Consider the following 68,438-nt stretch of genomic DNA (forward strand, 5'->3'; position numbering starts at 1 on the left):
GAATCACCTTTGGTAATCTCCAAATATCATGTTTTGGCATGGAGATTAAGTTACCCTGCGATAGTTTATGTTTGCAATATATCTTTAATACAAGTTTGTATGATTTTCTACTGCAAACCCTAGAAATGGGGCTCGTGTAAATTAAATGTTTCTAAGCTACGGAAATTTAGAAATTCGGTTTGTGATTCTTATATTTTAAAACATTTTACTCTTGTAGTTGAATTATTAGTTTAGTGACTATGATGTTATCACTCATTGCATTTGAAATTTTACTTGTGTGTGATTTGTTAAATTATTTTTAATGATGGCTACAATGGTTAAATCACGATTTTATTTTATTTTTATTTTTTTTTTAAAATCGTTGCTTAAATTACAACTTTAATAATTGATTAAATACTCAGTAAAACTAGTTGGAAATTCTTCAGATATAGTTGGCATGCTGTAAAGTGAAGGGTTCTCCATCATTTCTTGGTGTTCATTGTGTGGACTATTTCAAGCATCCGAGAGTATTGTTATAGTTGCGCTTTGTGCATTCGGTGTATTGGTTGGTCATTAACTAACTCACATTTATTGCACAACAAAGTATTGTCATTGTTGGTGCTTGTGCCATTTTCATCGGTCGTTTGGTGTTCGATTGGACATTCATGTGTTCGGTTGTCTTTCCTCCTTCTATTACTTGGGCAAAAGGATTAAATGAATTTGAACATTGAATTTAAAAGTTCTCGCTATTTATTGAATGCATTGATAATTTTTCATTATCATTTTAATTGTTATTTTCGTTAGTTCATGGGTTGTAAATGATCTATAATGCGTTTAGTCTCCTTTAATGGTGTTGGGTTTTTTAGGTGAAGTTTTTGAAACAACAATCCTCTGATGTAGTAATTGTGGTTTAGGACTATTATTGCGATCATTTGGGGTATCGGTACTCTTTTCATGGTTCTACATCAAAATTTAATCAGGTATGTAAAGAAAATCCAAGAAAACAGCAAACGATGAAAGTCGAAAAAGGGAACTATCGACCCCACACGGCTGTGTGCCAGGCCGTGTTGTAGGCTGTGGCAACACACGACCATGTAATAGGTTGCATGCCAGACTGTGTGGACCTCACAGGCTGGGCTATTTGGGCTGTGTGGACCACACGAGCATGTGTAGGCCGTGTAGGCCACACGAGCTGGCTAGTTGGGTTGTGTGGGCCACACAAGCTTGTGGGCCCATTTTTTTGTAAAATTTCACCTAGTCTTGTTTGACTCAGAAATCCGTAATTAGACTTTTCATATGGGCCATACTGCTTAATTAAGGCTTTAAAATAAGGTATATGTTAATTTGGTTTTGTGTATGATGTGTTTAAATATGTGAAATATATATTTGTGTCATTCGATACCGTAAGTTCTGATAAGTATGATATGTTATTTGTTAAGCATGATATGTATCTGTTTTAAAAGCATGTGTGACATGTAGATTTATGACATATGTTAGTTCTGTATGTGCATTGGGATAGGATTTGTGTTTATAGAGGAAGTGTGGGCAATTTAATTTATCTGTCATTTCTCGTGGCTCGACCACATCTATTTATACACATATATTTGTATTTGGCGATAAATCGCCTATCGATCTAGCAGCTAAGCTGCATATATTCTAAAAAGTGTCATACCAACACTAAGTGGTGTGTAGGGCTGGATAAGTATTTAATTCCCTATATGGTGTGTAGCGGATGGGGGTAAGATTTGAACATGCAACTGTATTTGAATCTGAACATACATCCGTGTCTGAATCTGAATATGCAACTGTATTCCATTATGAAATTTATCTAATTTTGTATATGAGAGTTTGTTTGGGTCTGTATCTAAAAAACGTAACTATTTAGTTGCACATATATGATTTGTTGCATGGGTTGCGTTTTACACATTGAGCTTCATAGTTCACCCCTTTGTTTTGTTTCTGACTTTTCAGGTAAATTTTGAGTTTAGAATCGGATGACGTGTGGGAGGTCGGATTGACTCTCGGTTCATAAATTAAGATACTTTATGTTTTTAATAATTTTGGACTGTAAATTTGTTTAGACTTCATTTTGGTTTTTAGTTCTGTATTTTTTTTTGTTAGCATTTAAACATGAAATTGCAAAACCTCGCAGATTAACAAACTAAAATTTGGTTTTCAAAATTATAGCACTGAAAAGTTTTTCAGCAACAAAATTAATAAACAAATAGTTTTAGCGAGTGTTTGTCTTTAATAAGCTGGAAATGTTTTGCCAAAATTATTGCTTTCAAAACACAATTTTAAATTCAAATTTTGGGTTTGAGATAAGTGATTCCGGATTTAAGTTTTTCTAAACATCCGTGAAAATTTTGGTAAATTTTTTGTTTTCGGAATGCACTCCAAGTTTAATTGAAACGGAAGATTTTAAACAAGCCGATGTAATTTCTCAAATATGATCATAATGTCTAGGTCAGGTTTGGGGCATTACAGCTTTTCAATTTATTCACCATATATATATTTCATTACTTAGTAAAGTTTAATATTATTTTACATTTAATAAAATTGAAAAATCAATATAACCTTGGTAAATAAAACTAAAAGTACAATATTATACTAATAAATCTAAATTTTAGACCAATTTACTTTTTGTTTTTATTATTCTAATCAATTTTAATTTTTTTCTTAAATAAATTTTAAGAGTAATTGAAGACAAAAAAAGATTTTTTTTTCTTAATAGTCAACTAGCAGATATGATACATTTCAATTGTAATAGTAATTTATTTATAATATATTAATTATGGTTATAACAATAATTGTGGTTGGTATTGCAAATTATTATAATTATAATTTAGAAATTTATTTCAACATAATATATTTACTTATTAATGTATAAATTGTAATAAAAAGTAAGAATAATATTAATTTATCATAATTTTATGAAAATTGAGACTAAAAAATATTAAAGGAACTAAACTTATTTAAAAAGAAATAAATTCTTTAACAATGACAATTGAATAAAATGTACTACTAGGTAATCTTACATTTCATCAACCAAAACACTCGAATAGCATATTCCAACCAAATGAACCAAACAAGATAGTTTCACATTCAATTTATATTTTTACTTTTCAATAATCTTATTACGGAACATTATCTAAACTCTTAATATTCCATATTAAATTCTCAAAAAAGTTTTTTATTATAATTAAATTCACATTAATTCTCTCTCATTTCCCTCTAAACATTTAAATTTCGATGATAAAGTTTACTCAAATATCTTTTCGGCATAATATCTAATTTAGCTCTTAGCATTTACATCTTTTGTCAATTTAACCCTTATTCTTTTTTAGTTAAATTTGACCCTCGACCATTTAAAAAGAGTCAAATTTAACCATTAATCTTTTAAAAAGAATCAAAATGATTTTTTTAATGAGAATACTAACTAAAATGTTAATTTTTTTATCACAGTAGCTTGCATGACAATCGACATATACTCTATATTTTCTTTTGAATTTTAATGAACTTTTTAAATATTTTTTATTTATTTTAATTTTTAATTTTTATAAATTTTGAATTATTTAGTGATGTGACATATGATACAAATAATGTTATGTTAACATAATGTGTACGTAGGTTGTCATGCGAGTTGTCACGCCAAAATGTTAAAATTTGATGTTTTATTCATCATTTTTGTTTAAAAAAAAGTGATTTAACTCATTTTTAATAGATATGGGTCAAATTTAGCTCAAAAAAAAGAGTCATATTGATAAAAAAAATGTAAACATTGAGGACTAAATTTACCATTATGCCTATTTTTTTTTATGTTTATCTTTTTAAACTCTTGATATTCCTAATTAAATTCTCATTAAGTTTTTATTTTGCTGTCATTTAATTTATCCTCTCAAACTTGTAAATATTCATTATAAATTTAAGATAAATATATATATATATTTTTTACAATTTTTTCATTGGTTTCCCTTTTTTAATATTTTTCTTCCAGATTGTTTATCTTAGCTCAATATGAAATGATTAGGGAAGTTTTAAAGAGTCACGTGTTGAATATAGGAAGCTGAGAAAGATTAGAAAATAAAATTTGCATAATTTAGTTGAGGTCGTGTTGTGTTTTTCTTTGGATTTCGACACACTATTGCAATTTCTTGCTAATATTGTAGCTGTGCATCACACCTAACTGAAAAAATTAGTCAAACTTTTTAAAATCGTTCAAATTTTTACACTACAATTTAACCCAAAAAAAATTAATCTAATGTGAAGGATAGGAATCATCCTAATCATATTTTACTACTATATATATATAAATGGAAGGCATCAGAGCTTCTTTTATGACAAGTGTCCATATTTTTTCTTTTTACACTATTAACAAAATGGTTAATTTTTAATTATGGTCCCTTTATTTTTTTAATTATAAAATTTGTCAAAATTTAATTTCGGTCCCTATACTATTTTAATTTTGAGATTTAATCTTTATACTTTAATTTTTGACATAATTTAGTACCTCAACATATAAAATCTTATTAGTTTATTTAAATATTTTATTTTAATTACAATGCTTACGTAAATTTTAAAAATTGTTAATATTGTTAATTTTTTTGTCAAATTTAAGATCATTACAATACCTTCTCTCTTTTTTTTTTTTGCCATGTAACTACGAAGTGAGGATTAAAAAAAAAAAAGAATTACACACTTCATAGAAGAATTTTAATGGTACATTTATCTTTTAAGGGAATGGTTGATTTTTTTTAAAAATATATATGTAGTTCATTATTTTATTGTTTAAAAAAAGAGTAGTTTACGGAAGAGTTGGGAGGGGTTTTTTTTCAAACATGATTTTTTAGATTGTAATTATTAAATGCAAGTAAAAAAAAAGTAAATTTTGATTAATTTTTTTGTAAAAGGATTTGATTTTTATAAGGAAAAAAAGGTAAAAAAATATATTTGCAGTTTCTGTGTATTGATAAAATTTGAGATTTAGTTATTATATTTAAAAAGTTAAAATTTAAGTTTTTTTCACTTTTTTATTTAAAAATGTCAATTCAGTTATTAAAATCATAAGTTCGTAATTATTTTTTGTCAAATTTTGTCAAGTTGGATTTTTATTAGGCTATCCTCATATAATATGATATATGATTGACAAAAAATAAACATGATAAATTAACAAATTTTGATAGAAACTACTAACGACGATAATAATTAGAGTAGAATTTTTAAATTTAAAAGATAAGAGATTAATTTTTTAACTTTTAAAATTTAAGGACTAAATACAAATTCTATACAAATACAATAAGTAACAATACATTTTAACCATTCAAAAAACCAAAGCTTTGAATGTGAAGGTAAACATTCAAAATGCTTGGATGAACTAACCAAATTTACAGAATGCTAGTCCATTCCTCGCCATTTAATATTGTCATTACACACAGCAACACAATCCATTTGTACATTTGTCGTCAAAATAATTACAAACTTAATTCAATATCCGACAAATAAATTATGTGAACAATTAAGTTAAATCATACTTTTAATGTAATAAATGAGTTTTAAAACTTCTAAAAACATTATTAATATAAATCCAGATTTTAAGTAAGATTATGAAAGTTTTAAAACTTGAATTTTTATTTGTTATATAAATTTATTTAATAAAAATGTTTTAATGGAATTAGGATTATTATATATAAGCATGGATAAATTTTCTTATCAAGCAAATTTATTTTAATAAAATTAGAAATCTTATATATAAATATGGTAAATCTTATAGATAAAAAAAATATTTAAAATATCAATTCAGTAATATAAGCAACAACTACGATATTAATCAATTTAATAATTTTTTAATTTTGTGCCTTTATATATCACACCTTTTTAATCATCAATTTTTAACAATTAAAATAATTAATTCTCTCTTATTTTTAATAACTTCCTCATTCTATAATTTTTTATTTTTGTTAGTTTTATTAATTTTTAAAATTTTATAAAAAGAACTTTTTATATTACCTTTAAAAATAATATTAAAATATTTTCCATTGCATAAATAGAAATCGTGGACTGAAGCATCAAAATTACATTGTAAACTTCTCTTTCAGAGATTGGTTTTGATTATACTTTTCCATGGTTGGGGCCGGAAGTTCCGTACAAATGGAAGGATTTAATAGAAGATATAGTCTCCAAAAATTAATATGAATAAAAAAATTTAAATGAGCTGAACCTTTTTTTACTTCGGCTCGATCAGACCTGAATTTGTAAAAAAAAAATATCATTATCTTTTTATTATTTTGTCACCGTTTTTTCATTATTTTGCTATTATATTATTAATATTTTGTTGTTATTATTAAGATATTGTATAACTCTTATTTTATTATTAATTCTGCTACTATTTTAGATGTATTTACTTACTAAGTTGTATTTGTCTTAGTGTTAGTTAAATATATGTTTTTAAAAAAACTTCTCGTTTGTTGGAAAATATTTTTTGTAATATTTTTAGTATATTTAATGTATTATATGTTTAAATTTATTTTTATATAAAAAATAATACGGGCGAGTCAGGCTTGAGTTTTAACATTTTTATTTGGGTTGGACTTTGGCAAATTTTTAGGCCAATTTTTCGGGTTGGGCTGAGCTCAGACCTAGAAAATAGGCCTAAATCTTTTACTTGACTTAGCCTGGTCCGGCCCATGAACAACTCTAGTTTTAATTAGGCTAAGGACTTTTATTGGATGGATTGGAGACACTAAGTTTATACAAAGGGATATCAAATTAGGTAAGTATTATAGATTTTGAATTAAAAATTAGATTGTATTTTATTTCTATATTAAAAAAAATAAGTAAATTAGTTTTGACTAACGAAATAACTAGACAATTACATATGACGTGTCACGTATACCTTATGTCAATAATATGAATCAATTTTTAAACAAAAAGATCATTTTATTAATTGATCTAACATATAAAGATTAATTTATTTAAATTTTTTAATAAAAATAAATAAAATGCAATGTGAGGATTTTTTACCAAAATAATATAAAAAAATCTTGCAGTGTGAACGGCTTCGCATTTACCCATCAAATCACACCTTCCATAAATTCATATCGTTAGTAGCAGTACGTAGAAAAGACAAGCATGATTAAACAAGGTGGCAACCCTACCATCACATTATCTGTTTTTTTATAAAAATAACCTAAAAAAATTAATTAATTATCAAAATGACTCATTTTTTTAATTAAACACAAATATAAACTAAAATCTACAGTAAAAGTTGGTGGAGCCAAATAGTTTGGCTCCACAAACATGCCACGTCAGCAACCAGGAAAAAAAATTAATTTTTTAGTGGAGCCATATAGAATGGCGTCACCTGTATATTTATCAAGGAAATACTGTAATTTCTAAAAATATAGACGACTTTTAAAAAAAATTTCATTTTCTTATGGAGCCAATTCATTTGGCGCCACCAGATTCGCCTGACACCCTGTTACTTTTTTTTTATTACTGTTTTTAAGTTGTCTTTATCTTTATTTATTTTAAAAAATTTGAAATGTATATTTGAAATGCTTTATAATATATATTTTTTAAAATTTTAAATATATATTTTTGAAAATATTTTTTAAACTTTTAAATATTATTTTTTAAATTATTTTTAAAAATTTAGGGTTTAGGATTTTAGGGTTGAGGGTCAATATTTAAAATTTTAAAAAATAATTTCAAATATATATATTTTAAATTTAAAATATATATTATAAAACATTTCAAATATACATTTCTATTTTTTTAAAATTAATAATAATAAATAAATAAAATAAATAAGGATAAAGACAAAACTTAAAAAATTAAAAATAAAAAAAAAATAACAGGTTGTCTGGCGAATCTGTGGCTCCACCAGAAAATGGAAAATTTTTTAAAAGTCCCCATATTTTCAGAAATCGCTATATTTCCCTTGTATTTTTACAGGTGGCACCATTCTACATGGCTCCACCAAAAAATTAATTATTTTTCTTGGTTGACTGTAGATTTTAGGTCATTTTTGTGTTTAATTAAAAAAATGGGTCATTTTGATAACTAATTAAATTTTTGGGTTATTTTTATAAAAAAAAGCCTCACATTATCTTATAGCCGGCCATAGTTATAATTAGAGTTTGTTCATAAAAAAAGAAAGGAAATCATGGTTTTGATGGCGCTATGGTTATGCTGTCAGTTTGCAAATGTGTCAGCAGTATCCTCATCTGTTCGGGTCAGGTAAATTTTGAGGCTGAAATTTCATTTAGGAGGTAGAGTTGTAACGCACTGAATAAATTAATCTTGTTTCTGTAAATCTTGACATAATTGAGTATCTGCTTTAGTGGTTAAGTGTTCTAGGTGTGTGTTTGAGGTCTTGTGTTCAAGTCTCATTCTATGGAAAAATTTAGCTATTTTTTTTATGTTCAACCCATCTAAACACATTTAAATATGCTCAAAACTTGCTAAATTTTAGACATTTTATATATTATCCAATATTCAATTCCAATCACTTATCATATATTATCAATATTGTAACGCCCCAATTTTCGGGAATTTTGTGAATGTTGGCAAAATTTCATGCTTTAATTTTGTCATTTGTGACTGAAATTATGAAATAGGACCTATGTGAAAATGTTTGAAAATGCTATAGGCTAAATTGAAGTGATCAAATAAATAGGAGTGCAAAATAGGAGGATTTGCATGACAAACCTCCCATTTTACATGAAGTGGCCAGCCATCATGTTGTTGTAGACAAAATGTACACTTGATATCCATAATTTATGGTACAAATTGATACAAATTGATACAAATTGATAATAGGTTAGGTAAATGTTCCATGATAATGGGTTAGGTAAATGTTTCATGATAATGGGTTAGGTAAATGTTTCATGATAAGAATTTCATGTCTTTTGTATTAAAGAATTAAATGGATGAAATATGAAGTTTTATTAAAAGAAAAAGGGGTGAAAAGAACAAAATTTTGTCCATCTTTGTTCATCATAGCTGAAAGTTAGAGAAGAGAAAGGAGAGGAGAAAGCTCTTGAGTGTTCGGTCACTTGGGGAAGAAAATTGAAGGTAAGTTCATGGTAGTTGGCTTCTATCTTGATGTTCATGAGTTCTTCTTGATTCTACCTTAACTCTTGAAGCATATTTTGGTTTTTAGTTGTGTTGTGAGCATTTAGTCATGAATTAAAATGAAGGAAATGGTTGTTGTTTCATGTTCTTTTGATGAAAAAAAAAGGAAGATAGGTGAAGTTGAGCCAAACAAATGAGCATGCATGTGCCTTAGATGTTAAAGGGAAAAATCAGCTAACATGTTGTGCTTTAAAATGATGAAATGGAGATTATTCTTAAGTAAAATCATAGATATGTGATGATTGATTGGTGATATACATGTTTAAATAACATGCATGCAAGGTATGTGTGAAAGAGTGATTTGGTAATAAATCTGCTTGGGACAGCAGTAGTAATGTGACTTTGGAAAATCACCATAAATTGTGAGAGATGAGTTAGAAGGTGAATAAATTATGTAATTAAAGCTTAATGAGTCTAGTTTCAAATGAAATAAACGAGAACATATTTTGAATTCTGTACAATGAGAAATTTGATTCGTAATGAAGAGTGGTCAGATTAGTCAAACAGTGAAACATGCGAAACCTTAAGAAAAATCTGGTATTGATTGGCCAAACCAAAAATTCTGAAAATTTTATGGATATAAGATATATGAGTCTATTTTTAGGGAAAATTAACGGCACTTGATTTGGAGTTTCGTAGCTCCAGTTATAAATGATTTAGTGACTGTTGCTTAGGAAGACAGCTTGCAGTGAAATTATGATTATGTGGTAAACATTGACAAAAATTTGTTAATGAGTTGCTTATTGATTTTTTATAAGCTTACTATAATCTGTAGGTGTGGTTGGCCGAATATTGTAAGGGGTTAATACGTAGTTTGTATTTGAATAGTTAGATTAACGTGTTAGTAATCCAATTGTAGGCGGTTCGTGTGTGGATCTCGTCAACATATCGTCGCAAACAGGTGTGTAACTAACACCCTCTTTCTTAGTCTAGATCGGCAAAAGTCGAAAAGCCGAAATGCCGAAAACCGGTATTTTGTAGATTTTTGAGTGTGCGAATGATCGTAAGGTAAATCGATTAATGTTTTTGGTAAGCTGCAATGTTTGGACTGCAAAGTGCATGATTTCTGTGCCCTCGATATTTTTAGGCTTAATGGGCCAAAATTGGAATGATGGGCCAACGGGCCCAATTCGGTAAGAACCCTCAGTAGTGATTCTGTTAGTACGTGAAAGGTAGGAATATGCATGAAAAACCCTAAAATAGATAAATTACTGAAATACCTTTAAAAGTGGAAAATTTACAGTTTTACCCCTAGGAGATAAATTACCGAAATACCCCTAGGGTTAAATTGACCTAAATGCATGTTTGATTGTTGTTATTTACTGCATGCCATGTTGTTATTATCTGATGCATGGGACTGGGATATTGACGGAGGAAGTACTGAAAGTGGCTTGTCCATGTACTGGAGGCTTTGCCTTAATTTACTGTTAACTGAGCAGCAAGGCTGCAACTGTGGAGTGTTGGGCTAGATGGGTTGAGCTATTCCCCACATGGAGTGTATGGCTGGTACGGGTGGAGTGTAGTGGTTGGTGGGTTGAGTAGTCTCCTCAAATGGGCTTGCATATGTTTACTGATGTTGCATTTATTTTGAAATGGGCCTATGGGCCATACTGTTATCTGAATAAGGGGCGAAGGCCCGGTTTATTGTAATCTGAAAAGGGCTCTGGCCCAGTACCACTGTTACCCAAATGGGCTTGCATATGTTTACTGATGTTGCATGTATTTTGAAATGGGCCTATGGGCCATACTGTTATCTGAATAAGGGGCTAAGGCCCAGTTTATTGTAATCTGAAAATGGCTCTGGCCCAGTACCACTGTTACCCAAATGGGCTTGCATATGTTTACTGATGTTGCATGTATTTTGAAATGGGCCTATGGGCCATACTGTTATCTGAATAAGGGGCTAAGGCCCAGTTTATTGTAATCTCAAAAGGGCTCTGGCCCAGTACCACTGTTACCTGAATGGGCTTAGGCCCAATAGGCTTGAGTTGACTTGGGTTTTGAATGGGTTTTCCTTACACACTGAGTTTCCCCAAACTCACCCCTTTTATTTTCATCCACGCAGGAAATCCCCAACCATAGTGGGCTTGGAGCTGTGAGGGAATTCGGAGTGGCCACCCGTTCTGAAAGTTTGATTTTCTTCTGGTGAACTGGACATCCTTTTATTTACGTTTGAAGTTTTGGGTTTTTAAATGTAATAAGCCGCTTAATTATTTTTAATGGTTTTAATATGTATTACTAAGATAGGTATTACTTATTTTAACTGTTGAAATTGGATAGCTTTAGGGCGTGTTTTCAAAAACAACAGTTGATTTCAAAATAACACGACAACAAGCAAAGCTTCCGCAATGAAAGTATTTTCCAAAATTAATCACTTTTCCTAAAAATGACTTAATCAAATCGGTTTCCTAGAAATATCCATGACGTTAAGGTGTGGCAATGGCGGTATGCATGTCTAAGATTGGATCCAAAGGGAGCTTGGTACTTAAGCAGTCCGATGGACTCACCACCTCTTTTCCGGTTTCCTACCTGGTGCACAGCTTCCATTCGCTTTAACCTATAATGAAATTATCTTTTAAAACACTCAGTAAGTTTTCTTTCTGGATCGAAAATGTTTTGAATGCTTCGATGTAGCATGTCGGATCCAGCCATAACGTCTGGGCCGGGTTTGGGGTGCTACAAATATGATTCAAATTCATACTAAATTAGTCAAGTCCTATTATATACCATTACCAAGCTTAATTCTACTTATTTCATCAATACATTAACAATCCAAAACGACACATACAACACTAATTCGAGGTTACATAGAGGAAAAGAAAAGGTTCCGAATTAGTAGACTTTTTACGTGAATAAGTGTCGAGGTAAGTTTGTGTAACTTAATCGAGCATGTAATTATGTTAATTGAATGTTATGTTTGTATGTAACATGATTTATATTGATGTGCTTTACTTGTATACCATGATGGAAAATTTGATACAATGCTTGAAATAGTGATAAAAGGTTAAGTCCCGATTGAATGTTGAATTCTGATGATTATATGCGCTTTCCCGAAACTAATAAGGTCCTGCATTTGTTGTGAACAGGATTTAGCTCGGAAGAGTAATCCTATTGACCATGTTATAGAAAAGATTTAGCCCAGATGGGTAATCCCGATATAATACCTCTCGAGCATATGTTATGATTAGGGTTTAGCCTAGACCGGTAGTCCTAATTGAGCTCCTCTTAGCACACGTTATATAAAGGATTTAGCCTAGACCGATAACCTTGTTATACGATATGTGGCTCGAGAAAGTGTTTCTTGGTAAAGATCCCTAATGGGTACCCTTGAATAAGAAATTGGCGAATTATTGAATCGTACACTTCGAGTGTACTACTTAAGCCTCCATCGGAATTCAATTATTCAACGGACATATAACTCTAGACATGGCTTGAAAATTTTGAAATGAAATGATAATGTCTTGGAATTATATTGCATGATGATATTATTACTTGATGTATATGTAAACTTTGTGACTAACATGTTTGATTGGATGTATGTGTCTAGGAAATTTAGCTAAATGGATGAAAAACTTTTTATAATAGGCTTAGATTTAATAAACGGGATTGGTAAGTTTAGATTCTGTTATATGAACTTACTAAGCATGTAATGCTTACTATGTTTATTTTCCCCTGTTTTATAATGCTTGGAAGCTCGTGAAGGTTGGAGATCGTTGGAGCATCGTCACACTATCAACTAGTCATTTTGGGTATAATTAGTAAAAATCATTTTGGTATAATGGCATGTATAGGACAACTTGGCTAATAGTGACTTGAAATGTTATTTTGTAACTTAGTTATTGGAATGTCTAGTAATAGTTCATTTTGGTATGACTAAGTAGATTATTATGATACGCATATACACATATGTTATGTTATGAATATGTGATCAATGTTGTGAATGCCTAAGTTAACTAAGGTAAGGTGGTGATCATGTATGCTTGTAATGATATGTCATGTTAAATGATGAAATCGCCTATTTTAAATGCTTGGAATGGTTGGTTTTGGTTGTGTGTTTCAAGTGCAGGTCTTAGGTGAAATTTTGGGTGAGAAATGAAGCTAGAAATGGCTTTATTTTATCCACACGGGTAGATACACAGGCGTGTGTCTGGACCGTGTGTGACACATGGCCTGGTAACATGGGCATGTAGTTAGGCCGTGTGTCCCCTGCACCTAAATTTTGAGAAACAGAATGTTCAGAATTGGGCACACGGGCAGAGGCACGGGCGTGTGTCCCAACTGTGTGCCACACGGCCAAGAACACGAGCGTGTGTCTTAGCCGTGTGAAACCTGCACCTAATTTCGAATTGAATTAGTTAACTACACGGTCTAACACACGAGAGTATGGCATGGCTAGGTGTGCAAGTCAGAGAGGTACACGGGGTCAAACACGGCCTCCAACACGGGCGTCTCCCTTGGACCACACGAACGTGTGGGCCCTGCACATTGGAAAAATTTTGTAATTTTGCGAAAAAATCTTAGAGGTCCCTATTAAATCTCGATTCAATTCTAATGCTCATATTGGGCCTCGAGAGCCTGATCAAGGGACATTATGGATTATCTAGGTAAATGAATAGTAATTTACGTAGATTAACAGAATAATGTTCTAAATGTTCTGGTAACGCTCCGAAACCCTATTCCGGCGACAGGTGCGGGTTAAGAGTGTTACATAGTGTTCCGCTGAAACACTAATTTTACAACTAAACCTATGGCAATTGTAGAACACCGTACTTCACTTTATTTTTTTGTAATTTTCTCTACTCGGTGTAAGTATGTCGAAGCACAATCATATTTAAATATTAATTTTGCTAAATCATTTAATACGTATAAACAACAAGCTTTTTTGATAGTTACTAGCATTGACAATCTAACATACAATAATAATTGAAAGCCTGAGCGATAAACTCGCAAACATTAGCAAGAATTGTCTCAATTGCATAATTTGAAAGTTTTGTTCTTCCACTAATAATTAAAGTAGGAACCTTGTAAACGACAGGTTGTGAGTTGGTAACTCACATGTGATTATCTTTTAGATGTATATACTAAAGTCATTTCAAAATATTCACTTGATAGATAAATGGGCCCATATTTCTTTTAGACATGTAAGAAATTCAATCTCAACTTTTGTTAGTTAGGTTTTAATAAATCATCTTCTTTGAGAACAAACAACACTGGCAAAATAAAGAATCTTCAAGTTCTTTAATGAATATCCATATAAATTCTCATCTTGTTGCATCATTATTGATCAAGATGGTCTAACTAATCATGTCAATTAATTGATATATTTAGACTAGTAAACTTGTGGTTTATTATGCATGTGATTTAACCATACTAATATATGCATAGTACAAACTAAAGGAAAACTTTCCAATACAAAATTATTACCTAAGATGATAGATTTAATATATTGAAACTAATTGTCTCCTCATCCACTGTCTCAATATGGTATTCGTTACAACGTATATCTTTTTAAAACATAACAATTTCTTTAAGACCAGCTAGAACATAATGTGTTAATTATTACTTTGTTTCTTTGAATAACAATACGTTAGCTCTTCTGAAGCCTTTAATTAATTTTATACTATGAAAGTTTAACATGTTTTATTACTACATTGAACATAGGGTAATAATATATTAGCTCTTCTAGAGCCTTAAATTAATTTTATACCACCAAAGATTAATTTGTTTCATTACCAAACAAGAAACATGTTTTTTTTATCCCTAAGGATAGCATGCATTGTTGTATCATATATGAGATTTATGTTTCCTTCCTTTAAGGAATATTATTTGAATAATAAAATATTCAGGCGTACATCAAGTATATAACCAACGACTTTTCATACATTGAACACATAAGTTATCTCACTTCTTTGAAGGGTTATATTGGGAACTATTGTTGTTCTCTTATTTATATCTATCTTTCCTCTTCTAGTGGTAAGAAAAATTATTACTAGTAAGATATTCAAGAATCAAGTAATTAGTGTTGCAATCCACAAAAAAGATCTGATTCATACTTCAAGAAATTTTATCTTAACAAAATACATACAATCCTAGGGGATATGACCATAAGATTGCATACAAATATCAAAATCAAATTATAGAGTTTTATTAATGAATAACAAAAATTCCTCAACATGGATTATAGAAATCCTAAAAATTGACATGTTAGCATTTAAAATGATCAACATCATAAAGACAATGTCAATATCCCTTTACTATTTAGATTCAACATGATTATCAATATGGTATACCAAATTTGATTCAACATTATTCTTATTATTCGATTTGGCATTGTCTCTATTCCATTTGATAGAATCTTGATAATGCTTAACTAAATTTTTAGGTGCACGAAAGGTGCGCGACTAGTAGTCTTTCATACCACATCGATACATATGTTATCTCTACTCCTCGAAGGATTCTCTTGGGAATTCTTGTTTTTCTTCATTTTTCACTTTTGGTGGTGAAAAGAATTATTATGGCCACCTCCTTGACAATTATTATAGTTCCACCTATCACATTCACATCCACAGTCATTTTACATATTTCATATTTATCATGTATTATTGCATTCGTTTCAGGGAATGGAGTAGATTGAATAAAATGAGATTTTTTATTTCCATTAATAGCTCATTATTTTGTTCAATCATAATTAAACATGATATTAATTCAGAACAATTCTTTAAATTTTTTGTCCATTAGTATTACTACCGCAGAAGCACATTTGAAGGATGAAAAGTTAAAAAAAAAAGGTTCTCTAACAAGTTTTCATTAGTAATATTCTCCCCACATAATTTTAATAAAGAATTTATCCTAAATACTGTGGAGTTATATTCACTCGCAGTTTTAAAATCTTGTAACTTCAAGTGCACCCAATCATTACGAGTTTTAGATAGAATTATCATATTCCGATGGTCATATATTTCTTTTCAATTATTTCACAATTCAAGTGGACCTTTCACAATCAAATATTTTTCTTTCAACCCTTCATGAGGATGATGACGAAGGAAGATCATGACAGTTGGTCGCAATCAATGCAATTTCTCATATAAGACTTGCCACAATTATCATAGATAGTATGATAGAATTCCAATATATATCAACCGATAAATTAAATAATTCAAATTCCAATCTACCACAAGATTTTATACGACTAAAGGTTTGCAACCATATTTGGCAAATATGGTAAAATCACAACAAATTCAAATAAATTGCATGGATAAAATTTACATGTCAAACATCAAAATCTGACATGATGCAAGAACATACTAACATTAGTTGATTAAGTCTTAGCTCAATTGGTATGGATATTATCGCCAATGTAACAGGACGTGGGTTCGAGTGTGCAGAAGTGCATTATCCTCCTATATATGGGTTGGGGAGGGATTATGGTTAGTTCTAAATATTGTGCAAAAAAAAAAGGAGGAAAGTACTAACATTTTTTTCATAACCACCATCTCAAGCATGAAATTCAATTTAAAATCTAATCATTCAATTATTTTTTTATCATGATTGATCAATAATGCTCCAATCATAATAAACATTCATTTTTTCACGTCCAAAAATTCTGCTCGCGCAATTTTTATTAAAACGGACATAACTTAAGCTCCCAAACTCGAAATCGAGTGATTCAATTTCGAAGATAAGAGATAAATCAAATGCCATGAAGACATCTCAACTTAGAAATCTCTAGATCTCATCCAAAAAGTCGTCACAAGTCTACCGATTTCCCAAACTTAAAAATTGACAGCTTCAGTGAATGGAATTTAATAAATTTCACCACATCCGTACATGTATCAATAATATTGTGGTCTAATGGTAAGGAAGATGAAAAGGAATTTTTTCTCTGTGACAGGGGAGGAATTCTTGCTCTATGCTACGGGTTTCAGACGATAATTTTTTAGAGAAATTTTATCAGACCATGGTGCTGGTTACATATTATAAAATAATAAAAATAAAAAATAAGAGAAATGGGAGAACAAAGAAAACAATATATTTTATTAATCAAGTGAAATAATTTCTGTAACTCCCCCTTACCCGAGACCGTCGCCGGAGTCGAGCATGAGACATTACTAAACTTATTTTAGCATTTAAATAAGTTCAAACAATTCTCGTAGTAAACTATCCATCTGCATCACGATCGCTAAAAAAATCATATCTCGAGTTACGAAACTCAAAATCAAATTCCGTAAATTTTCCATGAAAGTAGACTCATATATCTACTTACTAATTTTTTTCTAGAATTTTTGGTAGGGCCAATTAGTACAGTTTATTAGTTAAAGTCTCCCCTGTTTCAGGGTTCAGCTACTCTGACCCCTGTGCACTACGAATCAAATTTCTTCCTGTACAGGATCCAATGACCATGTTATTTGTTTCTATTAAACATAGACTCAATAAGAAATCCATACATATAAAGTTTGAGTCCTAATTATTTTTACACAATTTATGATAAATTTCTAAAATCAAAACAGGGAATCCAGAAATCGCTCTGACCCTATTTCACTAAAACGTCAATATCTCATAAAATACAACTCTTTTACCTATTTTGTTTCTTCACATGAAAATAGATTCATTAAGATTCAATTACATATTTTATTCATCATCTAATTCTATCTTTACTATTTTTAGTGATTTTTCAAACTCACGTCACTACTGCTGTGTGATTCTGTTTTATAGCCAATTTCACCATTTTATGGATTTCCATAGATTAGTTAGCACATAAAGCATACGTGTTATCAAATATAATCTTGATTATCCACTTCAATAGCTAATCATTCTCAAACATTTTCATGCCATCCATGAGCCACATCATAAGATTATATACACAAAATGATTATAATGCTATACATGTCATATTCCCAAAATATACAAGTCATTATACCAAAATAATTTGTTGATAGTGTGAGCGTACCTCCGACCGTTCCCGATCTCCTAGCCAGCTTGAGAAAACTACAAAGAATAGAGAGAAAGGAGTAAGCATAATTGCTTAGTAAGTTCACATGTAAATAGCAAGTAACATAACCATGCAATAATACGAAATCCACATTTGCATAATATCACCAAAGCATTCATATCATATTTCTCATTCATGATCCTACCATATTATTGTTATATTGAAGTCTCAACCCGAGGGTTAAGTATATATCTGTACAAATTTTCTCATTCACCACACTTACCAACATGTCACCTTCGTTTTAGGTACTCACCTTATCCACTTAAGATTTACCCGTTGAACACATCGGAATATGATTCGAATACACGGATTTCATGCACATAAGTGTCATACCCGCAGCTAGACAAACTCAATAGCCTGCAAAAATTATTTAGCCAAGCTACCATGTAACTCGCCCATAAGTGAACTCGGACTCAACTCAACGAGCTCGGGCGTTCGCATCTATAAGTGAACTCGGACTCAACTCAACGAGTTCGGATGCCTAGTTACATCTCACGAACTCAGACTCAACTCAACGAGCTCGGAACTCAAATATCTTAGTGACATGTCACTTGTATTCTAATCTATTCCCAAGGTTCAAACAGGCTTTTTCCTCGATCACACATCTTTGCCGTCTTCCACGGAATATCGAAACCGATACTCGGTAGCAATTCATATTTAACAAGTAGCACACATAATTTGCATATTACTCAATAATAACCACAAAGTATAATATTTCATGATATTAATCATCATATCATATAAATAACATTAAATTACTTAAAATGACAATTATGTTACTACATTTATACTTGAACTTACCTCGGTACAAAATAAAGAAATTTTGCAATTTAGTCTACAATCTTTTTCTTTCCCCGATCAAGGTCAATTCCACGTCTTTCTTGGTATAAAATAACACATTTAGCTGATTTAATACTCACATTTATCAAAATAGGCCTTAACTCTAACTTTGGAAAAATTACAATTTTACCCCTAAACTTTTGCATATTTACACTTTTTCCCCAAAGCTCAAAAATTAAATTTTTTTCAAAAATTATTATGTTTTATGACATGCTGATCATTTTTCCCTTCTATGGCAACATCAAATTCTCACTCTAACATGAATATTAGGTATTTTTACCGATTATGTCATTTTACTCGTTTTCATGTAAAATCGTTTAGCAAAAGTTGTTTAACACAATTTAAAGCTTCATATTCTACCATAAAACATTAAAATAAACACATTTCACCTCTGGGTATTTTTCCAAATATAAACCCTAGGTTAAATTATTACTAGAATAAGCTAAATCAAGCTACTGGGACTCCAAAAACGTAAAGAACATTAAAAACGGGGCTTGGAATCACTTACTATGGAGCTTGGAAGCTTGAAATAAACCTTAGCTATGGAGAACCCTTGAAATTTCGTCCTAATTAAGAAGATGGACATATTTTGTCATCTTTTTCCTTTTTTAATCTTTTAATTACCAAATGACTAAAATACCCTTCATTAAAAACTTTGGTTATTTCTACCTATGTATGTCCACTTTTGTCCATGAAAACCTAATGGTATAATTTCCATTTAAGGACCTCTACTTCAATTATGCTCTTCAATTAAATCCTTTAACATCTAAAACTCATATTTATCAGCTTTTGCAATTAAGTCCTAATAGGCAAATTAGACATGCAATTCATGAAATTTTCTATCGATATTCTAAGACATGCATCTAATCACTCAATAAATTATAAAAATTAATCGGAATAAATTTTTCTACTTCATAATTGTGGTTTCGAAACCACTATTCCGTTTAGGCCCTAATTCGGGATATCACAATTTCGTCCAAAATTTGGGAAGGTTTAAGTAAAAATATTAGGTTTAAAAAATAAATTTGGACAATAAATTAGGCTTGTTTAAAATATGGGTTGGGTTCGGGCTTGAACATTTAAGGCTTCGGGCCGGCCTGACCCATTTTAAGTTTATAATATTTTATATTATGTTATTTTTATATATTATGTAATTTAGAATACATTAAAAAAATAAACCTATACTAAATACATAATATTACTCTAATGTAAACATTAAAATAATGTTAAGATTACCTTAAAAATAATTTCAATAAATAAAAAATATATAAATTTATTAAATATTAAAATAAAATAAAATAAATATTTTTTTCAAAAAAATAAAAATAATATGGGCCGATTTAAAATAGACTTGGGTTAGTCTTTTACAAATATAGGCCGATTTGAGCAAATTTGTAGACCCAAATTTCGAGTCAAGCTAGACTTGAATAAGTATAAAATATGTTAATATCATGATTAGGCCTAGCCCGAACCCGACCCGTGAACATTTCTACTCCTCCAAAATCTATATTTATAGAGATAAAAAATATAAATGATATAAATATCTACTCGTAATTGACATTAAAATCCTAAATAAATTACTTCAAACTTCTTATCCAACATCCAGTTTATAATAATAATATATTTATAACAAAAAAGTACATTAAAGAAAGAGCAAGTAATGCAACTACACCCAATAATTTTTTCAAATGAAAAATAAGGTTTATCTTCTTCTTCCTTTTTCCGAAATATTAAGTTAATAATATAATATTACAAATATCCAATTTTATGTTATTTATTTTATGATTTGATATTTTCTCATTTTATTTATTTACTTTATGATTTGATAATTTTTAATTTTTATTAATTGTTAATAATTTTTAAATATTTTTTTATATTTTTCTTTTTTTGAAAAATGGTGTGTATAGTTAAATGAATTAAGACAATCATTTGTTTAGATTTATCCTCTTTGATTTTTTTTTGGTGAAGACCCTGATATTTTAAATAACTATTAAACAATTTATTTATTTTTAGGATTTTTTAATTTTTTAAAATATTCTCACATCATCATGAGGTATATGTGGCACACGACGTGTTAGTTTTTTATTCTTCCCTCAACCACATCAACATTTAATAATAGAAATGGATATAATTTTTAACAGAATGACCAATTTACTCTTTGATTTAATATACAGAGGCTCATATGCCCATTTTTTTAGTAGAGGTGTAAAATGCATACTCCTAATACATGGACTTCCATAGTACTTTTATCTAATCCTACTCATCCTTCAATTCCATGTCGCTTATATAATAAAAAAAACTGAAAAAAGTCAGATCATCACTTAACAGTACATATGGATGAAATTTTTAACAAAATGGTCAATTTGCACTTTTTCTAACCTATAAGGTCTGATTTGTCTATTTTTTTTAGTAGGGGGTAAAATACAACTCATCTCTTAGTATAAGGGCCTCCATGATACTTTTATTACTCATAACATTAGTTCAATTTTATTTATAAGCTTAAATCACAAAATGATACCTAAACTTTTTTTATTACAATAGGTACCTAAGCAATACTCAGTTACCCAAATTATATCATTCTTCAAAAAAATACTCTTAACCAATCATTTTTTGACACGTGGCTCTCTCAAATTAAAATTAAATTAAAAGAATAGAATTATATTATATAATATTATATTATATTATATTATATTTAAACTTTTTAAAAAAGTTTGCACTCTCTCCCTCCCCATAATTCTTTCTTCTCTTTTAATATGCACATTTAAAAAAAAATGTTAGATAACTTTTCTATGCAATCCTCTTGCCTTTTTTTTTTACTCAAATTCTTCTCAGTATTTGGATTTTATGCTTATTTGAAGTTTTTTTCATTATAGATATTCACCCAACATTAATTATTTTATGCAATATATATATATAAAGAATGGAAAAAGTTATTTTTAAAGAAAATAATACATAGGATTTGAATCAAGGTGAGAATGGAATTGAAATCAAGGTTTAAAATCAAAAAAGACACTCTTCGAAATTTGAATTTTATCATTAAAAACTAAAGTTTGATTAGTTTTTTTAGCGGTTCTTGAATTTTTCATCATTGGAGCTCTTAAAATAAAAGAGATGAATATGTTCATAAAAGTAAATAATATTCAACTTTGTTATTTTTTAAGTTAAAAATTGTCATGTGTCACAAAATGATTAAATAAGAGATTATTTTTAACGGTTGAGGTAATTGGGTAACATAGTTTAGGTACCACTTTGGATAACGGAGTACAACTTAGGTACCACTTGTGACAAAAAAAAAATAGGTGCTAACTTGAAAAAAATTATATAGCTTAGGTACAATGTTGCGGTTTAAGCGAATATTGATTATTTACGAATCAAATTTGATTGATGTTAATTGAAAACTCAGAAGTGAAGTAAGAAATTTTGTTGGGGGTTAAAGATAAAATTTTTAAAACCAGAATCAAAACTAAAAATTTTCTATTAGAACAACTTAAATTTAATTATAAACTGTTAGATGGATAAAAATACAAATTACCTACCGAACAAAGGGGCTAAAGTAATTAAATTGAAATAATTAAACTAAAATTGAATCACGGGGTCAAAAGTCGAAACCCTTGTTTACTTACCAAGACTTGATCACATTCTTTTATCTTCATATTATATAAAACTTTGTGGAAAAACAAAAGAAACTTCAAAAAAATTGTTTTAAATGTTTATTTTCAAAATGGAAATAAATCCATTGTTCCAAATTTTACGCTATGTTTGTATTGGAAAAAAATCTGAAGAAAGTTAAATAAAATAAGGGAAAAATAAATTATATTTCTCTCATTTGGATAATTTACTTTTAGTAAGGGAGGGAAACAAATTTCTCTTATCTTTTTTTATATTTTGGGTAATAGGAAAAGCAATTGGTAAATTTAACATTAATTAATTCGCTTGTCATGGATATTTTTCGAGGAGATAAACGGTTACCAATGAAATATGTTCCATTCCCATGAGCGAGAATCGAATCCTCAACCTTATGATTAAGGGTGAGTTTGGATGGATGGTACGTTTAATTGCGGTTAGTATAAAAAAAGCTGTGGCAGTGAGATTAAATACTGTAGCATGAGAAAAAAAGTAAGCTAAATGCATCGCACTGCACTACCACTCGGTCTGACCTGAAGGCTTGTCCAAAAAGTGGGAGGGTTTGGGTAAAAATATGGGCCTGAAAAATAGATTTGGGCAAAAAATAAGGCCCGTTTAAAAAATGGATCGGGCCTCAGGTAAGGCTTTTTTTGCCTCAAGTTCGGCTCAACCCAACCCAAATATGCAAAAAAAATTTGATTTTTTTGTTGGTTTTTATTAGACCTGATCATGGGTCGAGCCACCCAGTCCAACCCAAATGCATGTTCGAAACGTGGGAGGGTTTGGGCAAAAATATAGGCGCGAAAAATAGGCTTGGACAAAAAAATAAGGCCCATTTAAAAACAGGCCAGGCCTCAGGTAAGGTAGTTTTGGCTTGGGCCCAGCCTGGCCCTGCCCGAATTCACTAAAATACAAAAAAAATCTGGTCTTTTTTTTAATGTTATTTTCTTGTTATTTTCTCCTTATTTTGCTACCATTTTACTATTATGTTGCTACTATTTTATTGTTATTATTTGTATATTGTATAAAACTTATTTTATTGTTAATTTTGTTATTATTTTAAAGGCATTTGTTAATTTTGTTATTTTTTTAGAGGCATTTGTTTGTTAAGTTGTATTTATCGTAGTGTTATTTAAGTCTACATATTTTTTCAAAACTATTTTCAATTTGTTGGGAAATATTTATTTTGATGTTTTTAGTATTTCTGATGTATTATATATTTAAAAATTATATAAAAATTATATAAAAATTAATATGGGTGGGTCAAATCGGGCCCAGGTTTTAGCATTTTTATCTAGGTCGAGCCAGGGCCTAGTAAATGGGCATGAATTTTTAGTTGAGCCCGTCCTAAACCCGGCCCATGAGCACCTCTAGTTTTTACTGTTTTATTGTTATTTTCTTATTGTTATTTTTTTTCACTATTTTGTTACCATTTCACTATTATATTGTTACTATTTTATTATTATTGTTTGGATATTGTACAACTCTTGTTTTATTATTAATTTTGTTACTATTTTAGAAGCATTTGCTTATTAAATTGCACTTATGTTAATGTTATTTAAGTGTACATATATTTTACTTAAATTTATTTTCAATTTGTTGAGAAACATTTATTTTAATGTTTTTAGTATTTTTGATGTATTATATATTTTTAAAAAATATATATAAAAATAATAATATAAAAAAAATTAATACAATAGGGCCAAGTTGGGTCCAGGTTTTAGTATATTTATCTGGTTTGGGCTTCACAAAATTTTAGACCCATTTTTTGGATAGGGTCGGGCCTAACAAACAGACCTAAAATTTGTTGAGCTTGGCCCATGAACACCTCAACACTGCACCCAATCGTTCATCCAAACCCACCAGAGATTGAGATAAACAACCACTATACCACATCTCATAATTATTATTGTTATTGTTATTTATACAAAAGATAAAATTGAAAATTTATTTCAGAATAAATCATTTCTTTTTATTCTTTTCCTTCCCTTTAATAATTTTTATTCAAACATAGGATAGTTGAAAATGTCAAATTTCTATAGCATTAAAATATAGTAAAAATTTATAATAATAAAAAAGTAAAAATAATATGGCTAAACTACATTAGTAATTACAAAATGGTTATCAATTTATTATTCATTCAATTATAAAAAATTATCAAATGGTTATCAAATTATTAGTAAATTTTAGTTTTAGTCATATAACTATAAAAAATTACAAAATGATCACTCAATTATTCAATTTTGTCCTTTTGATCACCGAACTATCTTGAATTTATTTGTTATTTTCATTTGTACGTTAAACAGCTGGTGACCAAAAAATGTAAAATTAAATAATTATACGATCATTTTGTAACTTTTCATAGTTGAGTTACCAAAACAAAAATTTACTAATAATTGAATGATCATTTTGTAAATTTTTATAGTTAAATGACAAAAAAAAGATAAAAACCATAGTTGAGTGACTATTTCAACAATAAAAAATCTAATGTCTTTTAACCAATTAAACATTGGGCATGCACCTGAACACTGTCCAAAACTAAATTCCAAGAAGCCATCAGACCTTGAAAAGTAGCAAAGATGCAACAAAACAAAACAATAGCATCACCGCTATCTTCCCTTCAAAGCAACCAGTTTAACTTCCCTTAGTTTGACTTCTCTTTTAGAATCTTTGCCTCCCCAATACCTTTTATTTTTCCCTTTATCTTCACTCACAAACTATCAAAGCAAGCTCAGATAAATCTTTTCTTTGATAGAAAGGTATAGTTTCGCCCCCCCCCCCTTAATTCTGGGTTTGTTTAATCATTTGGAACTTCTTGATTCTTGCACTAAAAAAAGAGTGATCACGAATTCCAGTCTTTCAATGGGTTTTCTTCGGAAGTTGTTTTAATGAGGTTGATGGAAGGTGTTCTTGATTCTTGACTTACTTCGAATTGATTGTTGCTTATTGAACCTGCTAAGTTCGATACTGGATAATTATTTTTAGAAAAAAAACTGAATTAGGTAATTTAGTTTTTTAGGGTTTGATTTTATTGATCGAAATGATTACTTAAATGATGAGATAGTTTTCACTGTCAGGGGGGTTACTTTTGAACTTTTTACTTAGCTTTAGTTTTAGGTTTGATACTGGCTTTTGATATTTAGAGCATCATGCTTGATAACGCGAAGGCATCCTTTTTGGATGTTGCTAAGAACCTACACACCCTTAAGGTTCTGTCCCTGGCTTTAAAGAGAGCCTAAGGGCGCCTCTTAAGTCGCTAAAGAGCGGGAATCATAGCTGCTGAAGAGTGAGAGCGCATTGTGTGGCACCTTGGGTTCAAACCACCTTGGGCTCTTACTCTTCAGCAGCCATGGTTCTTGCCCTTCAGCGACTTGAGGTGCCCCCTAGGCGTTTTCAGAACTGGGAATGAAACCTTGAGAGTTATCAGCTCTTCAGCGGCACCCAAAGGAGATAATACCCTCGTGTTATCTGCATGATGCTCTAACAGATATAATGGCAAGTTCATATATTTTGAATTAAAAGAAATAGGAAGAGGGGGTAAAATCTTAGGTTAAAAGCTTAAAACCGTATTGAGATCATACAACTTGTTGCTATATATTTTTTCCTTTATGGTGTCTTGAGTTTGATTAATGGAACATTTTTTGGTTTTATGTATGTGATTATACTAATGTTAACACTTACTCTTTGAAGCTAAATTTACGAGAAATTTTGGATTAATGTTTGTTTGTTTGTTTTTTCTTTTGCCAAATAAAGCCTTGACATGTTATTATTGTATTTGATGAAGGGAAATGAGAAGGAGATAATAAGTGCTGCTTGGTGTACTTGTTGGGTTCATGATGGAGTTACTTGCTTCTATTGGCTGCCATTTTCGAATTCCTTTGAAAACCATGTGGTTATGGATATCTTTGGTACTAGTGCTGCAATATAGTAAAACTGTGCTTTCAGATTCCAACTATTTAATTGGGCTGGGAAGCTATGACATTACTGGGCCAGCAGCCGACGTTAATATGATGGGATATGCTAACACAGAACAAATTGCTTCGGGGATTCACTTTAGGCTGCGAGCTCGGTCATTTATCGTGGCAGAGCCACAAGGGAAACGAGTAGTTTTTGTTAATCTCGATGCTTGCATGGCTTCACAATTAGTGACTATAAAGGTTCTTGAGAGATTGAAAGCAAGGTAATTATTATCACAGCAAGTTAGGCCTGAAGATCAGCTTCTCTTTTTTTAACCATATTAAAGTACAATCCTGATTGAAGTTTATGCTATTATCTTTTTGTCTAACCTTTTTGGTTTTAGAACAATGTTGCATCAACATGGAGTAAGACCGAACCAGAGACACCAAAGCCTTTGAAATAGATGAAATTCAAATGGATTTCAGTTTGATATGCTTATAGTGTTTATATTTTAACCTTTGACGTGTCTACCCTAATTTAGCTGCTACTTATACCTGCAGGTATGGGAACTTATATACTGAACAGAATGTTGCTATCAGTGGTATTCACACCCACGCAGGTCCTGGTGGTTATCTCCAATATGTGGTGTATATTGTTACATCTCTTGGATTTGTTCATCAGTCATTTGATGCCCTGGTAGATGGCATCGAGAAAAGTATTGTACAAGCTCATGAAAATCTCCAACCTGGATCAATTTTTGTGAACAAGGGTAAGGAACATGAAATATGCAGTTGCTACTATCCTGTTCGTGTTTTTAGATGTTGGTATTGTTTAGCAGAAATAATGTGACTGGATAATCTTCTTTGATACTGGTGATCTCCATTCTCAAGTTGAAGTTTTCTGAAATGTTGTATACACTAGTTTCTGTACCTATTTGGCTTTATATTGCTGTGATTTCCACTTTATGTTGTGTATCTGAGACGTATGCATTTATTTATGCTCAAAGATTATGGGTTGTGAACAGGAGAGCTATTAGATGCCGGAGTAAACCGTAGTCCGAGTGCCTATCTCAATAACCCTGCATCAGAGCGGAGCAAATATAAGTACAATGTTGATAAAGAAATGACCCTTTTAAAGTTTGTAGATGACCAATGGGGTCCAGTGGGTAGCTTCAACTGGTTTGCAACTCATGGAACATCAATGAGTCGTACAAACTCTCTGATCAGTGGTGATAACAAGGGTGCAGCAGCACGATTTATGGAAGATTGGTTTGAGCAGAACAGTGCTAAAAGTGATGAATTGGGTACTGATGAAATACCTCGAAGAGTTTCGAGCATCATTTCTAGTATTCATAATAATCGTAAGTTTTTATCTTTCAATTCCAGTAATTGTTTATTGATTTGAAAAATATGTAGAAAGAGCAATGGAAAAATACAATCAGTACTAGATATCATCTTTAATCTGCAACAGAAATTATTCATCCGATCCATAATATGTAGCTTGAACTTCTTGATGTGCTGCCTGGGTCCGTGCAATATTTCTTTTAATGTCTTTTTTATGTAGACCATGAGTTGCTGGAGCTTGCTTCATCCTTCCAGTCTTCTCCTGGTAAACCTGCAACCAGGATTTCGAGTGCTGCTAGACGTGTCAGGAGTGCTCTTCGACAGGCTGATAAGCCAGGATTTGTGTCTGCATTTTGCCAAACAAATTGTGGTGATGTTAGTCCCAATGTACTTGGAGCATTTTGTCTCGACACTGGTGTTCCTTGTGACTTCAATCATAGTACCTGTGGTGGAAAGAATGAACTATGCTATGGCCGAGGACCAGGGTAATCACTATTTCTCTTCCTGCTTTGTACTTCTTTCTCATGACATACCTATATATTGTGTCAGAAGACTAAAATGCTTCACTTGGCAGCTATCCTGATGAATTCGAAAGTACACGTATTATTGGAGAGAGACAATTCAATAAAGCTGTGGATCTGTTTAACACAGCATCTGAGCAATTAAAAGGAAAGATTGACTATCGCCACTCATATGTAGACTTCTCCCAGCTTGAGGTTACAATTCCTAAAGAAGGAGGAGGTTCTGAGGTAGTTAAAACATGCCCTGCTGCAATGGGATTTGCTTTTGCAGCAGGAACAACTGATGGCCCTGGGGCATTCGATTTTAAGCAAGGAGATGACAAGGTAATTTAAGACTGCACCTATATTTTTCAGTTTTCTGTGCCATATGTTTGCCTACTTTGTATGATTAATGTTGTTGGAATGTTATGTCAGGGAAATCCTTTCTGGAGGCTTGTGCGCAACTTACTTAAAGCTCCTGATAAAAAACAAGTAGAGTGTCATTCTCCAAAGCCCATCTTGTTAGATACTGGTGAAATGAAGCAACCGTATGATTGGGCGGTAAGTTGCAACAATATCTCATAGGGGACATACAAGTCCATCCAAGTCTTCATAATGTGAAAGTCATATGCCATAATACGACCTTTACTTAGATGCCTGATGAAGGATTGGAATCATTTGACTCGTGGATTCCTCTGATATCATTTTGTCTTCTGTTATGTCTAAAAATATGCTTGTGATTCCTTTTCCCTTAGAATAAGTTCACTAATGATGCATTTGCTTGATTTATAATCTTGGCAGCCTTCAATACTTCCAGTACAGATCCTTCGGATAGGACAGCTAGTCATTCTTAGTGTACCTGGAGGTAGTAGCTTTTTCCCTTTGTATCTTCTGTTTTCACTTTAAAACATGAGGATGAATTCTCACCATTTTGATTCAAGCAGAATTTACGACAATGTCTGGAAGGCGGCTTCGAGATGCTGTAAAAACCATGCTTACAAGCAGCGGTAGTGGAGAATTTGGTAGTAACACTCATGTTGTCATTGCTGGGTTGACCAATACATATTCACAGTATATTACTTCCTTCGAGGAGTACCAGATTCAGAGATATGAGGTCAGTGCCAAATCAGCAATACTTGTGTGGATAATAACCTAAATATTAACAATTATTGGCTACACAAAACAACTATACTATATTTCTATTCGTAGCTTTATTCTGACTCTCTGTAAGTTTGCTTAGATGGAGAGCTTTAGATCTTGAACTCACAACCGATATGGCTTGTGCCAGGCATAAATTGGCATTGAATAGCTGTATTTTTGTTCTCTTTACTCTTGTGGTAGCTTCGGTGCTTGGTTCGAGAGCTTTAGAACTTGAACTTACTATAAGCTTGCGCTAGAAATAAATTTGGTCATACATGCACTTGCATATGAAGAACATGTGCGCATCTGCAATGGTGACTGCCATTTCATTTGGGTTTGGAACTTGTAATCTCATATTTATGATCTGTCTAGTTCTTTTACAAATTCTTCGTGCTTCTTAGGGTGCCTCCACGCTGTATGGTCCGCACACACTCAGTGCCTACATTCAGGAGTTCCAGAAGCTCGCAAGTGCTCTTATCAAAGGCCAAACTGTTGAACCTGGCCCGCAACCTCCTGATTTTCTAAAGAAACAAATAAGCTTTCTCACTCCTGTTGTAATGGACTCTACCCCTGCTGGTGTAAATTTCGGGGATGTCAGCTCTGATGTTCCGGCTAACTCAACTTTTAAGAGAGGTAGCACGGTGACTGTGGTCTTCTGGTCAGCTTGCCCCAGGAACGATCTCATGACAGAAGGTACATTCGCTCTTGTTGAGATACTCCAAGGGAAGGATACATGGGTTCCAACTTATGATGATGACGATTTCTGCCTTCGGTTTAACTGGTCAAGACCTTCGAAACTAAGCCCCCGAAGTCAAGCAACCATCGAATGGACAATCCCTCCATCTGCCTCGCTAGGAGTTTACAGAATAAGACATTTTGGTGCTGCGAAACGGCTTATGGGATCGATTCAGCATTTCACGGGTACATCCAGTGCTTTTGTGGTAGCATGATGAAATAGATAAACTATATGTACATGCGTATGGCAGCTTAGATGTTTCATTTTTGTTGCGCTTTATATGTAACGAGTTGCCATTAGACTATAGCACGTCGAATCTGTAATGCTGAAACTCGTCTAGCTCATTTGATTTCCACTTCAGAACATGAAATTTCGGATGAATTAAAATCTGTCTTCAATGGTTCATTTACGAATTGAACTGTAATCATCGAAGAACATCACTTCTTGGCATCAAGTTGGTTAAAATATGCTTTTAAAAAAGTAGAAATAGAGAAGAGTGCAACGTGAAGTTTTAGTCTTAGTTCTGCTTCTGCTAATGATCCCTAAGCTAGTAAATTACTCAGTTTTGATTTAAAAATTTTGAATTTGATTAAGTAATTATCAAACCGAGATTGAACCAGTTTAACTTGAGTATCTCAATATTAAATTCAAGCAGTTTGTGAGCTTAATTTAATTAAACTTTTTTTAATATACTTTAAGGATTCAGTCTATAATATATATATACTTTTATTGGTAGTTGTAATACTAAATTAAAATTAAAATAATAATTTATTAGTATTAGTATGTGATAATGATAAAATTAATATTAAGTAATATGATAGTATATTTATGTGAAATTAATTAGTTTGGATATATCTTTTAAAAATTCTACTTAAAAATAATATAATATATTATTAATTAATAAAATTATAAATCTATAAAAAACCATTAAATATAATTGGATAAATTAAAAATAATAAAAATTCAAGGTTTTTAATTAAATAAATATAAGTTTTATATATAAATATGATAATAATTAATAATATCAAAGTAATTTTTTATAAGTAATAAAAATTAAAATTAAATGTGTGGTATTAATATTATAATAGTTAATAATATTAAAGTTAATGTACTGGTTACCAATTTTTATATAATTATCGTAATTTTCTATTTATATTAGAATTTATAACTTATATATATATATCATGTATATATTTGTGCATAAAATTTTCATAACGTTTTTGATTGATTTGATTATTACATGTAAAAATATTTAAGTTATTTACTATTTGTTTATTCTAAGGGTATAGTACATGTAATTAAATTATTAATAAGTTTATATTTTGTTCACTCGATTTTAAAAAGTTACAAAATGGTATTGAATTATTCGAAAGTTTTTCTTTAAATCATTGGGCTACTAATTTAAAAAAAAAGTCCAGCAAGCGAACTTTATGCGATAGTTCGACGATTGATTAATACTCATCGAGGAGTAGGCATATAGAATAACATATATTAGATCTAAGTCGATCTGATGATCAATGTTGGAGATCGAATAAGAAAGCTATATGGATTTTGGTTTGCAGATTCGTGACGTTTAAAACTGTTTCATGAAAAAATAATGAACTGTAGAAGAAAAGGGGAATGAGAGCTTTCAATTAGTGCAAGCAGTGCGATAGAGAAGGCTACACAACAACGATTTTAATAACCCGATGACTTAAACTAAAAACTTTTGAATAGTTTAATGATTATTTTATAACTTTTCTAAATTATGTGATCAAAATGTAAATTTATTAATAATTTATTGAGCTTGTGTGCAATTTACCCATATTCTAATAATGAAGGATACAAAAATATTCTAAATGATTTAAACAAATATATCATAAAAATTACGTGGTAAATATTGATTTTCCCTTAATAATCATTAACATATCAAATTCCCATATATAAAATCTTAGATTATTTTTTCTCTTATTCAATATTATAAAGGTATAATGATAAATTTAGTCCCTAATATTTATATATGTTGTTAATTTGATCATTTTTTAGTTAAATTTAGTCATCAACTTTTTAATAAAAGTTAAATTACTTTTTTAGCAGAAACATTGACTGAAATATTAAATATTTAAACATGGTAGCTTGTATAGCAATTCAAATGTACTTTATGCTATTTGTTTTTTATTTTCTATGAACTATTTATATCTTTTACATTTGAATGTTTTAAATATTTTATAATTTTTAAATTATTTATTGATGTGACATATATAACAAATTGTGTCGTGTCAGCACGAAGACAAAAGTTGTTACACCAACATTAAAAATTTAGGGTGTACTTGATTAGGCAAAAAAGTGGAAGGATGGGAGGGAAAAAAAAGAAAAGTAGAAAAAATAAATAAATTTAAGTGTGTTTGGTTGAGAAGAAAAGTAAGGAAAGAAAATAGGAGAGTTGATCATTTCTTTTCCTAATGCATAAAAATCAATCCTTCTAAATTGAAATGATAAGAGATATGTGCATATTAGTTCAAAATTATGTATTTTTGAAATGTTTTATTTTATTTTCTTTCATTTTTCTCCTTTTATCAAGTAATAAATGGAAAGAAAAAAAAATTCCTTCCTATTTTTTAATCCCTCCTACCAAGTACACCTATAAAAAAAATCTATTTTTTATCCTTCTAATTTTCTATTCCTTCAATTTTTCACCCTTTTAAATTTTATTTCGCCTCTACCGAACAAAATTATAATGTTTTCATCAACATTATTTATGATTATGAATATTATAAATATATTGGATCAATCTAAATAACATATAGTTATAATGAACATTTATTGATTGACCACAAACCTTTAGTTTGTAATCACTAAATTTTGATGTGTTAGAATAATGACTTATTTATTTAAATAATAATAATGATTTAATTTTTTTGAATATATTTTTTTAGTCTTACCATCTAATTTTTTTTATCATTGTGTAGTATTTATAAAATAAATATATATACAAAATAATTTAAAATATTTAAATTAATAAAAACAATAAATCTCATGCATACAAGGGTTAAAAGGCTAGTATTACTAAAATACATTTTTAACCTTTGATATACATTTATATATAATAAAAACTAAAACGTTTAAGATTTATTTTATAATTATATTTAAAAATATATGGATTATTTTGGTGGGAAAACATTTATAAATTTGATTAAGTTTTTTATTTCATTATCACATCATCTTAAAAAATTAATATAAATATTGCATTTGTTAATTTGTAATTGAGTTTAACTTGAATAGTTTGATAATATTTCAAGTCAAGCTCAAGTTTTCAAGTCTCAAAATTTACAACAATAGTGAAGACGCATAAGAAACAGGAACACATAATTTATAACAATATGGGAAAATCCAAGCAAAAGAGAAATGTTAATCATCCACCTAATCTAAACAAACTTAATATGCTTGGCAACTTGTTGAAAGCCTTAAACATTAATGACAATCAAACACATATTGTAGTCAACAAGGAAGCAAAATCCATCCCAAATTCAAAGCTAAACTTGTGGCTTAGTCTCATCCTCATCTTCTTCAATCTTGGGTGCCAAGTAGAACCTAATATAACCCATCTCAGCTATCTTATACTCGACCACAACAGGCAGCTCTGATGACAAGCTGATTGTCACTATGTTTGACAATGGAGTAGCCTTTGTAAATGAATTCATGTACCTCAATGCAAATGTCAATGATACTGGCTCATTCATCTCTATAATTGTTGCTTCTTCAGGCTGGCATTTGTTTATTAAAAGATCAACAAAGTGTTGTGCAAATTATAATACTTGCAGAGGAAAAAAGGAAGAAGAGAAATATTATTGGACAAAGGCCTTACTTTATCTACAGTGGTATTTTGCCTAAGAACAATATTTGCAGTTCCGATATCACCCCTTGTGGAAAACTTCACACCTTCCTTGGTAACAGAGATAACAACTGCAACAACATCAAATAGTAATTAACATTTGCAATCAAATAAAAAAGATGGGGAAGAAACTATGCTGTAAGGATCCTCCAAATATATGGAAAAACTTGAAGAATCTATACACTAAATTTATAGAATGCTAAAATATTGGAGCAGTACCGGTGTCACCAATGCTTGCAAGATCCTTGCAAATCCTTGCAAATTCAGCTGAAGGCATCCTAACAATAGCATGGTACTCCGCTTCTGGGATCCCAAGGTGTTCACTATCAATATCCATCAGCTTCATCTCAAAATCTGATATCTTGTCTTGGGCTTTAATCCATTAGCACATGCATAAAGAAATGAACACTAAATATCAGGCCAATCTTATAACAAACAGATCAGCAAGTCATTGATACAAAAATTGGGGAGAGTGACCTCATTACAATTGAACAATTATCAATCTCCATGACTAGTGAAAATAAACAATATTCTCATAGTTTATATAGCTCCCTTCAGCTTTCCACCAAATCCCAGCAACCAAACAGATGACACAATTTCCAACATAAAAAAGTCGAAACTATTAAACACCCAAAAATACCCGATTAACAATAAATCCCATAAACCCTAAACTCAAGCAAAACACTAAACAACCCGCAAAACCCAGGGAAATAGAAGACTTACTGGGGCTCTCGAACATGAAAGTAACAGTATCGCTGCCATCATCAGCCTTGATTGTGATGATGTCATCATTGCCGGCACATTTCAGCATCTTGGACATGTTACCGAGATTCATCCCCATGGAAATGTTCCTGTCGCAGCGATAGTGCTCGAACCCTTCCGATCTCAGCAACAGGGCCACCAGCGCCACGTGACTCGAATCCATGGCCTGCAAAGAAAACCCCGTCGCCGAACAGTCGAAGTTGGCATCGTTGACCAAGTCCTTAATCGCTTCCAAGACTTTCTTTAGAAGTGAACCCTGAACTAGCCTAAGCTCAAGCATTTTTTAGTAGTTTTTTTTTCTTCCTCTCTTTTGGTTCTCTTGCGAAAGAGATGGGAAAATTGGAGCGAAGGCCTAGGGTTTTGAGCGAAAAAGAGATGGGTATTGAGAGTTTATATAAATGGGGAATTGATTTTGAATCGGGAGGGTTCAACTGGCGGGATTGTGTGGCGTTGGTTCCCGCCATTGTGTTTCCGCTAAATCTGGAGTGGAGCATTTAGTACTTTGGACTCTGTTTTGACTTGGTTGTCCATCCGGCTACGTCAGCCCGGCCCATTATATAATGGTTTTTTATTTGGGTCGAGTGCTTTGGCCCAATTTAAAATTAAATGATTTTTTTGAAATTCTTATTTAAAATTTAATTATAAATATATATATCAATTTTAATATTTTTAACAGTAATATGGGATTTTTGAATAAGTCGGGTCAACCCATGAACACCTCTAGCTTTGACCATTGTTAATATTTTTTTGGGAATATTACGAATTTTTATAAATGTTGAATTTTGTTATTAGTCCATGTACTATAAGTTGTGGAAATAATCCTTATAGAGCTAGCAAAATAGGCCGTAGCCCGAAAAGTCCGCCCATTCCGATTTAAGCCCTTAACAATCTGAGGCCAACAAAACTCAACTCGTATAAGATCCGAGCTCGACAAAATTCAAGCCTGATAAAGTCCGAGCTCGTAACAAATTCGAGTTCGAAACAAATCTAGCTTGAACTTGAGAAAAATCCAACTCAAAACCCGAAAAAATAGCCATAATAGACATTAACAATTAATATAATTTTATGTTATTAATTAAAATAAAAATAAATGATAATTATTTATTTTTTGAAATGTATTCATAAGCATCATGTATTTATATTAAATATCTATTAATAGGAAAAGTAATTAATAATATTTTTTTGGGTGAAAATAATAATTTTTATTTTAAAATATAAAATAAAATAATTTTTTTTAAAAACATTTATTTAATATAAAATATTTTCAATACTATAATTATATATGTATAATAAATATATAAAATTAAAATTTAATGCTATAATAATATATTATATACCTATTATCGAAATTGATTACATAACCTCACCTTAAACCGATATACTAAATTTGTATATTACTAATACATAATATAATATATTATAATGTATTAGTATTATTAATACATAAAATAATAAAATAATATATAATTATTACTAAAAATATTAATACATATATAACTATTATTATAATATAAATTATAATAGAAGATATAGTATTACATGATATTGTAATAATATGTAATATATAATCTACGACTATTATCTATAACTATTATTATATTATAAATTATAATAAAATATATAATAATACATAATATTTGAATGTTTAATCATTGATGCATATATATAAACTATCAATATAATATATACTATACGATATGATATGATATAAACTAGTAGGACAGCTAACTTTCAAATTTACAAAAAGTATAAAGACTTAGAGCATATTCCAACTAGTATAATAATAACCAATAATATGTAATATATAATGTACTATTATTATATATAACAATTATTATATTATATATTATAATAAAAGATATAGTATTACATGATATTATAATGTTTAATCATTGGTGCATACATATAAACTATTAATATATTATATGATACGATAAAGCAGTACATAATATAGTAGGAGGGCTAGCTTTCAAATGTATGAAAAATATAAGGGCTTAAAGCATATTTCAACCAACATAATAATAAATAATAAATATATAATTTACTATAATTATATTATAAATTATAATAAAATAATGAATAGTTATGTATAATCCAATATGTTAAAATACATGTTTATAAATATAATTAGCAATACACAAAATATTATTAAAATTTTAATATATTAATTAAATATTATTTTTATTAAATTAGATTTTGAATTGGCCTTTAACTTTAACAAATTATATTTGAGTATTGGGTTTAATTTCTTTTTTATTTCAGATTTGAGATTTAGGCTATAATTTATTTATTTTGAGTTTAGGTAATAATGAATATATTATTTGGATTTGGGCTCAATATATTATATTTGAATTTTGGAATAAATATTTTTGAATATGAGTATCAGATTTATAAATTTAATAAAAAAAATCAATTGTGAATATAATATAATAATGAACAATAAAAGATATTTTGTTAATTCATATAATATCATAGAATAATAAATTTTACATACAATAAGCACTTTAATTATTTTATATAAAATAAATTTATTAAATATATATAATTTTATACTTTTTATGAGACAAATTTGAATTGCGTTGCCATCGTATAAAAGTGAAATAAATTTTTACATTCAAATTTAAAATATTTAAACTTAAAAAATTTAAAATTATTTAAACCTGTCAGAGCCCTCCTGACTTGACCCGAGCTCGAAAAAATCTGAGTCTGGAAGGGCCAGAGCCAAAGAAAGTTCGAGCTTAAAAAAATCTAAGTCTAAAGCAAGCCTAATCCGAACCCACTTGAGCCTGCCTGTTTGCCAGCTCTAAGTCCTTATACTTTAATTTGGTCATTTTTAGTTCATTGTACATTTTGAATTTTTATCAAATGATATTTGTTAAATTCATTTAGTTTTGCTATTTTCTAAATCATATGCGACAAACATATTTATTGCACGTGTAATATAATGTCAAATTTTTATTTTCAAATATTACTCACAAAAAAAAAGTTAATGGATATAAGACTGTTATTTAAGTAAAAACTGAATTTTAGAAAGCTTAAAAGTATATGGACTAAGAATAATCAAATTGAAGAGTATGAACTAAATCTACAACTTTACTCGTAGTATAAAACTACTAGCAAATTTTAACCAAACTAACATCGTTTGAGGTATGATTGAAATTCCAAATTAAAAAAAAATGAGATTGAAGTTGATCAATTCGAAAAGCACAATGAATAAAAATAACTAAATCAATATATATAAAATAAATTCACAACTTCCCATAGCACATAGACTAATAATGGAATTTGATTTTATTTTTTATTTATAAATAATAACATGATTTAGTTGGAGATCCGAGTGTCCTCTAACCCCAAGGTGACAACTAAGTCCAAAACCAAGTCAAGTTGTATCCCATTTCAAAGGCAAGTTTTCTTGTACTTTTCTCGTTTACAAGACTTGAACTCAAGTTATTGCTTAAAAGATATTAAATTTCTTGTCACTCAACTTAACTGACATTAGTATGAATGATAATTATTTGGCATATTTATAAAATATTTAAAAGAATAAATTAGAATATGCCACCTAACTTTATTTGATATTTAATACAAAAAATGAAATAGATAGTAATTTCTTGTAAACAAAATGCCTTATTTGTATTCGTATATTTTTATATGATATTTAAAAAAAATACATATTTATAGTATATTTCACAATTTCTTAATAAAATACATATATATGCATAAACATATTTATATATACACAGAAAATTTGACTAAAAAATAAGATATATCATTTCAGTATATATGTATTATTGTACTAATTAATATCCGTCAACAACATTTTCTTTTTACTAATTTAAAACAATTTTAACTATTGTCATCAATTGAATTATCGATATTTTTCAATTTAATTAATCTATCTTCTCCCATTAAGCATACTATTACAATAATGATGGCATTATTAACCCTTTAATAATCTACAACCATTCAAGTCGTTAATCTCTTAGATACATACCTACATTTAGGACATTAATGGGGTTCATATAACTATCCAACAACTTAGGGCTTCATTGGTCCTTCTATTAGATTTTGTTTCAACTTTAAGCCCTATTTACTAATTTAGTCCAATCTGATCAAGAAATCCAACAAACGAACACAGAATATAACGTGGCCTAGTCCTTCGAAAATTAAAATCTGTTAACACAAGAATCATTAGGGTTAATGACCCCCATTACGTTACCAAAATCCTTTTGGTAATGCTATGTAATTTTCATAACTGAGTTATAAATATTATTGTATCATTAATTTCTAAAATTCTAAGTAGATAATTTATTTATTCGAATAAATGTATATATATATAAAGGTTCTTTTGTTAAGGTGATGAAATGTTAAAAAGTAGCAAACTAAAATGTCCTGGAAAAATGATAGGAAAGAAGATTGAAATGGACTCTAGAGAATAATTGCAGTGGTAGATGGTCAGGATGATGGTGGTAAGTGACAAAGGATTGTGAAGGTTGTGATGCTTGTAGCTATTGTAGAAAGAAACGTGTAGAAAGAAATTTGAATATGTTTAACTTTGTCAAAAGAGCAAAAAATCTCAAATAAAATTTTTAGACCACTATTTATAGTATTTCTAATGTAGTTATTAAAAGAATGATTACAAAAGAATGATATATTTTATAGGACATAAGAGAGATATGGGTTAATTTATAAAAGTGTGCATGACAGGGAATTAAAGTGAATGAAATCATATTCATGTTGTTAAGCCCAGTTTAGTATTGTTTTTAATAAGCACTTTTAGGCTAAAAAACATTTTTGAGATAAAAATATTGTTAAATAATATGCCTTTTAAAGCTTTTCAAAAGTGTTTTGGAAGAAAAAAATGTTTTGCAAAATCACCTTTTTAATCAAAAGCAAAAGCAGATAATTTTAGATTTTGCTCAAAAGTGCTTTTGGATCAAAAAGCAGTTTTAAGAAGCAATGTTAAACTAAACCTTAATAATGAGTAATTAGAGAGATGTTATAAAAATAATGGATATGATTGTAGTGTTGTGAAAGTTACTCTCATGTAACTCATTTTGTCAAAGAGAGTGCTATTGCAAACTCAAGTACTAGTGTGCAATTTGATCAATAAAGAGAGGAAGGGAAAACACTTGTACTCCTTTGAAAGGTTAAGAAGTAGACTTTTCAATAATGTTCGACATATTTTTCTAGACATCCAACACTGGAGCAAATTTAAGGATCCTGCCAATCTTTTTGAACTTAATTTTACAGCCTTCAAATGAAGTGTCTTTCTTAATGAGTAATCTTGCAAGGAACAATATTTCTCGAGACCACTTTGGACAAAACAATTAGTAACAAAAAATGAGTATCTATAATGCAAATAATGGTATTTATGCTTCTTAATGAAAATTGCAAATTGTCATGCAGGTAAAGCCTATCATATTATATATCATTGCTTTTCAATGTTCACGAGATTTTTAATTATTACACTATGTTTGGTTCAGTGTATTACCTAATACAATACAGGCCGAATACGCGCGTATTACATGACGCCTCTAATCCGGCGTTTGGTTCGCTGTAATAGGCATTACGGGCGTAAACCAATCCCGACCTAATCCCCTTTTTTGCTGCTTTTGTAATCCCTTCCCAAATCCCTGTAATACCTATTACGTCCCCCTTCCGTCCCCTGCTGTCTGTTTTACCCTCCCTCCCTACCCGACCCTCTCCTATTCTGTCCTCAAAATTTCTCCTTCCATCTCCCACCGTTTTTGTTTATTATTCTGGCTCAGTTCGATGCCGCCGGGAAAAAAGTCCCTGATTTCGAATACACTCCGCAAAGCATTGCTCATTTGTACAATCTGGCTACCGTCTCGCAGGCAAAGACTCAAGCTGCCAACATTGTTGCCAACGATTTTCGCCAGAAAGCCGCCGAATACCGTTCTCAAGGTCCTAATTTGTTTTTTTTTTCTTTCTAAATTGAATTGAAATTCTCAAATTCAAACAATTTCATCTTGTTCTTCCTAAAATTGAAATCTCTTATAGCTGCACGAATTAGAGAGATATTGGAGAACGTAGGATTAGCGCAGGAGAGTTTGCCGTCAAATGTGGTTGCATCGGCGCAAGTTCTGGCAAACGTTGCTAATTTGTTGAATATTCGAGACACCGAACTTAGTAGGTGGGTTGCTTTCAATTTACAATTTTGAAAACTTCCGTAATTCATGTTGATTTCCATGTATTATATTTGGAACCTAACGAGGAAGAAAAACAAAATGGATCTAGTTTTCTTGTAGCAATGGGTGATATTTCTTTGAGAAAGACTGGGGTAGATGAGAAGAGGGCTAAAGTGCACAAAGAGTCCAAAACTCTTCTTGAGTATACTCGAAAAGAAATAGCTAGGTTAACCTATTTGAAAAGGTAAAGAATTTGTACGTTTACCACCCTAAATTTAGCCCTTCGTTTGAGTCTATTTGATGGTTATTGAGAAGAAATTGATATTTTCATATAGGACATTAGCACAACTAGAAGATGATGTGGCTCCATGTGATGCTCAAATGGAAAATTGGAAGACGAACTTGGGTGTTATGGCGTCAAAGGAGCGACAGTACATGCAACAGTATAACAACTATAGGGTATCCTTTGTATTTTTATTTTCAGGGATGCATTAAGATGCAAAACTAGTTACAGAAATTTAAGCTGTTGGTTCTTCTGAGATGAACATGCTATTTATCAGTTAAAAGGGACAAAAATGGGTGGAAAGAGAAGCTGCCTTTGCCGTAAGTGGATGAAATTTAACTGGATATGCATGGTTTGATTTGAGTGGTAGGGTTAAAGTTTATCAACCATATAGACAGGACATTCAATGTATAAAATGACTTTTTATTACTATTCGAAATTATAAATAAAATAGATTGAACAGGAGACTTAGAACTTCATATATAGGCAGAGTTGGAATAGAATTATTGTACGGATTCTGTTTTAAAGCTGAAAAATCATTAGCTGAGGTACTAGTTCATAGTCTTGGACAATTTATCATTAGATCATTTTAGTAGAAGAATCATTTTCCTTGGTGAATATTGCACTTTTGCATATATTGGAATTTAAATAATAAAGTACTGCATATAAAGCTACAAGGATGTAGCTATTCTTGTTTTCTCACTCATTGTTAATTTATCAAGATTTTGGCTATCTAATTATCACCTATATGTTGCTTGCATGAATTCTTTCTGCGTTTCATTTATGCTTAATCTTGTTTGACAGGCATTACTGAATCGTGTGGGCTACACACCTGAAATTAATCATGGGGTGTTGGTTGAAATGGCCGAACACAGGAAGGACTTAGAGAAGAAGACCAAACCCATCTTAGATACTTTGAGGAGCTACCAGGACCTACCTCCGGTAATATGTTATCATGGTTGGCATTGGAGCACTATTGTGCTTTGGTGTTAATGTTTTCTATATACATATCAAAATTTCTTCTCCATTATACTTGGTCTTTATTTCCTATATCAGACTCTTTGGTAATGGATCCTCTTGTCTGTTCATCGCCCATCATGTCTTCATGTAAAGCTACAAGAGTAAAATAGTAATTGTAAATATATGAGGTTTCTATGGATCTTTGTAGTGAAGCTTCACATAGTATTTTTGTATATTTCTCTCTCAAGATTGTTTATGGTTTTGATATAAATAAATGAACAGAATTTATATTTGATGTGCATTTAATCTCATCAAACACATAAGTAGACGCACTTTTTCCACGTGTCTTAACATTTTGGTGGTACCCTGCTTGGCACTGCTTGTTATGTAAAACTTGCATCCTTATTGACAAGTCATAATATAGGTAACATTGTTAATTCAGATGGTCTATGTTCAAAGTTCAATTTTGGTCGTCATCTTTGTCTAGAATGTTTTGGACTTGGGGCCCTAGTTTCCATATCCTTGTCCTTGCAATGAGGGAATGTGCTCTAAAGAAGTGCGCAGTATTACCGTTATTTTATTTTTGTTCGTGCAGGATAAAGCTTTAGCTGCCTTAGCAATTGAGGACAAGAAAAGGCAGTATGCTGCTGCTGAAAAATACCTGGAAGATGTGTTGCAATCAGCCCTTGCTACGTCAGATTGATGGGCTTACAATAGAATTTACTTTCTTCTGAACAACGTGCTGATTTTTTATTAGTGAACTTCTGGAAGGGTGAGTTTGCCCAGGTGATCGAAACCAAAAGACAGTGTGATGTTGCAGACAGCTATTCAGATTTATGAGATTCAAGTTGTAACGTGTTATAGTATTAATTTGAAGTTGGTATGTATGCTATGTGTGCTTATGCATGCACGTTGTAATGTTATCGTCTTAAGCTCCTGCTCTTTCCCCTTTGTCATCAACTTTTGCAAATTTTTATTATCAAGAATTTTATGAAATTATATATTATTATTAAATTATATGTAATAATTATTATTTTAAATTATACAAATTCATAAACTATAATCATATTAGTTATAATAATTTTAAATTTTATTAGATCATATATTTAATTAAATCATATTAGTTATAATCATATATTATGATTTGAGTAAATTCATATAAGAATATTAATTATTAAGAATTTTATTAAATTATATATTTTAATTATATTATATTTAATAATAATTATGTTATTTTATATTTTACAGTATCATATATTATGGTTTGAGTAAATTCATATAAGAATATTAATTATTAAGAATTTTATTAAATTATATATTTTAATTAAAATATATTTAATAATTATTATGTTTAAATATGATTAAATTATTTATTATTGATATTAATCTTATTAAAATTTAAATAAAATAATTTACCAAAACAAATTTCTGCTAATTATTAAGAATTTTATTAAATTATATATTTTAATTAAAATATATTAAATAATAATTATGTTTAAATATGATTAAATTATTTATTTTTGATAATAAATAATCTTATTAAAATTTAAATAACAATAACAATAATCATTTACCAAAACAAATTTATGCTAAGGGTATTCTGGTCATTTTAGTTTTCTCCATTATGCTATTACACCTCTATTACATTCAACCAAACACAGTTTTACTATTACGCCTCTATTCCATTACATTCAACCAAACAGTTGATTTGCTATTACACCTCTATTCCATTACACCTCTAATCCAATCCAATACACCTCTAATCCAATACAGCGAACCAAACGTGCTCTTAGTGTTCGAAGTTAGACAAGATATTTTTTTTATATGATATCTCTACTATCATAAAGTCTCTAGCTGAGTTAGTATCACTCCTCTATTGAACCCCAATTTAATTGAGAAATTATCAAAAATCGTTCTTTTTATAAAGCAAGTTATATTATGATGATTTTTATTTTATCTTTTTATATTATATAAATCAATAAAAAAATTACCCATAATATTTGAATCAAGAAAACCATGCATATCAAACCTTTAACTTTATCATTGCAACAAAAGTATCATTTAATTTTTATATGAATTTTTAATAATTATATTTATCATGTAGATTTTTTTTCATGCTATAAATCTAGTGTATATATATTTATATATTATGTTTTATAAATTTAGTTTATATTTTTTTCACCCACAAGTAGCTAATCAGGTTGTTCATTAGTTGGCATGAGTAGCCCATGACTATGCTAGCTCGTTTACACGTTATTGCTCCATCTTGTTTATCTCCTTTTCTTTCGGTTGATGCTCATTGTGTAACCTTTGATGAAAGGTTTTAGATATTGGGTGTATGGGGTTTAGCCTATTAATTAAGAGTTAGTTGAAGTATTTTTTATGGGTAATTTTTTTTAAAGGAAAATTTATTAATTCATTCAATGAATGAGAGGAAGGGATAACAAAAATCCGTTGTACGCACTGAAGGATAAGCTCCATCAACACAACAAAAGCTTCAACTTTTGTATCAATAGAACATTATGGCACGTTGACAATTGTCTCTGTCACAACTCTCAAGCACAACATATCAACAGTGATTGCAAGCACTTACTATAATAAAGAAATCAACCTCGGTTGGTCTAAAGCGGTGGGCATAAATTGGCAAAAAAATTGAGCATATACCAAACTAGTGAAGACGACGACGACAAAACCAACCCTAAAATCACTCGCAAAAGCAAGACTAAAAAGTGTACTACAATAGTAGACAAAAACTTTTAAAAGTGAATATTTATTAAACAATGAAAAAACAAACAGAAACATATAAATCTTAAGACAACATGAGTCCAAACCGACTTATGTAATCATTTATTATTCTAAAATACTCTCAAAATATAAACAGATTAAGAAGTCAACGAAGAGCTGCCCACTTTCTAAAAGAAATTGTCGGTGGTCGGTGGTGTTTGAACGATGATAGGCACCGTCATCTATCCATCACAACTTGTGAAGACAACAAAGATACCCACAAAATAGATTTATAAACTGAAAAGAGAGAAGACACATGGAATGAATGAGAATAAAAAAGAAAAAGAGGGTTGATGGGCAGGAGAAAAAGGTGAGCGATAACTAGTCTAGAGGCTAACACCGCCGCTAGGTAAAAACAAAAAAATAAAAAGCAAACGACTTTCTCATAAGTGATTTTTTATTTGCCGATCTTTAAATATATGAGTTTACTTAAAAAAATGATTTATGTAAACTATAATATATAATATTTATATCCTACCATATTTGGTATAATTTTTTTTTTCAGCATCATATCATATATATCATCGAAGGTAAGATTTTCATACATTTTAGGAAACATTAGTTAGTGAATTTTTTTATTTTTTTATTTGGTAAGTGATGATATTATCATTTATGCGACACATCAACATTTTTATTTATTTCCGTAATTATGGATCTCTTTTCATTCATTTCAATAATTACAGTTGCATTAACCTCCAAAATAATTACTGAATATTTACTTATAATGTTGTAACCTCAAAATATAGTTCGTAACTTTTAGCTACATTTTTATTTCAGTAATTATAGTTGTGTAATTATTTTGATGTTAAAATATGGTTATAAAAAATACATAAAAAGAATTCGTGTGTTGCCTTGATGGTTAAAGAGTTCATCACTTCAAGTGTAGCTTAGGTTCGAGTTGCATTAATCACATTGTTTTTAGGGCTTTATTCTTATCTTATAATTTATCACAAAAAATGTAAAAATGATTGTATATTTGACTATAAAAGAAAATAAAAATTATATTTTTAGATTATATTATGATTATTGAATAACGAAATCATTTAGTGTTTTTTATTTATATTTTTGAGTTTTAAATTTATTTAACATAATGTTTAAAATGAATTTCAATTAATTGGAAATAAAAGCTTAGTGGTCTGATTTATATTAAAAATATTTGAATGAATTATTTTTGGAGCAAAAAACAAAAGTAAAGTTAATATTTTCAACAATTAAATTATATTTGAGATGTTGAAATAAGTAATACATGAAAGATAATAAAATACAATAATTAGATGCAAGATGAGCGTGAAAAGGAAATTACACGATATTCAGTAACTTATGGGTCCAAACTGTAGACTTGTTTAATTTTTTTTGTGGAAACAAAAAAGTGGTAGACATTTAGGTTTGAAAAATACAAGAATGATAGGTGGCAAGTGGATAAGGTATGGTTGTGAAGATATTTTATGGGTCAAAAATTGGGTGCCAACATGAAAGCTAGAAAAGGGAAAAATATCAAGCAACAATTAAAATATCTTTCTTTCCATTCGCCAATAAAAGCCGACCTTATAGGTCTTCAGAAGAGTGAAGGAAGAGAAGCAAAATGGAGTGCTGTAGGAGGCCTAATAGGAGTGATGCACATTTATCAGTGGAAGAAGAGGCCAAATTGGAGGAGCAGACCAGGGATTACTTTGACCACACAGCACCTAAACGTCACACTAAGCCTCAACGAAGCGACTATTCTTCTAACTACGTCGACGCTCTTGCCGCCGCTGATTCCGGTATCCCTGAATACCTCGAGTTTCAACGTCTAGAGAATGATCCCCAGGTCAGTTTTTTTCCTTCTTAAACCCGAAACCCAAAAAAATTAAATTGCGTTTGCCGGGAGTCGAACCCGGGTCTATTGCTTGGAAGGCAATTATCCTAACCGTTGGACTACAAACGCTTGCTGATATGTGGCTTTAGATGCTACTTTTCTCTTGAAAAAATAATGCTTGTATTGCTCTTCGATTAAAGTTCAGCACTAGGAGTTATTTTACTTAAAAAATAAGTTAATTTATTTATATTTGTTAGATCAAAGAGTAAATTAGTTATTTCTATTCAACATTTTTAGTTATTTCTATTCAAAATTTCCTCTATTTATACTATTAAAAATAATGTGGTTACCAGAATAATAAGACAATGACATTTGGCACATCACATATATATCATTCTGACAACATGTAAAGATCAATTTTAAATAGCAAAAATAAATAAATTTTTAACAGAATGACCTATTTGGTCTTTAATCTAATATATAAAGGTCAATTTGTCAATATTCTAAATAGAGAAAACAAAATATAATTTAACTATTAATGCAAGGCTTTACTGTGCTTTTATTTATCTATCTCACTTGTTTGGTGCAGATTTACTTCTACAAATTTTCTTCCCTGATTTTCCTTTTGTCTTCAAATTTTGAAACCAGAAAATAGTTTACAATGGAAGTGAAGTGAGAGAAGAATTTATGGAGACTGAATATTATAAGGATCTCAATTGCGTCGACAAACACCACCACACGGTACAATGACAACCTTTCATAAAGTTTTTCCCTTTTTATTCTCTTCAATTATGATCAAAAGCCAAAAAAATGGGGGGAAAAAAGACTAATTATGATGGGTCTCGGTTTTCAGACAGGAACAGGTTTCATAAAGGTAGAGAACGACAATGGCAGAAACTTTAAGTTGGAACCAGATTCAGACACCAGCTGCCATGCCTCTTGTAAGGGAAATCCAGCAACTAACGACTGGATTCCAGCTGCTTTGGATGCGGTAAAAAATACCAACAGAACTTTGATTCATCTCATTAGTTAGCATCTAATGAAAATGACTGGCTTTTAACTACGTTTACTCCATCTCTTTGATTTTCCAGGCTTATGTTGCTTCAGACAAGCCCAACAGGAGTGATCAATGAATTTAATGAACCAGCAGTGTTTTTCAATTGTCTTTCTTTTATCTCCTGTAATGTGTTTCTAGATTATGATGTTGAAAATAATTTAAGAACCAGTATTCATGGTTATGTTATCTTAACTAGATGTTGTTGATTAAGTATTGCTTACGGTATGGTGTTGAAAATAAATATAAATGAATGTGTTTTTTAGGTAAATCCTTATACCATAAAAAAGTGAAATAATTTAATCATTTTACTTTTTTTCCAATACGTAACAAATTGGTAAAGTCGATCTAAATTTCAAATGCAGTGCGTTTGAAATCCGAATTCAGCATTCAAGCATTCGAAAGTGGATGGTAGACACTCTTCACTCCTAGGTTTAAGTTAAAAAAAGACAGTTAAAAAGAAAGACGCACACTTTTAGTTTAAAATACAAATAAATGTATATAAAAATAATAAAAAGAAATGAGAGACGTGGCAGTTTTATAACCCGGTTATTGGAGTTAAAAATGGCCGGTATATCAAAGACTAATCCTTTCTGAAACAGATCAGGGAAAAATTTATGATGATTTTAAGGACATCAAATGTACAGATCAAAGTTGGAAAAAAGGTCGTGCGAACTAGGTCAATGGTATCCTGATCTGAAAGGGAAATAAATCTCAATATGTAGGCTTCTAGAACCAAGGTAAAATGGTTAAAAATCGTTTTGATTAAGGATCTATCTACTTAACTATGTCAGAATCATTAATCACAGAACAATATACATATCACACTCCAGTAATGTACAAACTAGCCGCGAAAACGATATCACGTTTTATGGCATTGGAAGCAGATTCCATTTTCTTGTAAAGCGATGAATTACCCATTATAGCTGCGGCAGTTTTGAATTCGCGACAGGTCTCATCCAGCCTGACTATTGTTCGCACTATAAGGCCTTCAGGAACATCTGTGAGCTCACAAATATCTGCAAACGGGGTTCCCTGCAACAAGGAGGATATATAATTATATATTAGGATGACAAACTAAAACCCAGATCAAGGTCTACTCAGCATGCTTAAGTTATGAAACCTTTGCCCATTCGTACACCACTTCAACAAGACCGAACTTGAGATTTTCTTGTGCATACTCCTCGGGCGTTATTGGTAATTTGAACTCTGCTTGAAGGTTACCAAGTCTTATAGCTGTGTCATACAACCTGGAGGAAAAAATTATCCAGGTTAAATTCTCACCATATCAAGGCAAGGAATGAACAGATGGAAGCTTTTCTTTTTTAAAATAAGGGGTAGGGGTTATCCAGGGATTGACCCAATATTTAAACACAAGTCCTTTGCCACTCCAGCTGTGGTTCAGTCAACAGAACCCTTGATTCAATCTAAGTGTCAATAATGACTCAGAAGTGCTATCTATAATTTCTTGCAAGGACACCAGCTGAAGCACAACTTAGCTCTTATGTACTTTCGTATGTGTTGGGGATATTAAGCAAACCAATATTGTAAAAGAAATTTCAAGCATAAAACTGACACATTTATTACATCAGAATTGCAATGAGAATATTTAGCAAAATAATCTCTGCAAAATAAACTTCATGCAAGACTTCACATGCACAAAGAGAAAATGGAGATGAAGATAACCTTTGTTTGGCCTGAGAGAGTTTGGATGTAAGAGAAGGTTCGGAAGTATTCTTTTGCTGAAACACGAAGGCAGACATTAAAGCCACTGCCTCTTCGGGTTCAAGGTCATCAAGTTGATTCTCAAATAAACATTCAGTGCATATCAATTCCTCCCCTGAATTCATCTCACAGGCAACACGACCTTTTATTTGAACCACAAGGTCTTCATCTATATAACCAATTTCTTTCAGAATATCAATCTGCAAGAAGCTTTAAGTGTTATAAAAGATGCTAAATAAATATCCAAATCAGAAAATCCATCTTATTCATAGCAGAAGAATGGCCTAAGATATATGCACATTGCAAGGGCATACCCGGCCCTGAAATTCTGGCATCTGTTGGAGTGCTTCGTTAGACAGTTCAAATTGAAGAGCGTTAACTTCCTCTTTATGCTTCTTAATTTCTTTGGCTAACTTAATGTGCTCCTCCAATTTTATACATTCATGGCATTTGTTCTCTGACATTTTCTGCAGTAGATGGGTCCATTTGTCGTATGCTTTAATGAGATCCATGTCTTTCAATTTTAGATCTGAGAAAAGAATTACTATTAGAAAGGTCTCTTTTGATTAACAGAAAATCCTAAACCATGACCACAGATCACAACATCAAAAGGAGCATACTTAGTGAAAGAAAAGCAAAACGGAGTTAGTAGACGAGGCTTAAAAGAAACCCTCAATGAGAATCATTATCCTAAATGCTGGAAATCATTGTGTCCGCTAGGTAGGGAAAATAACCTATGAGAAACAGAGAGCAACTAGCAAGAGGCCTCGTGTTTTAATTGTTTTCACCTCAGATCTGCTGAAACACTATCATTGTCCTAAGTCAACAAAGCTGCAAAAGTGCTTGTCGGTATTTCTAAGTTTCTGAGAACATGTACAATAACATATCTCATAGCTAAAGCAGAGCATGCAAGTTGCTGAGCGTCCTAGCTTCATTTGCAACTCTAAGAAACTATCAAAAGGAAGAAATGCAGCTAAATTCACCCCAAATGTCAACATTCCGAAGGATAAAATAACATCCATACCTTTAAGTGGATCTAAGGCAGGAGGATATTTGTTTCCATTAGACTTCAATTTCAAGAGCTGCTGAACTGTGTGGGAGAAAGCGGGATTGCTAACAAATTCAAGAAGTCCAGGTAGGTCCAATTTTATCTTGCTATTGCATATACATAAGAATTCTGTATTTTCAGCTTCTCTGACCTCAAAAGTCACTCCTGCAGCAGCACCACGGTGTGGCAGTGTTATGTTGATGATACCTGAACCTTTACGTGGACCAGCAGATATGCGGTAATCTTCTTCAAGACCACGCTTGGATTTTGGTAGCAGCACATAACCTTGATGGAAGTCGGCACCTTTCTTGTCTTGCAAGTTACTTCTGTCTGAGGGACTTTGAGTCATTGATGGCACATCAGGTTTAAGAAGTAGCACAATATATGGTTTGTTATTGGCAGGAGGTGATTTCAGGACAACTCCTAGTAAATGGTCCTGGGCCTGTCAATTTTAAGTGCATAAATTTAGTATCCATGACTAAAAATGAAAAAGGCTCCACCTTAGATGGTTCAATGTGAGTAAGACACTTAAACAAGACTCTCAAACAAGAGATAACAGCAAAACCAAACCTAAATATGGCATAGAATGCTGTAGCGGCAGTAAACTATACAGGTGGAAAGAACATTCCACAAAATCAAAATGACTGCATTTTAATTTCACTTTCTCCTCATGTGAGTTCATGTAGAAGAAGCATAAAGGACTATGCTGAAAATCAACCAGCTTTTTATTGTATGATTAGTTCATTCTCTGCTTCAAAGGTTGCAAAAATTATGCATCTTATAGGAAAAAAATTCCAAACAATATAAGCTCCAAGTAGGATGATAATCATCAAGACAATAAGTGCACAAGACAAAATTTCTCTTGGTTTGATGGGGAGGGGAAAGATACATGAGAAATTCTTAGTGAACCAACTTTCAGCTGCATGAACAATGAAACTTGGCCCTAAAACCAATGCTTTAATACTGACAGAGACAAGCTTCCTTCGGTCAGAAGTAAAGCATCATTCTCTAAATATATGTTCTTGACAGAGGTTACAAGAGCATAACAAACAGTGAAGCACCTAACTATGATTGACTCAAACATGAAAAGAACTAAATTGAAAGAACTCACTGACTGAGATTTGACCACAACCACTCTCCCTGGTGTAAGATATTGTTTGGCTACAGAAGACTGCATGACAGCTTTTATTATCTGTTCACTGTGTTCCTCAGCTTCAGTATGCATCTCATAGTACTCTTCAATTGCTGGTTCACCTTTAATACATCTACAAGCAAATGGAGACTTTTAAAGTGAGGATAAATACCAAACTTCAAAAGAGCTGAACCTTAATTATACATGCAAATTGTGACAATTAAAAATGAGGATAAATATCAACCATGAAAAGAGCTATAGACAAAGAGATAATGCTGAAAGCCATACACCAATTATTAGACTTCAAAAATGATTTCAAATGAGTGCATTATGATAATGCTACTTACATCAGAAGTCAAAATGTAAATGACTTGGATTCCTTTTCATAGAATGCCATTGAAATTACAGCAAGAATCAAAACTGTAACCACTTTATGAATCATAACTGTTTGTCTTTCTATGCTACTTTCAGCACTAAGAAAAATAGTTTAACATGCAACACAGGATTTATGACCAATGCAGTATAATCCCCAAATATAGAACTGGTCAAATCACAGAACAGAAACAGTACAGTTAGATTAGTATCAGTTTATAAAACAGCTGAACTACCAAAATGTGCACTAACACAAGTAACAAAAGCATATTTTGTGGGAGGAAAACATTCAAACCTCACAGACATGTTGGCAATCAAGTTTTTACCATGCAAACACTTACTCTATAGTTTTCTTTGGCTGTGCAAGCTTTCGCAATAGTAGTTGCTGTTGCTCTGGAAGTTTCTTCTGAGCATGAAATTCAGCAAAACTTCGTTTCAACATGTCCTCTACCTGGAATCAAAGTCCACTTATATTTTCCAATCAATGCAAGTAAACAAACAGAAAGCTAAACTTTGTATAATATAATTGTATTTTATCCGGAAAAATGATAAAATCCCTAAAGATCAGTACATGCCCACAGATAAGAGAGCACCAATTTTTTTACTATGCAAGGTTAAATTAGATCCTTTGGACCCAACATGCCTAAAAGCTGAGGCCAAGCATGTTACTGTCAACAATATTCTAGGGTTAGTATTAAAAGAACCTAACATCTAGCCTTAAAGAGTGACAAACTATTTCACCAGGTCATAAAAAGCATGTTACTGTCTAGTTTTCTAACGCAAAAAGAGATTGACTGTTCTTTTGTTCATTAGTAATATAAGTTCCTGTTTCAATATTTAAAAAAAAATATACAAGTTACTGATAAGTATCCTCATTACTGTCGTTAATAAACACACCAGCCCCAAAAAAAGGAGAAACCCCCCCCCCCAACTTGCACAAGGTCTAAACAGAACCCAAAAGGGGTTTATATCAAATCAAATATCAACCTCACAGAAGAAAAGAAAAATGAAAATCAAGGAAAGCCGCTAAAACTAAACCATAATATACTAGAGATCATGGAGCGTGAATAAAAAAAATCGAAGATGTGCAATATCCTATATTTAAAAAAGTCACTCATCCATGCCCAGCAAAAACTGAAACAGTCATGCAGTGGATAAATAGTTCCTGTTCACTCCAAAACTATGAAGTACCTTCAGTTCTTCGACACGAAGGAGATGCAGGATCATGATGTATGTCAACCGGAATTGAGATTCAAGCTTAGTTGGAGTTCCAGTTATAACATGTTTCAAATCACTCTCTTCAGGGATTTCATCACGACACATCACAATAACTGTACCAATTTTATCAAGTCCTCTTCTGCCAGCACGACCTGCCATTTGAGTGTATTCCCCAGGAAGCACTGGTCTAAATTCCTTGCCATCAAACTTCCTTAATGTATCAAATACAACCTTCAAAAAATCTTAATTCAAGTCAAAATCACATTAAAGAAAGCATATAGAAGTATTCCAATATGCATAGGTTAAAGAAGACTTATGCTTCTATAACAAAACGTGCTAATTTGTGTAAAAGCACATATTAGCATTTGGCAATAATAAAATACAAGAACAAAAAGAGAGGACATCTTGTGCAAAATAACAATTTGTAGGCTCATATTCCATGCAAAAGTTGGAATAGACAAACTCAGTCTTGAGTCCATCTAATTAAGCAACCCAAGATGGCAGTCCAGGCTATGCAATATGTAACTGCAATCCTATTTGGCACCAATAGGACAACATCAAATATTACTCACCGTTCTGGCTGGAGCATTAACCCCCATTGCAAATGTCTCTGTTGAAAACAAAACCTACAACAAAAATAACAAGCAATTACAAATTTGCCCATCTAAACTATCCAAAAGAAAGCAAAATACAAGCTAAAACAAACTCCTAATAACATCAAACCAAGATAGGCTCCAAAATAGATTCCTACAAACACAAAATGCAGCATCATTTTGAAAGCCAAGCAATAAAATGTGGATCTTATGCTGCATCAAACCAGTACAGCACTTGACTGCTTTTACCTTAATCACACCTCGACAGAAGAGCATCTCAACAACTTCCTTAACAATTGGAAGCAAACCTGCATGATGTACACCAATTCCCCTGTAAAGAAGGTTCTGAACTCTGACAACCTACATCTCAATCAAATTAGAACTTCTGAAATAAAACGGATTTATACAAAAGTAAAAATTGAATATGTAGAATATGAAACCTGGGGCAAGTTACGATCAGATCCCTTCAGCCGTGAAAAAGCTTTATCACAAAAAACTCGAATCTCACTTTTCTCAGAACTACTAGTGAGGTCAGTTCCTGAGATGCTGTCAGCAGATTTATCACATTGATTCTTTGAGAAACCAAATATAACCACCTACATAATTGGTAATAGTAAAACTGTTAAGAAAGAAGGGGTAAAAATGTGGGGAAGAAGAAACATTGTGTGGTTCTGTAAACATTTTTGATAACTAATGAAGGCATCTAGGGAATAAATTCAAACAGTCCTGGTAAAATTGGCAATGCAAAAGTGCATTGATTAAGGATGAACATAAAAGTAGCATGCACACCCCAGACTTATTGTTTCTCAGATGTGATCACCAGAAAGTGATGTCCACTTAAAACAGTCACTGAGATCAAGAAATATATATTAGTAATCAACAATACTGCTGAGATATATCTGGCAGCACTTTTTTCCTATTCTTTGCCACTTTATTGCTTCTCGAAGAAGGTCGATTGCAGTGAACATTGCAAGTTTTGTGGCAGTTATTAGAACTGAAATATAATCCCATTAAAAAAAGCGTTTATATATCAGAAATGAACAATACTGCAGATATATATCTGACAGCAGTCTTTGCCTCTTTGTTGCTTCTAGAAGTTTTTTTTGTAAGTTGTTAGTCTCTTTTAAATTGTTGTGTTTTGCATTCCATTTCTTGTTTAAGACAGGAGAAACAAAGAAGCCAACTGAGAAGTCATTATCATCTTTTTAAAATACAAACTAAACCAAATATGCTGCACAGTTAAAGAACATATGCAAAATGATAGTACAATGAAACTTACAGGTAATAGTGACTTCTTTGAAAGCTTGTCAATAAGCATCAACCAAGTTGTTCTCCTAGAGCCCCAACTATTCTGGCCACCTCCATTACTTTGATTCCCCCAACCAGTTCCAGTATAATTCCCAAAAGTTTGGGGACCAGAATGCTTATTTTGTTTCCCTCGGTTAAAAGGTTCACGTTTCTGACCTCTAGCCCCATCCTGAACTGTAGAAGATCCACTATATGAACCAGTCCCACCACTAGTTGCACTGGAATTCTTTTTCTTGTAAGCATCTTTAGCAGCCTTCAGTCCCTGAGGTATAAAATCTTCTCTCTCACATATTTTGTAAAGTTCTCCAGAATAAAACAGGCAATGCTCCAGTGGGACTGGTCTTTTTGTTGTTCTGAAAATGGAATATCCAACAGGAAGCTAGTGTCAGAAGTTAACCCTTATGGATAGCATAGATCTTTTCAGCAGTATCTAAAATTTTCAGCAAAAAAGAAACCAAAGAAGGCAGGAGCAAAGGAAATAAGTGAATACCAATAGTTTGGAACGGCAAAAAAACTAGTGATACATCTAGCTTCAGCCATGAACAGAGATTTACTACTTACCCAGTGACACGAATTTTCTTTTGCTTTGTGCGACCAATCCAATCAGCAAACTCAATTGTATTAGGCACCTATATATTATTTTACACTGACATCAGGATGTCAAATTGAGGTATAAAGATAAACAAAGAATGGAATTTTTTATTAAAGAAACAAAATGTATTAAAGAACCGAATAGAAACGTCAAGAATGGTCGTTTTAATTGTTAATTTTTTAAAGCCACAAGAGGGAACTCATCAAGATTATAATTTATTGCTGATGTTCATCACCAATAGTATCAGGTTTCATCAGGCAAACAGTACAGGGTGCTTTTCCCAGTCACCGAAATTCTCTCTCCACTATTCAAGATAGAGGATCCCAAAAGAAAGGTGTAAAAGTTCCAAGTTTGTAACACATACAACCACTAAGCTTATAGGGAACTCTAATGCTAGAGGAGAAAGTACCGTGGCTGAAAGGAGGATGATATTAATATGCCTTGGAAGCATGATTATGACTTCTTCCCAAACCACACCTCTTTCAACATCATTCACATAGTGCACCTCATCAAATATAACCTACATTTATATAGTCACAACAGAAAGCAACATCTTAAATATAATGTTCACAAATTAGAGAAAAGAACTAACAAGAGCGTTCAGCACCAAAAGTAATCAAACTACTATGTAAAGTAATGCTACAAAAAGCAATCCCTTTACCCATTCAATATCGCGAATAATATCTGCACCTCGATAAAGCATTGACCTTAAGATTTCAGTTGTCATGATGAGACAAGAAGCCTCTGGTCTCAAACTAACATCACCTGTGAGAAGGCCAACATCAAACTTCCCACAGAAATCTCTATACTTCTGGTTGCTGATTGTTTTAATTGGAGCAGTATACACAGCTCTAGTGCAATGCTGCATGACAAGAAAACCTATCAAAAATCTTGAAACTAACCCAAATTCGGCATAGAACTTCAGAAACTTGAAAATAAAAAAGATATGGCCTGAGGTTCTTAATCAATGTGAGCAATTTGTCACATCTCCAGCTAACAAAAAATTAAAACGTCTATAGATTTACAAGCAAAAACCAAAATAATTAACGTACTTTTGATGCCAAAGCAAATGCATATTCTGCTACAACTGTCTTTCCAGCAGATGTATGTGCCGCCACAAAAACAGATTCCCCCTTTTCCAGATAATAAATAGCCTGTAATCATCACCAAAAAAAAGTCAAAATATTAATGTGAGCAGTTTGTTATAGAAGATAAAGAGATGTCCTTGTAGGCAAAACAGACTGCAAGTCATAAGCTGGGGGGGAAAAGAGAGAGAGAAGCAACCCATACAAAGGTTTTATAAGTGGATGAACTTAAGGCAATTATATTATCCACATGTACTAATAGAAACAAACTCCAAAGAAAGAAGGAATTCTTTGAAGCACTTATGAAAAACTATTTCTATTCAGTTCAAGAGATATTCAAATCAAAATGTCAAATAAACAGAATACATCAAGCACTCAAAAATGGAAAAAACAAAAATTAATCCAATCAGGTAAAACTGTAGAAGGGCACTGCTCAATGCTTTGTAAATGGGGAGAAGAGTGCAACAGAGATATTACACTTTAGCAGTGTACAAGCTTGAGCAATAAAAAAAACCAAAAGGATGGCATTGACATTTAGATGTACTTTGGATCACTTGACCAGACAGGATCCACTAAAGAAAAGATTCTTAGTAGAATATGAATCATGTAAAAGAATCCATTTTTATTAGAAGTTAAAGGATCAATTATTTTCAGAAGTATGGAAACATCATTTTCTACCCTAACCATAATAATTCTATTTCAATCAAATGATAAATCAATTTCAAGGTAGGTACCTCCTTCTGGAATGTATCCAACTCAAAAGGAAACTCAATTGCCATGTCAGGAACTAGTTCATAAAACTGATCAGCAATCCACTCACTACCTCCACTAACAGCCCAAGCCTGTAAATGAATGGTTTAAGTAACAAATCATTGCCAAAAGGTAATCAAATAATAAGGGTTGCACAGGAAGGGAGTGTTCCATATGTGACAAGATGTTGGAAACTGCTTTCTCAACTACTTTACCTCCTTTTGTTGCTGACCACCCTTATCCCTGCCATTATCTACTTTTTCAGCTTCAACTGACAAAATCTCATCCAAAGCAGATGATCCAGTATCAAGAGTGTTGAGAACATCAACTTGGTTGGCTTCAGCTTCTGACTTAACAGAATCTGATTCTGTTGAATGCCCTTCTATACAAGTTAGCAACAAAACCAATGGATTACATGAACAAATAAGAGGGAACAAAATATATCAATCAAACAAATATTCTTGGACTCTAGCTTGCAAATCATGTTTGAACATGAGTAAAATGGAAGTGAAATTTTCATTCATAGGTTAAAAGTTCACAGCATTCTTACATGGGTAGACTAGCAAGCCAAAATGGAAAAAAGCAAGATGTTCAATTGACAACTTGTCTTCTAAAGGGGCAGGGTCATATATATTGAGAAAGGTCACTCTTTAGCACATGGCCCAGCACTTTTTTTTTTCCAAGGCAGATTCAAATAGAGTACCCAACTGTTAAAAGGATCCAAAGGATTGTGACAACCACAAGCAACTTAATGTCATTCCAAATAAAATAAAATAAAAATATCTTGATTACATATACAAAATTCCTCTCATGATAACAATATAGGGTTTTTTTTCAAGCATTTGCCCAAATGAATTCGAGTGAATATACAATCCACAATTGTCAAAAGGGTTAGAACTTTTTTAGCAAGTAGGCAACCTCCAGATCTAGAACAACCATGATGCACCACCACAAGTCGGTTTCCGAGATCATGAAAAGACCTATTACTATCATCTGCTAACTTTGCCACCCGCAGCCCAGAAAAAATAAAAGAAGAATAATGCATGAACGCTTCTCTAATGGCAACTAAATCTCAATCATGCATAGATAGTTAGATACAGTTTGTTTTTCATTAGCCCAACAAAAGCAAGAAAAAGCTCTTCAAGTACTTTCATACTTTTTTGCCCATGAGACCACAACTTTACAAATATCTGCACAAATGAAGAGAACATAGTTTGAGTGATGCATACCATCTTTGTCAAGTTCTACAACATCCTCTTCCCAAGCTTTCTTGAACAAGTCATCAAATTGTACAGACAACTCACTCTGCAAACACCATGAAGATGCAAGGAACGGATTATACATAAGACATGTAATGATTTTCATAAATGTTTTTGGGAAACTCACATCATATATATAATACTTGTATTATTTTCATGAGATACACCAGGTTGAAATTCATTCAGTCCAGACACTATACATGCAAAACAAAGTCCAATAACAAATAGACTGGTAGTAGTTTCAAGGGGATTAGAATACAGCAATGGAGAAGACTAACCAAATTTCCAACTGATGTGTCATCAGGTGCACTTTGGTCCTTGTAAACATTCCATGAGCAAGGATGTGACTTTCGAATTGGAGATGCAAAAGAATTAGGAACAGGAAAAAGCTATGATCTAAAAGGAAAATAAATTCAAGTTCAATGGTTTAATTAGAAGATCACCATAAGATCACCAAGTTTTAATCCTTGCTTAAAGCCTGGAGGAATTGTCTGAGCAGGACCACCATTTAGCACTTCACGAACCCACTCACCATTAGATGCACCATAAGGAAATATCCTCTCTAAAGATTGATCCTCCAAGCCTCCTGGACGAAAAGGGCGGTTATTAATGCTTCCTCTCACAATATCATTGGCTGCACCATTAGACGCTCGTGGAAAGGACCCACGAGTTTCACCTCCAACTATTATGTCTGATACGTCCACCTAAACAATATAAGATTCCAGCTCTACTTATTAATGAAATAAATAGAGAAATAATCCTATACCACTGGTCAATGTCAAAACCATAAAAAAGGGGACAAAAACTGAAGTGTAGAATAAGCCCTTTTTTTGGTTTTACTTTCTCAAGGGAATGCATACAAAATATAATAGTAGCAAATGCAAATCCTACCTGCGTTGAATTAGGCTCCCACTTTCCTTCAGTTGATCCCTCCTTACACCGTCTGAAAGGTAATTCCCAAACTGGAACCATTATAGCTCTTGGCATTGATGGCTCCAATGGTATTTTTGCCCTGGCAAACCAGTCAAAATCCCATTGCTTTCCAGCTTTTTCAGGAGAGAAAGCATCCTCGTCTAATCTTGGCAAAAGATATTTCTCCTTTATGTGCTCCTCAATCGATTCAGGTGTTTCCGTCGGAAACGCAGGTGGCTGAAACACAAATATATATTTAAAGAGGTTACTACGAAACCCTAGACACCGGCAAAGCAACTCTGAACTTAAACCTTCTCCACAACAGTTAAAGGAATGTAAAATCCAAACAATTGTTAGCTGTTTGAATATGATATAAGTGAAAAGAAGGAACTTACAAGAACAAAGTCGGGGAGGGATTTGATAGGGTTATCACGCTCCTCGGTGTAGAGAGGCTCGACTCTGAGGTGGCCGCTGTAGCCGGAGAATCCGACTCGGAAACTGAACCCGTTTGCTGCTTGGATCGGTTTCATTTGCCGTTGGTGAGATGTTCCGGGAATTGAACGTTTTGTAGGGCGCTTTAATGTGTGATTTTGATTCGAAAGCTTTTTCGCGGGTTTCGAGTAAAGTCAGACAAGGGAAAGCATAATTTTCTGAGTGCGGGCTGGCTTGTGTGTGTGCGTGCATTGAGCAGAGTTTGGGACCTTGGGGCCTTGTTTGGCTGCTATGAATTCAAAACTTATTAGGTGTGAAATTAATATTTTAGTTTTGGTTATCTCATGAATCAGATAACTTTGAGGTTGTTTTGGATTTTGTGCTATTTGAATTTAGGGATTGGATTTTTCAATTAACAGTTTTGGATTAGTTGTTACTAATTCCGAATTTGAATAATTTTGGGTTCAAATTATTTAAAATTCATATTGCTTTAAGTTTGAGTTAGTTTAACTTTTGATTAATTCAAGTTTGAATTATTAATTTGTTTTATTTAAAAGATATTTTATGCTATAATTTTGAATTCTAATAATTTCATGTTTGAAAAGCTTAGATTCAAATTATTTTAAATTCGTACAAATTTTCAAGTTTGAGTTAGTTTAAGTTTTAGTTTATTTAATATTGAATTATTGACTTTCTATAGTCAAATCAAATTCGATTAGATTTAAGTTCATTAATTGAGAAAAAAGTTTCCAAATTTGATTAAGAGTCCCTTTGAATTCTATTTTACCATGGTGAGATGAAATTTTTAGGAAATATTTCATGGGATTTGGATGCAATATCTTAGTTTCAATAAAAAAAATTATATGGTAATTAAACACATAAATTTATTACAAAACTAACACCAAGTAATAAAAAATAAATATTACATTAATTATAAAAATTTTTCTTTATTAATAAAATATATATTTATTACATCATGCCGTATAATCATTATTGAAAATATTATCCATGTCTGTGTCTACAATGTAAACTCTAAACTATGTTGGTTCATCGAATGTTACGGGTACCCAGTACTACAAAAGAGGAGACAAGTTCGGAACCAAATCTTGTAGATAGCTAAACTAGTCAACACAAATCCGTGCCATCATCATTGGCGACGTCAATCAAGTGTTTAGAAAGAAGAAAAATTTTCAACGATCCATAAAGAGATCAAGAGTTACGAGAGCTTCTTAGGATACATAAATGAAAGTAACCTCATTGAAATCATAATGCATAGAGGAACAGTTACATAGACAAACAATAGGAGTGAAAAGGACCTTATATGGGAGAAATTGGACCAAGCTTTATGTCATGTGGCGTGGATAGAGAATCTCTCTAAAGCACACTTGGCCAATCTACCCATCGTGGAATCATATCATAGCACGCTAATACTTGATGTGAACAAAAGAACAAGCTTCAAAAGACAAAATTCCACTTTGAGGCAATATGATTATGGGAATCACATGTCAGGATATAATTAAAAAAAGCCTAAAAAGTAAGAGTAAATGAATTCTTGACATACAAACTCCTATCCAAATTAGAAGTTACAAGGGACAAACTAAGGGAATTAAACAAAGTAAGTTTTGGAGACACAAATAAGAGAAAACAAGCCTTAATGGAGAAATTGGAAAATGCCCAAGCTAGTATCAAGGACCTTAAATCCATTGAAGATGAAAGATACATTAGATCAAAGTTGTAGAAAGTATTGGAAGAAAAATAGATTTTGTGACTTCAAAAATCAAGAACAAATTGGATCATTAAAGGAAAGAGGAACACCATATATTTCTATATTGTAGCTAATAAAAGAAGAAATAAGAATATGATATATGCAATTAGGGACCACAAAGGTAAGTTATGTGAGAATCAAGAGAATATTGGAAAATCTTTTGAAGGTTATCTCAAAAGCATTTATAACCAATTAGATCCAAATAGTGTACACGATATTGAAAACTTTTTAAATGGAGTGGAGATTCCAAGAATAGTGGAGAATTCAAAATATATGTTTAATCCCCCATTTATTAATGAGAAAATTAAAAAAAGCAATGTTTGAATTAGGATCTCTTAAAGCTTCAAGTTCAAGTGGATACCTGTCAATATTTTACAACACAACTGGGATATGGTTGGCCCTCTAGTAATTGACTTATACATTAAATTGCCCAATGCTATGTTATGCACATGCTCAAATATTTGTTTTGCAATGAGGTTGGTAAGTCAATATCAGGTGAATCTAAGACCAATACACTGACAAACACTAAACCATATACTCAAGTATTTACGGAGAACGAGGGATTATATGCTTGTGTATTCCGGAATAGATATTACTCCTTTCAGATATATTGATTATAACTTCAAAATGTGTCGAGATTCAATGAAATCAACATCAAACTGTGTTTTTGTCCTAGGCGGTAGGTCCATTGTGTGGAGAAGTGTAAAACAAAGTTGTACTATTGACTCCATAATGGAGGCCGAATATGTGGCTGCTTCTGAGGCTACCAATGGCTTCGAAAGTTCCTTACGGATCATGAACTCGATCTTGGTATGAGAAAAGCTATCACACTATATTGTGATAACAGTGCGACAATAGCTAATATTAAGGAGACGAGAAACCACAAAAGGACTGTAACAACTCTTTTTTTTTAGTGATACCAAAAATGGCAATTTTAAAACCCCGTATTTTGATGAACGAGTTAGTAAATATTTTTAATAATATTTACTAGTTTATTATAATGTTATCTTGGATTTTGATCTAATAAATTTGTTAATTGGACAATTAGTTAAAGTATAAGTGGTTTGATCCTAAAGTCAGTGATTTTGGAAATTGAAGTATTAGGATCTCATTTCCATAAACCAAGGTCGTAAAATTTTTTATTAAATATTTACTGAGTGTAGGGGTGAGAAAAATCCAATTCGTTTAAAAAAACTCAATAAAATTTAAATTTTGAATTAAATAGTTTGAGTTATTTGAGTTAATTGAGTTATTCAGATCAACTCGAATAAAAAATTAAGTTTTTTGGTTTAACTCGAATATGAATTACACAATTCAAGTTATTCGGAAATTTGAATAAGAAAAGACAAAACTACGTCATTTTGATAAATAGTTACCTTTTCTAAAGTTAAAAGTCAGAACCATTAAGTTAAAAGGTAAAAACTACATCGTTTTGATAAATGTTTACCTATTAAGTTAAAAGGCAAAACTATTATATTGTTTATGTAGTTAAATAATCTTATACTTCGTCTACTAGTTAAATAATCAATCCATGTAAACAGAACATTGAGTATAGATAATAGGATCCGTTAACTCGACTCAACTTGACGCATAATTTTTTGACTCGATTCGATTTGCTTCGAAAAAAAATCAAATTAAGTTCGGTTGCTAAAATAGAATTCATCAACTCAACTAACTTGAAACTTTTTGACTCGATTGAATATTTACCCCTAACTGAGTGATTGTATAATTGAATTGAATTTTGGTTAGGTAATTTTACTGAATTAGTGGTTAATTAAGATATAAGGACTAAATTGTAAAAATCGTAAAAGTTAATCAATATTAATTTTTATTAATTAAAATGCTTAACTAATAAATGATTGAGGATTTAAGTGAAAAATTAGCCACTTTTAAGTTAGTGGAACGGTTAGTGCTTGGTTTTGTATTAAGATATATGTTAAAAATAAGTTATTAAGTAATTAAAATATGTTAAAACATAAAAAATATGAAAACACCAAGCCATCTTCATCTTTTCTTCTCTCCATTGTCGAAATCACCAGTTTTGAAACTTAAGGAATTCGACCAAGCTTTGTTCTTGCACGTAAGTTCAAACCAAGCTCGTTTTTCGTAAATTTTATGTTTTTGAGATCATTGTAGCTTAATCTAGCTAACCCGAGTATTAAATCGTAAAACTGCCAAGTTTTGAAATGTTTTCATTGATGGTTTTTTTATGTTTTTGATGTTAAATAGCTTGATTGTAAGCTTAGATTTGATTATGGACTAAATTGTAAAATGAAATTTGTTAGTTTTGGATATAGGGACTAAAATGTAATTATTTCAAAATAGTCATGAAATTTCTGTAATTATTAAATTTAGAGGGTTTTAGAAGGATGTAATTGAAATTGCGTTGTAAAACGGGGTTTAAATGTGAAAGATATGATAATTTTAGTTTTAGGGACTAATTGAATAAAATGTAAAAGTTCAAAGAAATTTTGTTATATGAAATTAAAAGTGAATATGCATATATTTAGACAATATAAGGTATTTGAATTGATTATTTGAAATTAATTATCATATAGATCAAGATTTGGATCAACCAGAGAATAATTAAGAAAAATGAAAAGTTGTTGAATAGTCTGTATGATTCAATTTGATAGTTGATTTTATTAGGTAATTTCATATGGGAAGTGTATGTTTTAATGGATATTTACTTGAATATAGACATTTGAACGTATATTATATTTTGAATTATTTGCAAAATGTTACACATAGTGAGTTTTGGACTAAATTGCAAAGTTCTACGAACGTGATTATTACAAATAATGTGAAATCTTGAATGAATATGATCTGTTGATATATGATATGGTTCATGATAATGCTACAACAATGTAAAGGTTCTGAGTTCTATATAATTGCTCGTTTGAACTTAGTAAAAGATTAGGATACAATTGACATGCCAATAGGGTTAGTTGCGCGCTTGTACGAGATTGCACTTTGGTGCCCCTATTTACGCTTTGGTATCCCTATTTACACTTCAGTGCTAGCACTAGAGTGCTCTCTGGTATGGTGTAGGTACTCGAGTATCCGAGTTACATTTGCTATAGTTCAACGGGTTAATCAATTAATGAAATAAGGAAATGACATAATGATGATATGTGTTTAATTGGAAATGTTATATGTTGTTGGAATGATATAAATGAGATAGAATGAATGATTTTAAATAAATGACAATGAACTAGATTGATATGTTATATGATAATTGAATAATGTAACTGTAATAGATAAAAATTCGATGATACTGATCAAACGACATTTAATTGAATAAAATGGATGTTATGATGGATTGGTATTGAATTGTATAGTGTGAATTGAAATGAAGTATTATATGATTGAATGTGGTATACTTACCTTGTATTGGTGAAATGTAGTGACAGGGAAGTTGTATAATTAGCTAGTTCGTTATGTTAATTGTGATTTAAGGTGAGTTTATTGTTTTAATTTATATGAACTTTTCATTCTATGTTTTCTAGTGTTGGCATTTTGTAGAATATATCTATTGAATAATTTTCAAGGCTCACACTATCTAGTTTAGTCTCTATAGGCTTTTGATAATTTTAGACTGCCTTATGTGGCATGTATATAGGTTTTGATATATAAAAGAGTCTATCTTTGAATATCAAGGAGAATGGTTCATAAATGCAATGCTTGCTTGGAATGTTTTCATGATATGCATATGGAACTTGTAAGATAAATGTATTTACTTTGTAGGTTCATGAGTTTGAACCAATATTGATTTTAGGTTTGGATGTTTTAGTATGATGTTTAATATGTGAATAAGTATAAAGTCATTGTGGTAAGCTATATTTGTGGCAAATGAATGGCCAAAATTTGAATGATTCTGAGGTTGAGATAATGTGTTTGGAATGATATATTGTTTGACTTAATAAGTGATATGGTAACATTAGTATTTGGCATCTTGAAATGGTGTAAAATGGTAGATTTTGGTGTTGAGAAATGTGTCAATATTGTAGTAATCATGTAACTGTTTTATATTTATTTGAATGATGAATAAATAAATAAAGTTAATTTCACATTTTACTATTATGTCTTTCGTATTTTCTATCTTTTATATTTTGCATACATAGAAAAATTGTGACAAGCAAATATTAGCTCATTGATTGTCTAAAGTTCAAGCTGAAGATAAGTTACATTGTAAGAACGTTTACATTGCGAGAAAAACAACTTACTTCAGTAGATAATCTAAATGAATCCATAATCCTATAAAAGAATCAAAGTGAGCATTTGATTCAAATACTGAGAAGGATTATTATGTCGTCTACAATTTCAATTGGGGAGATGACTAGTCTTGGCTATTAGAGCAGTTGACTCCACGAGTAGAGACATAGATGTATTCATTGGTACGTAGAATGATACATTGGACTAGACCCAAGATGAATTAATTCTGAATCTGTTTGTGAATTAATTCATTTGTGACATTGATAGTGTGATTTACCTAAATCCTGAGTTAGTAAATGACTATGCGTATGCAACTCATGTGCTTTGATACAAGTAAAGGCTTATGCTTTAAAGATGATCGATCACATAGCCGGTATGTTTGGTACATGACTTGTGTATGGCATGCTTTAATAGCAACAATGGAATCCATAGCTCAATTAAAAAGTTAATGATATCCTCTTATTGGTATTCTGTGGATTAATAAATATGGAACGTGGCCACCGAATGGCTTGTTTTCATTTTCGGGCCTTAAAATAGCTCAAAAACATAATCTGATTCTTCCAATCATTTCTGAGTAATCTATGTACATTTGCAAATGTATCAATTTTTTTTATTTTCATTTTCATTTCCATTTTGAAAAACCTATATTCATTTCCAAATGATTCTATTTCTCTATTTCAAAGAAAACCATAATTATTCTTGAATGTTTCTTGTAATACCCCTACCCGTATTCATTGCCGGAATAGGGTACGAAGTATTACCGAAGTTTACGAATTAAATTTTTTTAACTCAATATAACCCCTTTATAGATATCTAACCTTCCCTGAAATTTTAAACCAAAAACAATCCACATCAACCAATCCAATTCAACATATTTTCAAGATAAATTCGTGCATATTTATAAAATAACGTCATCACATACCCAAAACCAGGTTTGTTAACCATACTAATGGCTAACTTTACATTCATTTCACGTTAACATTTACTTTATTAGCTTATACATGCCATTGATTTCCAAAATAAAGTTTCTTTATATACCGAAATCCTGAGGTTGATAGTGTGATGTGTCTCTGACCAAATCCGACCTCCGAGCTCTTAACACTACAAAATAGGGGAAAATGAAACAAAGTAAGCACTTTGTGTTTAGTAAGCTCATGTAACAAGAATTATACTTACCTAATATTTTCAATACAATACAATAAACATTCCTATATCCATTCAATGCATTATTACCCTAACATGCACAAACTCAACATTCAAGTTAGTACAATAATTTCCATGTACCAATAATATATACTATGATTGATGAGCTTATCAATATCATAATTTCCATTTCCTTGTTATTTTTCCATATTTATCCCGTTGAATTTATCGGAATTTCGATGGATTTTTCAGAGATACACTTTTAGTGTACAATTCTGGGTCCGTCAAATCATATTCATGTGCGCACATTTCCATTTTAGAGAGCACATTCTCGCGAACCTCAACATTGCAGCAAGATTACCAATCCAGGCTAAATCCCCTACAATATAAACTCATAGAGTATTGTCGGGATTACCAGTCCAGGCTAAATCCCCTGCAACGACAATTACTCTAATGAGCTTGGATCTGAATTACCAGTCCAGGCTAAATTCAGACCCTAATTCGGATTACCCGTCCGGGCTAAATCCATTTTACACATATGCTTCGGGAGGGCTATATCAGGATAGGATCACCCGTCCGGGCTTGATCCTTTTTACCGTCAATTCCTTTTCAGAGATCCATCGAATTTTCCTTTCATTCAACAGGGATTTCTTCCCATTTTATCAAATATATCAATGTTTCATTAATTTTCATACAATGAAAATTCAAATCATATTCACATCAATAACATACAATCTCAAGCAATTTAAGAATATAATTCAAGTTACAAGCACTTACATTGATACTTGTTTGTAAACAAAAAAATCTACTAATCCCGAACTTTTTCCTTTCCACGATCTAGCTTCGTATTTGAATCTTCTGGATTTGGTGCAAAAATTATGGAATACTAGCTTAGAGAACCCTCCTATGGCGTTTTTAGCTGCTGGAATTGAAGAGAAATGAAGAGAAATCTAGATATTTCCTATTTAGTCTTAGCTTTATTTAGTTAATTTTGCAATATTTCAATTTTGCCCTTAATTTATCAATTTTCCTGCTGATTTCATGC

General features: G+C 31.2%; 5 protein-coding genes and 1 non-coding gene across 10 annotated transcripts; 3 read left to right on the plus strand and 3 right to left on the minus strand.

Moving 5' to 3' along the window:
- The first annotated feature begins 25,058 nt into the window (after positions 1 to 25,058).
- Positions 25,059 to 30,592, plus strand: LOC121224632 (neutral ceramidase 1). 3 transcript variants are annotated; one of them, XM_041108246.1, is made up of 10 exons: positions 25,059 to 25,326; positions 26,352 to 26,747; positions 27,025 to 27,233; positions 27,489 to 27,824; positions 28,028 to 28,292; positions 28,382 to 28,652; positions 28,743 to 28,868; positions 29,109 to 29,172; positions 29,252 to 29,421; positions 29,849 to 30,592. In XM_041108246.1, exons 2-10 carry the CDS (start codon positions 26,401 to 26,403, stop codon positions 30,395 to 30,397), a joined length of 2,337 nt encoding a protein of 778 aa, XP_040964180.1. In that variant the 5' UTR covers positions 25,059 to 25,326; positions 26,352 to 26,400; the 3' UTR covers positions 30,398 to 30,592. The 3 variants fall into 3 exon arrangements, with proteins under 3 accessions (XP_040964180.1, XP_040964184.1, XP_040964181.1); XM_041108250.1 differs by having other exon boundaries at positions 25,097 to 25,471; XM_041108247.1 differs by having other exon boundaries at positions 25,097 to 25,460.
- A 2,924-nt stretch (positions 30,593 to 33,516) lies between these two features.
- LOC107950214 (proliferating cell nuclear antigen) lies at positions 33,517 to 35,304 on the minus strand. The gene is made up of 4 exons (XM_016885030.2): positions 34,778 to 35,304; positions 34,274 to 34,426; positions 34,028 to 34,125; positions 33,517 to 33,926 (listed from the first exon to the last, which is right to left on the minus strand). Exons 1-4 carry the CDS (start codon positions 35,094 to 35,096, stop codon positions 33,696 to 33,698), a joined length of 801 nt encoding a protein of 266 aa, XP_016740519.2. The 5' UTR covers positions 35,097 to 35,304; the 3' UTR covers positions 33,517 to 33,695.
- Positions 35,305 to 41,424: 6,120 nt separating this feature from the next.
- LOC107928056 (AUGMIN subunit 1) lies at positions 41,425 to 43,113 on the plus strand. Its single transcript, XM_041108262.1, has 3 exons — positions 41,425 to 41,571; positions 42,056 to 42,193; positions 42,807 to 43,113. The coding sequence occupies exons 2-3, from the start codon at positions 42,113 to 42,115 to the stop codon at positions 42,912 to 42,914; spliced, it is 189 nt and encodes a 62-aa protein (XP_040964196.1). The 5' UTR covers positions 41,425 to 41,571; positions 42,056 to 42,112; the 3' UTR covers positions 42,915 to 43,113.
- A 3,145-nt stretch (positions 43,114 to 46,258) lies between these two features.
- LOC121224636 (uncharacterized) lies at positions 46,259 to 48,115 on the plus strand. Its single transcript, XM_041108266.1, has 4 exons — positions 46,259 to 46,802; positions 47,439 to 47,531; positions 47,644 to 47,781; positions 47,882 to 48,115. The coding sequence occupies exons 1-4, from the start codon at positions 46,578 to 46,580 to the stop codon at positions 47,921 to 47,923; spliced, it is 498 nt and encodes a 165-aa protein (XP_040964200.1). The 5' UTR covers positions 46,259 to 46,577; the 3' UTR covers positions 47,924 to 48,115.
- Positions 46,848 to 46,919, minus strand: TRNAG-UCC (transfer RNA glycine (anticodon UCC)). Its single transcript has one exon. It is a non-coding gene; the product is annotated as a tRNA-Gly (tRNA).
- Positions 48,116 to 48,585: 470 nt separating the features above from the next.
- Positions 48,586 to 60,558, minus strand: LOC107950212 (DExH-box ATP-dependent RNA helicase DExH11). 3 transcript variants are annotated; one of them, XM_041108264.1, is made up of 23 exons: positions 60,234 to 60,558; positions 59,818 to 60,075; positions 59,370 to 59,630; positions 59,205 to 59,273; positions 58,897 to 58,972; positions 57,883 to 58,046; positions 57,652 to 57,759; positions 56,885 to 56,986; positions 56,494 to 56,694; positions 56,242 to 56,352; positions 55,802 to 55,869; positions 55,212 to 55,593; positions 54,373 to 54,528; positions 54,182 to 54,292; positions 53,912 to 53,965; positions 53,313 to 53,570; positions 52,463 to 52,572; positions 51,729 to 51,882; positions 50,594 to 51,059; positions 49,884 to 50,098; positions 49,531 to 49,769; positions 48,968 to 49,094; positions 48,586 to 48,879 (listed from the first exon to the last, which is right to left on the minus strand). In XM_041108264.1, exons 1-23 carry the CDS (start codon positions 60,366 to 60,368, stop codon positions 48,667 to 48,669), a joined length of 4,038 nt encoding a protein of 1,345 aa, XP_040964198.1. In that variant the 5' UTR covers positions 60,369 to 60,558; the 3' UTR covers positions 48,586 to 48,666. The 3 variants fall into 3 exon arrangements, with proteins under 3 accessions (XP_040964198.1, XP_016740517.2, XP_016740516.2); XM_016885028.2 differs by having other exon boundaries at positions 57,883 to 58,034; positions 60,234 to 60,556; XM_016885027.2 differs by having other exon boundaries at positions 57,883 to 58,049; positions 60,234 to 60,556.
- Between the last annotated feature and the right edge of the window lie 7,880 nt (positions 60,559 to 68,438).

Source organism: Gossypium hirsutum, chromosome A03 (assembly GCF_007990345.1).
Source record: "Gossypium hirsutum isolate 1008001.06 chromosome A03, Gossypium_hirsutum_v2.1, whole genome shotgun sequence".
NCBI classification, from domain to species: Eukaryota; Viridiplantae; Streptophyta; class Magnoliopsida; order Malvales; family Malvaceae; genus Gossypium; species Gossypium hirsutum.

Coding starts and splice junctions, on each gene's coding strand:
- LOC121224632 (XM_041108246.1), top strand. CDS start 26,401: ATGATGGAGTTACTTGCTTCTATTGGCTGCCATTTTCGAATTCCTTTG. Junction 26,748..27,024: donor CTTGAGAGATTGAAAGCAAG/GTAATTATTATC, acceptor TTATACCTGCAG/GTATGGGAACTTATATACTG. Junction 28,293..28,381: donor TGCTATGGCCGAGGACCAGG/GTAATCACTATT, acceptor TTCACTTGGCAG/CTATCCTGATGAATTCGAAA.
- LOC107950212 (XM_016885027.2), bottom strand. CDS start 60,368: ATGAAACCGATCCAAGCAGCAAACGGGTTCAGTTTCCGAGTCGGATTC. Junction 53,571..53,911: donor TTAATGCTCCAGCCAGAACG/GTGAGTAATATT, acceptor GATTTTTTGAAG/GTTGTATTTGATACATTAAG. Junction 49,095..49,530: donor CTCTCTCAGGCCAAACAAAG/GTTATCTTCATC, acceptor TTTTTCCTCCAG/GTTGTATGACACAGCTATAA.
- LOC107950214 (XM_016885030.2), bottom strand. CDS start 35,096: ATGCTTGAGCTTAGGCTAGTTCAGGGTTCACTTCTAAAGAAAGTCTTG. Junction 34,126..34,273: donor TGCAAGCATTGGTGACACCG/GTACTGCTCCAA, acceptor ATGTTGTTGCAG/TTGTTATCTCTGTTACCAAG. Junction 33,927..34,027: donor AAAATACCACTGTAGATAAA/GTAAGGCCTTTG, acceptor AACAAATGCCAG/CCTGAAGAAGCAACAATTAT.
- LOC107928056 (XM_041108262.1), top strand. CDS start 42,113: ATGGCCGAACACAGGAAGGACTTAGAGAAGAAGACCAAACCCATCTTA. Junction 42,194..42,806: donor GCTACCAGGACCTACCTCCG/GTAATATGTTAT, acceptor TTGTTCGTGCAG/GATAAAGCTTTAGCTGCCTT.
- LOC121224636 (XM_041108266.1), top strand. CDS start 46,578: ATGGAGTGCTGTAGGAGGCCTAATAGGAGTGATGCACATTTATCAGTG. Junction 47,532..47,643: donor TCGACAAACACCACCACACG/GTACAATGACAA, acceptor CTCGGTTTTCAG/ACAGGAACAGGTTTCATAAA. Junction 47,782..47,881: donor TTCCAGCTGCTTTGGATGCG/GTAAAAAATACC, acceptor TTGATTTTCCAG/GCTTATGTTGCTTCAGACAA.